This window comes from Macaca fascicularis, chromosome 10 (assembly GCF_037993035.2).
Source record: "Macaca fascicularis isolate 582-1 chromosome 10, T2T-MFA8v1.1".
Taxonomy (NCBI): domain Eukaryota; kingdom Metazoa; phylum Chordata; class Mammalia; order Primates; family Cercopithecidae; genus Macaca; species Macaca fascicularis.
Window position 1 is genome coordinate 83573124 of NC_088384.1, and position 60948 is coordinate 83634071.

At 55.4% G+C, this 60948-nt stretch overlaps 3 protein-coding genes and 1 long non-coding RNA gene across 59 annotated transcripts; 3 read left to right on the forward strand and 1 right to left on the reverse strand.

The window, feature by feature from the left end:
- Positions 1 to 5847: 5847 nt before the first annotated feature.
- SIGLEC1 (sialic acid binding Ig like lectin 1) lies at positions 5848 to 30781 on the forward strand. Of its 6 annotated transcripts, XM_005568446.5 has the most exons (22): positions 5848 to 5949; positions 10323 to 10480; positions 10856 to 11215; positions 11527 to 11823; positions 13679 to 13945; positions 14318 to 14572; positions 16121 to 16420; positions 18266 to 18523; positions 19596 to 19931; positions 20394 to 20651; positions 20848 to 21150; positions 22813 to 23073; positions 23203 to 23514; positions 24043 to 24294; positions 24609 to 24878; positions 24968 to 25219; positions 25537 to 25836; positions 26137 to 26397; positions 27488 to 27790; positions 28042 to 28144; positions 28507 to 28579; positions 29113 to 30781. In XM_005568446.5, the coding sequence occupies exons 2-22, from the start codon at positions 10432 to 10434 to the stop codon at positions 29170 to 29172; spliced, it is 5130 nt and encodes a 1709-aa protein (XP_005568503.3). In that variant the 5' UTR covers positions 5848 to 5949; positions 10323 to 10431; the 3' UTR covers positions 29173 to 30781. The 6 variants fall into 6 exon arrangements, with proteins under 6 accessions (XP_005568503.3, XP_073860938.1, XP_073860937.1 ...); XM_074004837.1 differs by lacking the exon at positions 28507 to 28579; XM_074004836.1 differs by lacking the exon at positions 5848 to 5949 and having other exon boundaries at positions 10187 to 10480.
- On the reverse strand, positions 29289 to 37402 carry LOC135965611 (uncharacterized). Of its 2 annotated transcripts, none has more exons than XR_012419193.1 (3): positions 37261 to 37402; positions 30326 to 30436; positions 29289 to 29599 (listed from the first exon to the last, which is right to left on the reverse strand). It is a non-coding gene; the product is annotated as an uncharacterized lncRNA (long non-coding RNA). The 2 variants fall into 2 exon arrangements; XR_010578583.2 differs by lacking the exon at positions 37261 to 37402 and adding an exon at positions 31935 to 32075.
- ADAM33 (ADAM metallopeptidase domain 33) lies at positions 35763 to 49863 on the forward strand. Of its 50 annotated transcripts, none has more exons than XR_012419189.1 (22): positions 35763 to 35911; positions 38232 to 38311; positions 40675 to 40751; positions 42701 to 42779; positions 42956 to 43032; positions 43112 to 43301; positions 43522 to 43587; positions 43669 to 43740; positions 43891 to 44057; positions 44144 to 44228; positions 44307 to 44449; positions 44580 to 45123; positions 45218 to 45307; positions 45520 to 45715; positions 45864 to 45972; positions 46070 to 46268; positions 46353 to 46430; positions 46506 to 46614; positions 46698 to 46845; positions 48219 to 48310; positions 48478 to 48550; positions 48860 to 49863. XR_012419189.1 is itself a non-coding variant. In XM_074004863.1 (22 exons), exons 4-21 carry the CDS (start codon positions 42675 to 42677, stop codon positions 48540 to 48542), a joined length of 2169 nt encoding a protein of 722 aa, XP_073860964.1. In that variant the 5' UTR covers positions 35763 to 35911; positions 38232 to 38311; positions 40675 to 40751; positions 42618 to 42674; the 3' UTR covers positions 48543 to 48550; positions 49407 to 49863. The 50 variants fall into 50 exon arrangements, 33 of the variants coding, with proteins under 33 accessions (XP_073860964.1, XP_073860952.1, XP_073860951.1 ...); XR_012419188.1 differs by having other exon boundaries at positions 49407 to 49863; XR_012419191.1 differs by having other exon boundaries at positions 42704 to 42779.
- Positions 49864 to 55456: 5593 nt separating this feature from the next.
- GFRA4 (GDNF family receptor alpha 4) lies at positions 55457 to 58069 on the forward strand. Its single transcript, XM_065521814.1, has 6 exons — positions 55457 to 55593; positions 56004 to 56402; positions 56481 to 56590; positions 56685 to 56819; positions 57052 to 57143; positions 57327 to 58069. The coding sequence occupies exons 1-6, from the start codon at positions 55457 to 55459 to the stop codon at positions 57405 to 57407; spliced, it is 954 nt and encodes a 317-aa protein (XP_065377886.1). The 3' UTR covers positions 57408 to 58069.
- Positions 58070 to 60948: the final 2879 nt, after the last annotated feature.

Here is a 60948-nt window from a genome sequence, read left to right on the forward strand (position 1 = left end):
AACAGTAGCACCTAGCTCAGAGGGTTGCTAAGTGAGTTAATAAGTATAAAATTGTCAGAACACTGGATGGGTGTGGTGGCTCATGCCTGTAATCCGGGCACTTTGGGAGGCTGAGGCGGGTGGATCACCTGAGGTCAGGAGTTCGACACCAGCCTGGCCAACATGGTGAAACCATGTTGTAATCCCATCTCTACTAAAAATATAAAAATTAGCCGGGCATGGTGGGATGTGCCTGTAATCCCAGGTACTTGGGAGTTTGAAGCAGGAGAATTACTTGAACCCAGGAGGCGGAGATTGTAGTGAGCTGAGATTGAGCCACTGCACTCCAGCCTGGGTGACAGAAAAAAAGACTCCAGCTCAAAAAAAAAAAAAAAAAAAGTTGTCATAACACTGCCAGGCCCACAGTAAGGATGCAATAGCTCTTTGCTGTTGGTTTTTATTTATTTATTTATTTTTTAATTTTTCGATACAGAGTCTCACTCTGTCACCCAGGCTGGAGTGTAGCGGCACTATCTCAGCTCTCCACAACCTCCACCTCCAGGGTTCAAGCGAGTCTCCTGCCTCAGCCTCCCAAGTAGCTGGGATTACAGGTTGATTATACTGGAACTCACATGGGGCATTTCCTCTGCCCTGCAGTGTTACATGTAGGGGTGGAGAGGTACATGTGCCAGCTGTCGACCCTTTGGGGTGTGTTGAGTCCCCGTAGAGAGTCCACTCCTGCTTTGGCCTCTGGGGCAGCTTTCTCTCAGCGTGCTTTGGCTCTGGTTTCCTTTACCCTCATCTGTTCCTGAACGTGATCCTTCCTCTTTCTATCTTCTAGAAGTAAATCAAAATCAAAATCCCTGTGCAGTGGATACTCCCCATCCCCCAGACATCCTGTTCCCAGCCCTTCTATTTCCTTTTCCCTTTGCTTACTGTGCTCTCAGTGGTATTGGATGGGCCAGGGATGGCAGAGACAAGTTCTCGTCCACCACCTTGAACCAGATGTTGATGTGGTAGTTTAAATGTGTGTGTGTGTATGTGTGTATGTTTAGATGGAGTCTTGCTCTGTCACCCAGGCTGGAGTGCACCGGCGCAATCTTGGCTCACTGCGACCTCCGCCTCCTGGGTTCAAGTGATTCTCCTGCCTCAGCCTCCTAAATAGCTGGGATTACAGGCACCTGCCACCACGCCTAGCTAATTTTTGTATTTTTAGTAGAGATGGGGTTTCACCATGTTGGCCAGGCTGATCTCAAACTTCTGACCTCAGGTTATCTGCCCATCTCAGCCTCCCAAAGTGCTGGGATTACAGGTATGAGCTACCGTGCCCAGACTAAATGTTCTTAACTCCATCTGACTCTGCACAGATGGTGTCCCTTGGGGCCTGCATGTGTTCACACTGGATGCCTAGATCCTGTGCAGGGAATAAAAAGGGAGGACATGTACTTGGGTCTTTCAGTTTTCTTGTAACAGGCATCCTTGGGCTTGTTGACTTTCCCTGGGAGTCTGGTTTCAGAGCCGGTCCCTTAGTGGGTCATTCCACCTAGACCTTGTGGTTGTGTTGGGGAGGGAGGTCTCTTCAGTGTCTCTGAAAACCCCAGAGCCTTGAAACACTCAGGGACGGAAGTGGGTGAGTACAAGATGCATGAACAGGAGAGGAGAGTCGGAGGAACAGATGACAGGCTGGGTGAGGTGACTGAATGAGCGAGGGTCCAGGGTGTGGCTATGAGAGCAGAGGTCACCTTGGGTGGAGGAGAGAGGAGAGCCAACATTCTCAGAGCTCTTTTGATGTTCCAGGCCCTGGGAACTCTTCATACAAGCTTTCCAGAGGACTCCAGCTTTTGAGTCATTGAGCGACTCCCGGGATCACACAGCAGGTAAAGGATATGTCTGGATTTGAACCCAGCTTTATGCAGGGCTTAGGCTTTTAGCCACTGAGCTACATGACTCCCATCTGCCCCAAGCTGACTACAGCATGGGTCTCAAAGAGCTCCCTTGGGCCTCTATAGACTGAGCTGTCCCCACCTGAGACGCAACAAGTGGGTCCGAAGGCTGAGGAAGCAGAGGGCTCTGGCACCCTCTGGGGGAGGCAGGAGGCTCTGCAGAGATACTGGCAAGGAGGTGGGCAGCGGCCTGAGGCTGGAATCTGGGTAGGTCCAAGGAATGAATGAATGAATGAAGGTCCTGGTTGCTGCACAGGAGGGCAGGGCTTCATCTTCCCCTACTTCTTAGCACTGGGCCCCCAGGATTTACCTGGGCACATCACCTGTTAGAATAAAGACATGAGACCATGTGACTAACTTCTAGCTCGTGGAATATAAGCAGCAATGAAGTGTGCAATTTAAAGAATTACCTTTTTTATTGTTGTTAAGAGACAAGATCTCACTCTGTCACTCAGGCTGGAATGCAGTGACAACACAATTATAGTTCACTGCAGCCTCGAGCTCCCGGGTTCAAGTGATCCTCCTGCTTCAGCCTTCTGAGTGGCTGGGATTGCAGGAGTGACCCACCACATCAGCCATTTAAGGAGTTATCTTAAAGTAGGTGGCATGGCCTACTTTGTCCCTTCCTCCATCCTGCTTTCCTGAATGCAGATAAAGTGGCTGGAGCACAAGCAGCCTCTTTGGACCGTGACTGGAAGAAGCCCATTGACAATGACCGAGCCAAAAAATAAAAAGGGATCTAGTTTCATGATTGTGGAGTTGCCATATCATCTCGGATGCCAACACTTACTTGATGGAGAGGGTGAAACACTTCTGTTTTATTTAAAACACCATTATTTGGTGTTTTCTGTACTCGTAGCAAAACTTATTTTTTTGAACCAAAAAGTTTTGCCTCCGGCAAATTCTCTGACCTCCCTATTCCTTGGTTCTCCTATCTGGAATAAGAATAATTGGCCAGGTATGGTGGCTCATACCTGTAATCCCAGCACTTTGGGAGACCAAGCCGGGTGAATCACTTGACTGGAACTCTCAGGAGGGTGAGAACAGCCTGGGCAACATGGTGAAGCCCCATCTCTACAAAAAAATACAAAAATTAGCTGTGTCTGGTGGTACTCACCTGTAGTCCCAGCTACTTGGGAGGCTGAGGCAGGAGGATTGCTTGAGCCTAGGAGGTCAAAGTTGCAGTGAGCCGAGATTGTGCCATTGTACTCCAGCCTGGGTGACAGTGAGACTCTGTCTCCAAAGAAAAAAAAAAAGAGTAATTATTATGAGATGAATGTATAACAGTGTGACCTATTGAGAAATTGCATTTTTAAAAAATTTTTTGAGGCAGACTCTCATTCTGTCATCCAGGCTGGAATGCAGTAGTGTGATCTTGGCTCACTGCAATATCCACCTCCCAGGTTCAATCGATTCTCGTGCCTCAGCATATTGAGTAGCTGAGATTACAGGTGCCCGCCTGTAACTAGGCCTGGCTAATTTTTGTATTTTTAGTAGAGACGGGGTTTCGCCACGTTGGCCAGGCTGGTCTTGAACTCCTGGCCTCCAGCGATCTGCCCACCTCGGCCTCCCAAAGTGCTGAGATCATAGGCATGAGCCACCGTGCCCAGCTTACCTAGTTATTTTTATTTGTTTACTTAGGCTGCTGTATACTCAAGGAAATGACAGGAAGCAATGCTCCCTGACTAATCAAGGTAGATAAGTCTTTGTTCTCCTCACCCTAAGGAAAGGTAAGCACGTTCTGGGTGTGTTGTTCTGGGACTTAGGCCTTGTATCATTTTGCTAATGTAGCCACAGAATTCTCAGCAGCATCCAGCAATAAACTGATGCATCCACAGGTTGGCTGGGGTCTGGGGGACGTAGGCTGGGCTCAGCTGAGTTTTGTTTCAAACCATGGGTCTGATTCAGGTCATCTGCATGTGTTCATCATCCTCTTTGGACCGGCAGGTCAGTTGGAGCCTGCCTCTTGCCTGGCAATGACAGAAATTCAGGGGAGGCCAACCGCTTAAGTATGTTTCAAGACTTAGCTTGAGTCATGTCCATGCACATCCATTGGCCAGAGCAAGTCATATGGCTAAAGTCAAAGTAAAGGGATGCTTTCCCACCATGCAGCCAAGCCATGTATACAGTCCCAGTGGACTGAAGGATCAGTACACATGTGTCACAACCCCACAGGCCTAGAGCTAGGGGTCTCTGTACCAGCTGTTGAAGGAGGAAGTAATGGGATGAATCCTTTGTGTTTTGGTCAAAAGAGGAAATGGCCCAAGCATGGCAGTGGACACAGGGGCTATAAAGAGGAACAGAGTGAAAGAGACCTAATATCTCTGGAGCCTGAGCATTTCAGGGTAGAATGTCACCAGACATCTGCTTGGGGCACCATGGCCTGAGATTCTGGATCCACCCTAATTCAGGGTTTCACATCCTTTTATACCCGCACATTTGGCCTTGCCCTCAGGATACGGGGCCTAATTTGCTGTGGCCAGCTCCTCGCCAGTACAGGTAGGCAGGGACTGAGTTGAATTAAGTTTGAGTTGTGAAATCTTTTTAAAAAATGGCCAGGAGTGGTGGTTTACGCCTGTAGTTCCAGCACTTTGGGAGGTCGAGGTGGGAGGATCACCTGAGCTCAGGTGTTTGAGACCAGCCTGGGAACATAGGGAGACTCTGTCTCTACAAAATAATTTTAAAAATTAGCCGGGCATAGTGGCAAGCGCCTGTAGTCCCAGCTTCTCAGGAGGCTGGGGTAGGAGGATTGCTCAAGCCTAGAATTTTGAAGCTGCAGTGAGCCAAAGTGAGCCAACATTGCACCAGGACAGCCCAGCCTGGGTAACAGAGCAAGACACGGTCTCAAAAAAAAAAAAAAAAAAAAAAAAAGTCTTGTTGCTTATATCTGGGATTGCTTGGAACAATTAACATCTGCTTCACATGTCAAGTGCCTGCACAAAGTAGCCCCTCAATAAGATGGGCTGCAGTAATGTAACAGTAACTAGCTGTGGCAGGGGCTTTCCTTTCCTGTCCCAAGGTAGGGGTGAAGATATAGGATAGTGGCCGGGTGCAGTGGCTCACCTCTGTAATCCCAGCACTTTGGGAGGCTGAGGCAGGCAGATTACTTGAGGTCAGGAGTTCAAGACCAACCTGGACAACATACAAAAGTACAAAAATTAGCTGGATGTGGTGGTGCATGCCTGTAATCCCAGTTACTCGGGAGGCTGAGGCAGGAGGATCGCTTGAACTTGGGAGGTGGATGTTGCTGTGAGCCGAGATCGTGCCACTGCACTCCAGCCTGGGCGACAGAGCGAGACTCCATCTCAAAAGCAAAACCAAAACAAAACAAAGAAAGCCAACAACAAGAAACCAAAAACCAAAAAATGTACAGGATAGTAAGTGGGGGAAGAGAAAACCTGAGGAGTGTCCTGGACATTGGGGCCCTATGTCCCCCACAACAAGAGACTGCCTCTTGGGGGCTCTTAAGAGTACCCAGTGGTACAGCGAGGCTCCTGAATGGCTTGGAGAATAACTGCCTTGGTCAGGGCATCGTGTAGTGTGTCCCCACCCCAGGCTGCGCGTGCCTCCCTCTCAGGTGTCAGGGAGGAGCTGTTTGCAGGAAGCCCCCTTCCACCTCCCCCAGCCTCCCTAGGGGGCTCAGAGAGAGTGGGGTGTGGACTTGGCTGGTGAATGGGAGCCCCCCACCCCATTTCTCACTTTGCCTGGGGAGGCTCCAGCGTCGCAGCAGTCCCACTTCTGCTTGCTGGAGTCCCTAAGTCCCTGGCCTTGCCGAGGGCCTTCCCCTATGGAGGTCTTTCCCGTTTTGGCATTGCGCAAGGCCTGCAGATGCCTCCCTGACCAGCCTCCGGGCTAGACAGTAGAGCTAAGGCTTTGGGAAAGAGGAAGCAGCCCCCGAGACGGGATCCTTCTGTCTTGAGCCGGCAGAGCCCTGGGGAGCCAGCTGCACCAGGAGCTTCTGCCCGGCCTTCCTGTTCTCCTCTCCGCAGGTCTAGCACCCCCGCAGCCACTTCCTCCTGTGGAGCAGGTACCGCTGTCCCTGGTCCCTGGGCCCGGAGGGTGAGTGGAGCATTAGGAGTGGGGCTGGGCTGAAACTGTCTGAGTGGGGTAGGGGCAGGGGTGGGGGGAGTCCATCTGGGTGTGAGTGGTGGACCCCAAACCAGCCCAAGCCCAAGGCACTAATCAAAGCTAGACTCAACTGAAACCCTTCCACCACCCCAAATCCTTCCAACCTGCATCCCAATCCCAGACCATAATCCTCCGCTGACCCTGCCTTAGCCCCAGCCCCAGCCCCTATTCCAACCTTACCTCACCCTCCCCTCACTTGCACCCAACCACAACCATTTACTCATCCATCCAATTCCAACCATCCATCATCCCAACCCTAACCGCAACTCCGACTCTATCATCCTCATCTCAATCCAGCCTCCACCGTATCTTAACCATCACCTGTAACCAACTCCAACCTTCACCCTTACCCCCACCCATCACTCAACCTCAATGTCCACCCCAATCCCAGCCTTAATTTGCTTCCAAAATTCCAACCTGACCATCACCCTGACCTCAGCCCCAGCCCAGCCCAATGATAATCTCTCCTTACTCTAACCCCAGCCCCATTCCACTTCATCCATCACCACTTTGTCGGTCTACAGGAGGGCTTCTGGTGCTGTCCAGCACAGTTCGGAGAGTGGGCACTCCAGCCAGAAGTATTTAGAGCCAGATTAAGGAATGAAGTGTGAAATTTCTACTGCCCATGTCAAAGCCAATAGGCATTCATTATGGATTCTATGGCTCTGATAATTAACATTTGGCCTGTGATTGGGGATTTCCACTATTTTGACCGTAATCTGCTCCAGGAATTACCCATCTGTACCCTGACTCCCTATCTGTGGGCCAGCAACCTCCAGCTGGCCTTGTCACCCTGTGTCCTTCTTTCTCTAGCCCAATGGGGAAGTTGGGGAGAAACCTTGGTGTCAGGAAACAGAAACTGAATCCTACGCCAGGGCCAAGCTGTCCAAAGGGAAACTGCCTCTGCCCTTTCTTCCCCAGCTGAACTTGGCCTCTGGAATCAGAGGTCAGGAACCTGGGGCCCCAGCCCACCCTCCAAGACCTCCTGAGGCGCTTGGTCTCAAACAGGCAGCAAACGTGAGTGCCCACTGTGTACCAGGCCAGCCCAAGGCACGCCGATTCAACATATACCAATACTAGGAGTGAGGATTTAGAATCCTGTCTTCAGAGCACCCAAGACTTGGAGACTCAAGGATGAACCTCAGGAACTTCTGTCTGGGGGACAATGATTTCCAAAAGAGTCACCCAAGATGGTTCAGGGCTGCAGAGCCACTTGCTCCCTGTTCCTAGCATGCCGCTCCCTTCCCCGGGACCTGCAATCCCGCCTCAACCACCAGGGGACGCTGGGTACTCACTAGGCCACAGCCACAACCCAACTTGTTGGGCAGGGGCCAGGGGGCAGGGGGCAGGGGGAGGGGGGCAGGGGGAGGCGCGGGGTGCGCACTGTCCCCTCAACTCCAGGCTTTCAAACAGGGACAGAGGTCTCCTTTCTGGGCTGTCCCTGCTCTTTCTCTTTCCAGAACAGTTATCTGGGCTGAAGCTGGTCTTTGTGGTGGAACAGGCTGAACCAATAGGCTGGACTCTGGTGGGGCTGGCCCCTTTGGGGTTGGAACCGGGCTAAGCATAGGTGGCCTCTACATGATGTGATTGTAGTAGTCCTGGAAAGGGTCCTCCCCTGCGCCCTGTTCCAGGGTGGCTGTGTCCAGAACCCCACCATTCTTCCATCAGGTTCACGTTGTACTTTTCGGGACCCCAAATGGGAGGAACAGGGGAGCTTGGACAAGATAGCTGCCCTGACCATAGTAGAGCTGACCCTGACATCCCCTGTGGCCAGGGACACATCTGACCCCCAGTATGCCCAGCAGGCTGCTTTTCTTCACGGGGAGGTGTCCAGGCCCCAGGGCCCCAGCTACACTATTCTCCAGTGGCCAAGAACCAGGTGTGGAGGCTGGGGGGGCATCTTCCCAGAAGGGGAGGAGGCCTAGGGCTTCCCAGAGAACTGGAGATGAGCCCCTGGGCCTCCACAAATGGCCAGACCGGTCCACTCCAGCAGCCCACGAGAGGGCTGGGTCCCCTGGGGAGAGGTGTCCTTCCTGTCCCAATCCCGACCTGTACTGTGCTCCCTGCCGGGGCACCTTCTGCCTTCTGCAGTGCGCTAAGTCCCGCCTGGTCAGCCTGACCAGCCCTGGGCCTCGGCTCAGCCCCTTCCCAGGTGTGCCCCCTGGTAGTCATAGGAATCTGCTGAGCCCAGCCCCTGAGGCAGATAGGCTGGGGGCTGGGAGGTCATGAGTTTCCTGTCCTCACTTCCAGCCTCCCCGTTCACTTGGCCAAGTCAGCATTTAGGACCAGGGAGGATTGCAAAGTTGGCAACATGGGTGTGTATGTGGTGAAATATACATAATATAAAATTTACTGTTTTAACTGTCTTTAAGTGTGCAACCCATGACATTAAGTACGTTTGCAATATTGTGTAACCATCACCACTGTCTATTTCCTGAACTTTTTCATTATCTGAGAGACTCAGCCATCATTAAACATTAACTCCCCCTCCCCGCAGCCCCTGGTTACCTCTATCCTACTTTCAGTCTCTGAATGTACGTAGTCTAGATATTTCATGTAATTGGAACCCTACAATATTTGCCCTTTTGTATATGGCTGATTTCACTGAGCATAATGTTTTTAAGGTTCACATATGTTAGAATTCATTCCTTCTTATGGCCAATTGATATTCCATTGTATGTACATACCACAGTTTGTTTATCCACATCCATTCATTGATGGACATTTGACCTGTTTCCACCTTTTAGTGGAATAGTGCTGCCGTGAACATTGGTGTACTCTGTTAGAGTCCCTGTTTTCAGTACTTTTGGGTATATACCTAGGAGTGGAATTACTGGATCATATGGTAATTCTATGTTGACTTTTTGAGGAATGACCAAATTGTTTTCCCCAGTGATTGAACCATTTTATATTCCTACCAGCAATACACAATAATTATAATTTCTCCACATCCTCACCAATATTTATTATTTTCTGTGTTGCTTTGTTTGTTTGTGAACAGCCTCCTAAAGTGTTGGGTTCACAGGCATGAGCCACTGTGTCTGGCCAAGTTTTAAATTTTGATGAAGTCCAACTTACCTATTTTTTTTTTCTGTGCTTTTAATTTCATACTTAAGAAAGCATTGCCTAATCCAAGGTCATGAAGATTTTCACCTATGTTTTCTTCTGAGAGTTTTATAGTTTTACTTATATATGTTTCTGGCATCTCTTCCTTTTGGACTCAGGTCTGTGGTACCCCTTAGACACTCCCCGACCAGGGGCACTCCATGGTTGAGGGCCTGCCTTTTTGGATATGGTACACTCAGCACACATTGAGCTCATGTTTGTGGGGTATGTGTTCCACAGGGCTCTCACACTACCTGTCAAACCTAGACTTGCCCTGCACCTCCCCACTCCAACTCTGAACCTCAACTCTGAACCCCTAAAGACCTCACCCCTCTCTTAGTCACTAAGGGGTTTGCTGAATGCCTGGTGGCACATATCTTCAGTTCTAGGTCCTGAGAAATGGGCTCTCACAAGCTATAAAAAACAAGGCAAGGACAGAGATAGCTCTGGGGTAGCTACAGGAACCTCAAAGGAGAAGTTCCAGCTGGAAGTCAAATTCATGCTGCACCTTGAAGGTTGATTAAGGTTTCAGTAGGCAAAGATTATTTGTGGTGGAGATAGAGCTGGGCAGCTAGGAAGCCTGTGAGCAGACAGAACTGCCCCCAGAATGGGTCTGTGGAGAGCAGGGAATGGGGACAGAGCTGGGGGCAGGAAATGAGGACCTTTCACATCTCACAGGCAATGGGGAGCCACAGAAGGTTTTTGAGCAGGGGAGTGACTATTAAAGGCAGCACTTTGGCAAGTTCAGTAAAGCCCCATTATGGCCTATAGTTAGTAAGGCAGGTGGTAGGAGACAAGCCTCAGGAAGAAACCATCTTTCTGGCTGGGTGTCTTGGAGTGAGTCACTGGGCATCTCTGAGCTCCAGTTCCTGTTGGTTTGGGTGGTAGGGAGGGGGCAGGGAAGTGGGGAAGAGGGAGAAACAGCTGTTCATCTGCCTTAGGGTGGTATCCTTGAGGGGCTGGGAAAGCAGAACTTGGGGTAGGGCCAAAGGACACACAGGCTTTTCTGAGGCAGGCCACCAAGTGAGGGCATTCCTGGGCACAGCCTGAGCTGGGAACGTGGCCTCCTGGCTCTCTGCTGGTGGCTGACCCAGAGGTCCTTAAGAGCCCTACCCTCTTGTTGGGTTGGCCAGCAGAGGAGGTGGGGACACAGGCTTGGACTCCCAGCAGGTGCTGGGGCTGAAGTGCCCAGAGGTGTCCCTGGAGGCCCCTGTGTGCCCAGCCAGTGCGGTGCGCACCACCCTCTTAGGCAACAGGAACAACATAAGAACCTGCTATGGGCTTCTTGCCCGAGCTTCTCCTACTGGCCTCATTCTTCCCACCAGGTAAGCTTTGCAGGCCTAGTGCCTGTCTTCCAGGGCCCAGCCTTCGTAAGTCCAGCCCTTGGCTGATTAGACTATGCCTGGGTTACAGGTTTGGTTGCTGAGGTCAAGCTGGAGGGTCCAGTAGGGCAGTGGCCGGGAGCTGGGCAGGAAGCTATGATCTGTCTTGGAGCCACCCTACCAAACCTCTGAGCAGCCTCGGGCAGTGGACTGACCCCGGGGGCACTGAGAAGGGCTGCTCTAAGTGTGCATTTCTTGGGGTAGGGCAGAGTTTGGGAGCCCATCTGGAGCACCTTCCCTGGGGCAGTTCTCTGGGCTCTGTGGCACCCTGAGGCCTGTAACACCCTCCTCTCTGTCCCCCTGCCATTCTTCCCCCAGGCCAGGCCTCATGGGGCGTCTCCAGTCCCCAGGATGTGCAGGGTGTGAAGGGGTCTTGCCTGCTTATCCCCTGCATCTTCAGCTTCCCTGCCGACGTGGAGGTGCCTGATGGCATCACGACCATCTGGTATTACGACTACTCGGGCCGGCGGCAGGTGGCAAGCCACTCAGCGGACCCCAAGCTGGTGGAGGCCCACTTCCGCGGCCGTGCCGAGTTCGTGGGGAACCCTGAGCACAAAGTGTGCAACCTGCTGCTGAAGGACCTACAGCCCGAGGACTCTGGCTCCTACAACTTCCGCTTCGAGATCAGTGAGGGCAACCGCTGGTCAGATGTGAAAGGCACCTTGGTCACAGTGACAGGTGATAAGTGGGGTGGCCTGGCTGCTCCCCGGGAGGAATTCCCAAGCTGCTTCTGGACCCCTTGGCTCTCAGCCCCAGCCCTTGTGCTGACTCTAACCCCAGCCAGTCTCAGCCTCCGTTCCAGTCCCGGCGTAGGCCCAGGCCTGGTTCTCCCTTGTTTTCACCCAAGTGGGGCTGGAGTAGAAAGCGCCTTTCCTTTCCTTCCCCTAAAAGCCCCCTCCCCAGGGCTCTCTCCTCAACTGGGGTTTCCAGGGCAAGGGATCTCAGGGGTGGTGAAAGGGGGTCCTGAGCACTGCTGTCTGTGTCCTCAGAGGAGCCCAGGGTTCCCACCATCGCCTCCCCGGTGGAGCTTCTCGAGGGCACAGAGGTGGACTTCAACTGCTCCACCCCCTACGCATGCCTGCAGGAGCAGGTCAGACTGCAATGGCAAGGCCAGGACCCTGCTCGCTCTGTCACCTTCAGCAGCCAGAAGTTTGAGCCCACCGGCGTCAGCCAGCTGGAGACCCTCCACATGGCCATGTCCTGGCAGGACCACGGCCGGATCCTGCGCTGCCAGCTCTCCGTGGCCAGTCACAGGGCCCACAGCGAGATTCACCTCCAAGTGAAGTGTGAGTTGTCCGGGGACACACCCTTGTGGCTGACCACATCTGTGGCTCGCTGACAAAACCCAGCCCCTCTCCAGCCCACAGAAACGGAACCTTTGCTCCTGACACAAAAGCAGGCTGCACCTGGGCCTCCAGGGTAGGGCAAGTGGAGAAACACTGCTGAGCCCCGAGGGCTTCGTTAAATGGTTCCCTTCCACCTCCTGCTGCTTCGAAGGGGCTTGTCCTTGAGGCCAGGTTGGGCAGAGAAAGGGAGACACAAAGGGTTGGGGAACAGGAGCTCCCACGCAGCTTCAGGGTTGGCAGCAAGCATCCTGGGATTTCCCCCGTGCTGGAAGATGCTGCGCAGGTGGGGTTTATCCCTTTCCTGCCTTAAGCCTGCTCATGACCATGGGGACCAGGGTGTCACGCAGGCACCGCTATGAGTCAGTGGGGAGAAAGCCCGGGTTTCCATTGGTTATGCATCTTCCATCTCAAATGGGGCAGCCTATTCTAGGACAATTGCTGCTCACAGGCATCTGGCTGCTGGCTCCACCCACCCCCTAGCTGTGAAAACTTCAGGCAAGTTCCTTGCCTCCCAGAGCCTCTGTTTTCTCATGTCTATGGTGAAGATAACAATAGATGGTTCCTGTCTCATAGGTTTATGATAAAAATTAAAGGAGATGGGCTGGGCGCGGTGGCTCACGCCTGTAATCCCATCACTTTGGGAGGCCGAGGCAGGTGGATCACTTGAGGCCAGGGGTTCAAGACCAGCTTGGCCAACATAGTGAAACCCCGTCTCTACTAAAAATATAAAAATTAGCCAGGTGTGGTGGCGCGTGCCTGTCATCCCAGTTACTAGGGAGGCTGAGGCAGGAGGATTGCTTGAACCCAGGAGGCGGAGTTGCATTGAGTCGTGATTATGCCACTGCCCTCCAGCCTGGGTGACAGAGCAAGACTATGTCTCAAAACAACAACAACAACAAAAAGCAAATAAAGGAGATGACCCAGGTAAGGTATTTGGAAGAGTGTCTGGCACATATTAAACACTTGAGACCGGATACAGTGGCTCACACCTATAACCCCAGTGCTTTGGGAGGCCAAGGTGGGAGAATGGCTTGAGGCAAGGAGTTCAAGACCAGCCTGGGCAACATAGTGAGACCCTGTCTCTACAAAAAATTAAAAAACAAAAATTAGCCAGATGTGGTGGTTTGCACCTGTAGTCCCAGCTCCTTGGGAGCCTGAGGCAGGAAGACCACTTGAGCCCAGGAGTTTCAGGCTGCAGTGAGTTATGATTGTGCCTCTGCACTCCAGCTTGGGTGACTGAGCCAGACCCTGTTTCTAAAAAAATAAGAATAAAACACTTGAATACACAGAGAGAGGCTTTGGAACAAGATTTCAGGAAATGCAGTTTCTTTGCATTGTTGGTCTCCTGACAAACTGGGTAACTATTTTCAGAGCTCGTTTGATGCTGCCTTTGGCCCCCTCCCACTAGGTGGTTGGTCCCTTACCAATAGCTTCCACAGGCCACTAAAGCTAGCAGCGAGGTACCCATGGCCCTGTGTGTGGAGCTCGCCTCAAATAGAGGAGGGGCAATGGACAGCATTGGGAAGCAGAAGACTACAGCTGGTGGGGTAGGCTGGACGCTGGGCCAAGCATCACATGATCAGCTCTCAATGGCATAGGAATGCGTCAGGCGCAGGGGGCAGGAAAGGGATGGACATGGGCGGGCAGAGCATGCCCTGGGTGGGGACTGAAGGGGACTGCTGTTTTATCTGGGCATACTTCCTTAGGACAGAGCTTTGAAAGGGGGACAAGAAGAAGTGTGCCATCCCCTGCCTCCCCAAGCACCTTACCTGATACCCCCCACTGTGCCTTTCAGATGCCCCCAAGGGTGTGAAGATCCTCCTCAGCCCCTCGGGGAGAAACATCCTTCCAGGTGAGCCGGTCACACTCACCTGCCAGGTGAACAGCAGCTACCCTGCAGTCAGTTCCATTAAGTGGCTCAAGGATGGGGTGCACCTCCAAACCAAGACTGGTGTGCTGCACCTGCCCCAGGCAGCATGGAGTGATGCTGGCGTCTACACCTGCCAAGCTGAGAATGGTGTGGGCTCTTTGGTCTCACCCCCCATCAGCCTCCACATCTTCAGTGAGTTCTTGGGAAGATTGTGTATTGGCCAGAGAATAGGAAGGGGCTTAGGCCTCAGGGACAGAGAGGCGACAGGGCAGGGCAGAGCCAGCAACTGGCATAACCCGGTGCTTCCTTGATGCATGTGTGGAGTCCCAGCCTTGCCTTACCATGAGACAGGTGACAATACCCCCACGAAGGGTGGGATGTCAGGGGGTCCTGGTGAGCCAGACGAACAGATGCAGAGCACTCTGGGAGGCTCCACTGTAGTGGCAGGCGGGTGGTGTAGGATGTGCAGAGATTGAGGCTGATTGGCTGAGACCTGGGGACTATGTGGGGCTGGGGCTGGAAGTCGGCTAGGATCCCCCATCACTCCCTGTGCTGCCCTTGCAGTGGCTGAGGTCCAGGTGAGCCCAGCAGGTCCCATCCTGGAGAACCAGACAGTGACGCTAGTCTGCAACACACCCAACGAGGCGCCCAGTGATCTCCACTACAGCTGGTACAAGAACCATGTCCCGCTGGAGGACGCCCACTCCCATATCCTCCGGCTGCATTCCGTCACTAGGGCTGATACTGGCTTCTACTTCTGTGAGGTGCAGAACACCCATGGCAGCGAGCGCTCGGGCCCTGTCGGCATGCTAGTCAACCGTAAGTGGCCAGGGTGGGGTGGCACTGGACACAGTCAGAGCAGGGCCAGACAGTGGAGCCCCAAGGAAGGGTTGAGGTCCTGGGCATGGGAACTTCAAGGCCACTTACCTGGAGGTGGCCTTGAGCTCACGTCCCAGCTCTGCACACCTGGGCAAGGTTTTGACCTCCCTCCTATTTTATAAAAACTTTTTATTTGGAAGTTTAAACTTATGAAAAGTTGCAGAGAAAGACCAAGAATGATTATATACCTTTAACCTAGATTTCCCATTTATTAACATTTTGGCACATTTGCTTTATCTTTCTCGCTGTCTACACAGACACACACACGTACATACATATATATAAATGTATGGCTATAGACTTGCATATATACATGTGTACATATATGGGTACTTGTGTGTATGCACATCCAGTCTACGTGGACATGGGCACATATACATATATGCACACTCGCTATATATACATATGAATATGTTATCTATCTATGTATCTACCTACATATTTATATTCCTGTGGCTGCAGACATGATGCTCTTTACTGCTAAATTCCTAAGATCATTCTCTTACATAACCACAATGTAATGATCATGATCAGGAAATTTAGCATTGATGGAAGACTTTTTTTTTTTTGAGATGGAGTCTCGCTCTGTTGCCCAGGCTGGAGTGCAATGGTGCGATCTTTCTCACTGCAACCTCCACCTCTGTGGCTCAAGCGATTCTCCTCCTGCCTCAGCCTCCCAAGTAGCTGGGATTACAGTCACCCACCATCCTGCCTGGCTAATTTTTGTGTTTTTGTAGAGACAGAGTTTCACCATGTTGGCCAGGATGGTCTTGAACTCCTGACCTCAGGTGATCCACCTGCCTCGGCCTCCCAAAGTACTGGGATTACAGGTGTGAGCCACTACACCCAGCTGATAGAAGACTATTATCTAAGCTATAGTCATTTTACCAATGGACCTAATACTGTCTTTTGTAGCCATCCTTTTTCTGGTCCAGAATATAATCACAGTTCACTCACTGCATTGGGTCGTTGTGTCTCTTCATTCTCTATTAGTCTGGGACTGTTCCTCAGTCTTTCCTTGTCGTTCTTGACACTGAAACTTGCAGAGTTCAGGCCTGCTGTTCTGAGGGGGTCCCTCACTCCACATTTGCCTGACTTGAATGGCCTGAGACCATGCCCTCTGGCGGGAGGCTGCGGACGGACATGCTGCTCTGCCCTGTCAGGAAGCACTCCCTGGCAGCTTGTCCCATTGCTGATGATGCTCACCTGGCTAAGGTGCTGTCCCTCACCAGATCTCTCTATTAGTTTTCTCATCTTTGAAGTGGGGCTCCTATCCCCACTTGCAGGGTGGCCTTGAGCACTGCCTGGGACAGCAGAGTGATGTGCCCAGCCCAGCCAAGGACAAAAGTGTGTTCAGCAGGTGCTCAGGCGCTTTGGGATCACCCCCTTCTCCCATGGCATTGTAGGACAAAGGGGTGCAGAGGTCACCGGTTGTATCGGGGTATCCAGGGAATGAGGGTGACAGACCCGCCTCTCTTCTCCACACAGACCCGCCTCTCACCCCAGTCCTGACAGCCTTCCTGGAGACCCAGGCGGGACTTGTGGGCATCCTTCACTGCTCTGTGGTCAGTGAGCCCCTGGCCACACTGGTGCTGTCACACAGGGGTCATATCCTGGCCTCCACCTCCGGGGACAGTGATCACAGCCCACGCTTCAGTGGTACCTCTGGTCCCAACTCCCTGCGCCTGGAGATCCGAGACCTGGAGGAAGCTGACAGTGGGGAGTACAAGTGCTCAGCCACCAACTCCCTTGGAAATGCAACCTCCACCCTGGACTTCCATGCCAATGGTAAGACGGGCACTGGCAGCCAGGGAGAGTGGAGGGAGCCTGAGGAGGAGCCTGCTCCAGCCCGTTCCTTCTAGAAGCCTAGTGGACTCAACTGCAGGACTGAGCTAGCTGGCTAGGTTACATGAAAGGGGCTGTGCAGTGACCCAACCTCAGAGCTTCCTGAAAATCAAGGCAAAAAGGGAAACACAACAGGTCGCATCATTCCTTTGCGTATACACTGACTCTAAACGTGGAGAGTCCCTCAGAAGCATTCATTATTTTTTAATTATGAAACTTTGGGAGCAGGCTCTATGCTAGCAGTCAGATGTGGGAAGTCAGATAGAAAAATAGGGTTTTCTGGCTGGGCGCGGTGGCTCACACCTATCCCAGCGCTTTGGGAGGCCAAGGTGGGTGGATCACGAGGTCAAGAGATCGAGACCATCCTGGCCAACATGGTGAAACCCCATCTCTACTAAAAATACAAAAATTAGCTGGGCATGGTGGCGAGTGCCTGTAGTCCCAGCTACCTGGGAGGCTGAGGCAGGAGAATCGCTTGAACCTGGGAGGCGGAGGTTGCAGTGAGCCAAGATTGCGCCACTGCACTCCAGCTTGGGCGACACGAGTGAGACTATCTCAAAAAAAAAAAAAAAGAAAAGAAAAGTAGGGTCTTCCAACTTTCGGTATGTGCGCTGTCCTTCCCTCCTCCTGAGGCCATGGTAGCTAATTGATCAAGCCAGATTTTTGTTTTTGTTTTTTGAGATAGGGTGTTTCTCTGTTGCCTAGGCAATGGTATGTTCATGGCTCACTGCAGCCTCAAACTCCTGGGCTCAAGCCATCCTCCCATCTCAGCCTCCCAAGTAGCTGAGACCACAGGCCCATGTCACCACACCCAGCTAATTAAAAAAAAAAAAAATTGTGACCAGGCACGGTGGCTCATGCCTGTAATCCCAGCACTTTGGGAGGCTGAGGCAGGCGGATCACCCGAGGTCAGGAGCTCGAGATCAGCCTGGCCAACATGGTAAAACCCCGTCTCTACTAAAAGCACAAAAATTAGCCAGGTGTGGTGGCATGCACCTGTGGTCCCAGCTACTAGGGAGGCTGAGGCAGGAGAATTGCTTGAACCTGGGAGGCAGTGGTTGTAGTGAGCTGAGATCACACCGCAGAACTCCAGCCTGGGTGACAGAGCAAGACTCCGTCTCAAAAAAAAAAAAAAAAAGCTGGCCACAGTGGCTCACACCTGTAATCCCAGCACTTTGGGAGGCTGAGGCGGGTGGATCACCAGAGGTCAGGAGTTCCAGATCAGCCTGGCTAACATGGTGAAACCCTGTCTCTACTAAACGTATAACATTAACTGAGTGTGGTGGCACTCCTGTAATCCTAGCTACTTGGGAGGCTGAGGCAGGAGAATCACTTACTTGAACCCAGGAGGCAGAGGTTGCAATGAACCAGGATCATACCACAAAATTCCAGCCTGGGAGACAGTGCGAGACTTCTCAAAAAAAAAAAATTGTTTGAAATGGAGTCTCACTATGTTGCCCAGGCTGGTCTGGAACTCCTGGCCTCAAATGATCCTTCTGCCTCAGTCTCCCAAAGTGCTAAGATTACAGGCATGAGCTACCATGTCCAGTCAAGCCAGGTGTTGGACATAAGCCTGGGCTCTGGCTCTGAATCTTCAACCACGCTGCAGCCAGCTACTACCAATAGATCTGATTTGGCATTCCAGGGCAAACCCTCCTGATCCACCACAAAACCCAGAGCTACCTACACTAGTGTGGGGGAAAGGAGAACCCTGGAGGGCTTTTTGTATAGGGCAGCATGGGGGGGTGGAGACGCGGGACCCTTCCCAGCCTCTTCCTCTCCCTGCAGCCGCCCGTCTCCTCATCAGCCCGGCAGCCGAGGTGGTGGAAGGACAGGCAGTGACACTGAGCTGCAGAAGCGGCCTGAGCCCCACGCCTGATGCGCGCTTCTCCTGGTACCTGAATGGAGCCCTGCTTCACGAGGGGCCCAGCAGCAGCCTCCTGCTCCCCGCGGCCTCCAGCACTGACGCTGGCTCATACCATTGCTGGGCCCGGGACGGCCACAGTGCCAGTGGCCCCTCTTCGCCAGCCATCCTCACTGTGCTCTGTGAGCAGCCACCACCTGCTGCAGCCTCCTGCCGGGACCCACCAACCACCCCACCTCCTCCTCCTCCAACAGGCCCCCCAACCCTGTCCTGCCCTGCCCCGCCCCAGGGTTTACATCAGGAGGCCTGGGTCACAGGCCTGGCCACGATGGGCCTCTCTACCTGGGGCTGAAGTTTAGGAAATGAGGCTGGGGCCTTCTCTACCTCTCCACGTCTTTACCCTCCAATCCCAGCCCTGTGGGCTCCTCTGTCCCAGCCTCAAGCTAAGCATGGATACCACATCCATGCTCTGTCCTCATGGGTGAGCCCTGGGACACCACACTCCTCTATTTGTGCACATGCCCCACAGGTTACACTGGGCTCCCATAGGCACCAAGGCAAAGCCCCTCAGCACAGGGACAGATGGCCCCTCTGCATCCGCCAAGAGGGGAGGCTCCATATGAGACTAAGGGCCTGATTCCAGAGGCTTCCCCTGACACGCCCATGTGCCGGACGTCCCAGAACTGTCAGAGGGCAGTCGCCTCTGCAAGGTTTTCTGGTGTCTGAGTGAGATCACATGGGGGCCGCGGCTGATGGCTCTCTTTTGGCCACCTGTCTCCAGAAGCCTTCAGGAAGAGGCCATTCTATGCATTCGCTAGTATCACAGGATCTGGCTTGGAGATCAGAGATAAGCTGCAGGGCAGACCTTGAGGGGAGGCTCGTGGTAAGGCATTGGGTGCAGGGTGGGAGCAGAGGGCACGACCCCCAGGGACTGCTAGGTGGACACCCTGCTCAGCAGCAGATGGCACTTACGAAAGGTGGCAGTCAGCCCATACGGTCACCTTTGTTTGAGCTAGAAAATGGTGCTCCTTCTGGGAAGACTCAGTCAGCATCAGGGCCCAGCCTAGCTTGAGGAGCATGAGCTGAGTTCCACCCACCCTGGTCTGGCTGCCCTTGTGCAGTGCACAGTCTGCACAGCTGTTTGGGGCAGCCCTAGGGATCTGCCTTTGTCCATTGTATTCTGGGAGCCTAGTCAGGCTTGTGGGGCCCTGGCAGCGACCGTGGGATGAGTGCCCATGTTCTTCCTCCCTGCAGACCCCCCTCGCCAACCAACGTTCACCACCAGGCTGGACCTCGATGCCGCTGGGGCCGGGGCTGGACGGCAAGGCCTCCTTTTGTGCCGTGTGGACAGCGACCCCCCCGCCAGGCTGCAGCTGCTCCACAAGGACCATGTTGTGGCCACTTCCCTGCCGTCAGGGGGTGGCTGCAGCACCTGTGGGGGCTGTTCCCCACGCATGAAGGTCACCAAAGCCCCCAACTTGCTGCGCGTGGAGATTCACAACCCTTTGCTGGAGGAGGAGGGCTTGTACCTCTGTGAGGCCAGCAATGCCCTGGGCAACGCCTCCGCCTCAGCCACCTTCAATGGCCAGGGTGAGTTGGGCAGGGAATGGGCGGCCTGGGGACAGGGGCTGGAGTTCTGGACTGTTCTGCTCCCGGGAGGATCTAATCAGGCAAAACCACTGTGTGCAGCTGTGGGGGCCCCTCGCTGCCCTCCTCCACATTCAGGAAGAGCAGAGCTGCTCCTTCCCATGATCTCTGTTCAGGCCAGGGACAGGTGACACAGTACACAGCTGGTCTCTGAGGAAGGACTCCCCAGCTGGGATAGTTGGGCTGCCTTGTCCTCCTTCCCCATACTGCAACCCTCTCTGCCCAGAGCCCGCACAGTCCCCAGGGCCCAGTTCTCCCAGGCTGCCCTGTGAACTGGCTTGCTTTTCTCCCCAACCCTGTGGGCACCCCAGGGGGCCTCCTTCCTATTCCTTCCAGACGAGTGGCTGGACCCCTGACTCCTGGGGGCAGGGGGTGGTCAGTGAGCCTGTGCTGCCTGCTCTCCAGCCACTGTCCTGGTCATTGCACCATCACACACGCTTCAGGAGGGCACAGAAGCCAACCTGACTTGCAACGTGAGCCGGGAAGCTGCCGGCAGCCCTGCCAACTTCTCCTGGTTCCGAAATGGGGTGCTGTGGGCCCAGGGTCCCCTGGAGACTGTGACACTGCTGCCCGTGGCCAGAACTGATGCTGCCCTTTACGCCTGCCGCATCCTCACCGAGGCTGGCGCCCAACTCTCCACTCCTGTGCTCCTGAGTGTACTCTGTGGGTGACTAGCATGGGCAGCCTGGGGACTTGGAGGGTGGAGGGGTGGTCTGGGGAGAACCAGGGGTTGGGCTGGGGTTTGGGGAGGAAAGAGTGTGGCTTAGGCTGTGTGTGTGGCAGGAGGTGGGGGACATAATGTGGCAGTTGTAATGTGGTGAGCTAGGCTGCATGGCCTCAGCTCACTCTGTTCCTGCAGATCCCCCGGACCCTCCAAAGCTGTCAGCCCTCCTAGACATTGGCCAGGGCCACATGGCTGTGTTTGTCTGCACTGTGGACAGCCGCCCCCTGGCCCGGCTGGCCCTGTTCCATGGGGAGCACCTCCTGGCTACTAGCCTGGGTCCCCAGGTCCCATTCCGTGGTCGGCTCCAGGCTAAGGCTGAGGCCAACTCCCTGAAGTTAGAGGTCCGAGAATTGGGCCTTGGGGACTCTGGCAGCTACCGCTGTGAGGCCACAAATGTTCTTGGATCAGCCAACACCTCACTCTTCTTCCAGGTCCGAGGTGAGTGTCAGTCTTCTGAAGATATGGTAGACTCTGATGCCCTGGGGGCTACTCTGGTCAGACTTTGGGCTGGGTCTTGTGAATTTCATGCAGAAATGTGTCTTTTTCAGTCCTGGTAAGGGCAGTTTCCAGCCAGCCAGCAGAAGGCCTCCCTTCGCCTCCAGCTAGATATTTTCACCTGTAATAACTGCAGCAGCCACTAGGAGGCAGTGGCAATTCACAAGGTGGCTTGCTTGGTGGGAGCTCTTTCTGAAATAACTTACCTTGTGATCATAAAATTTTGTTACATAGTAAACATTCTCATAAATATATATATTTATATTATGCATATATGTTTATGTATGATATATACACACACAAATATACATTATGTGTATTCTTATGCATAATATATTCATATTTATTTATATACACATATACACGTGTGTGTGTGTATATATATGTATATATAGTCTCTATAAAAATCCTCCCTCAGGCTGGGTACCATGTTTCACGCCTGTAATCCCAGCACTTTGGGAGGCTGAGGCAGGTGGATCACTTGAGGTCAGGAGTTCAAGACCAGCCTGGCCAACACAGTACTAAAATTACAAAAATTAGCCAGGTGTGGTGGTGGGCATTTGTCATCCCAGTTACTCGGGAGGCTGAGGCAGGAGAATCATTTGAACCTGGGAGATGGAGGTTGCAGTGAGCTGAAATTGCACTTCACTCTGGCCTGGATGATAGAGTAAGACTCCGTCTTAAAACAAAAACAAAAACAAAACAAAATTCTCCCTAAACAAATAAACCAGGACAAAGGAAAGATAATACCCATAATGCAAAGGTCAAAGGAACACACATGCTTCTTCCACCACGGTGACCGACAGCACCAATTTTGGGACATTTACTTTGAGCCTTGGTTCTGTGTATCTTTTCTTACTTAGCATACCTATTTTGCAGGGAGAAATTGAAAGTTCGAGTTTTAGGAGCTTTTCCCCAGTTGCATGACCCTGCTGGCTGTGGTCTCAGGCGTGGTCTGTGCTCTTGCTTAGCATTCCAGCTGTCCCTCCATCTCACTCCCTGCATCCTGGGGTTCTCCTGCTTCAGACCCAGGGGCCACCGAGGAGCTGCCCTTTGCCTGGTCCCCAGTTCCTGTGCTCTTGTGGCCTGGAGTCTGGATGCAGGTCCAGCCTGTTGAGGGCGCTCAAGATCACATAGCTGCTAACATTCCCTTCCAAGCCCTCGGTCACCCATGCTGAGTCCAGCTCCTAGTTAGGACAATGGCCCTAGGATGATCTAAATCCCTCCCTTTTCAGTGCTTTATGGGTTGAACCAACATTTGTCAGGAGCTAACACATGCAGGCACGGTGCCTGGAACTGGGGTCACAGGTCACACAAGTCCAGTGCCCATGAGGCTTACGCTTTGGTAGGCGAGATATGACTGACACAGTAAAACCATCCCACCAGGTGGTGGGAGGTAAATGCCAGCATGGAACCTGTGCAGGAGAGTGGGGAGCAGGAGGGGCAAGGCATGGGGCTGAGTGGGCCCTGGCGGTGGTCTGGAAGGGGGCTGCGGCTCCAACTCATGGAGTTGGGTTGTGTAGTCCTAGGTGGACATGCACATGGTCCCAGACTGTGGGAGATGTGGGTGGAGAGCCCTCACCTGCTCTTGGTTTTCCCCTGCAGGAGCCTGGGTCCAGGTGTCACCATCACCTGAGCTCCAAGAGGGCCAGGCTGTGGTCCTGAGCTGCCAGGTACCCACAGGAGTCCCGGAGGGTACCTCATATCGTTGGTATCGGGATGGCCAGCCCCTCCAGGAGTCGACCTCGGCCACTCTCCGCTTTGCAGCCATAACTTTGACACAAGCTGGGGCCTATCATTGCCAAGCCCAGGCCCCAGGCTCAGCCACCACGAGCCTAGCTGCACCCGTCAGCCTCCACGTGTCCTGTAAGGACTTTTATCCCGTCCATGTGTTGGGGAAGGAATGCAGTCCCCTGGTCCTGGGCTCTGTCACGTGACAGGGCCCTGGATGAGGGACCCCCTGACTGGGTCCTGACCACTCCCCACCCTGTGTAGATGCCCCACGCCAGGTCACACTCACTACCCTGATGGACACAGGCCCTGGGCGACTGGGCCTCCTCCTGTGCCGTGTCGACAGTGACCCTCCGGCCCAGCTGCGGCTGCTCCATGGGGACCGCCTTGTGGCCTCCACCCTACAAGGTGTGGGGGGACCTGAAAGCAGCTCTCCCAGGTTGCAGGCGGCTGTGGCCCCCAACACACTGCGTCTGGAGATCCATGGGGCGATGCTGGAGGATGAGGGTGTCTACACCTGTGAGGCCTCCAACACCCTGGGCCAGGCCTCGGCCTCAGCTGACTTCGATGCTCAAGGTCTGTGTGTGTGTGTGTGTGTGTGTGTGTGTGTGTGTGTGTGTGTGTGTCTTCTTTAAAAGAGGAGAGGAGGTGGGACAGGGTTCTAGAAGCCTGGAGGCGTAGGAATAATCCTCATTCCCACCCTTCCTAATAGTGGTGGACTCCAGACTTGAGTTTCATGGGAGAACCTTTTTTAAACACCAAATTTTACATACATGCCCAGTGGATAGAACTAAAGAGGGAATTTCAGGAGAAAGTGCAGCAGGGGAGGGGAGGTCTGCGGTCTCCCCATTTGCCCCCAGCCATGGTCAGGGAGGGGCTCAGGGCCTTCCAGGACTCTGCGGAACTCCACTGGGGACCACTCAGGAGCCAGTAGGCTATTCCCAAGCTCGACCTCTGAGCCCCATTTATAGGTGGGCCACCTGGGGCTCCCAGAGGCCAAGGGGCTCCCCAGCAGTAAGGGCAGCTCACCCACATGGAGGCAGGTGGCTTGCTATACACAGCCTCGAGACCGTCGCTGGTGTCCTGTGCTCTCCCTCTCCCCAGCTGTGAATGTGCAGGTGTGGCCCAGGACCACTGTGCGGGAGGGGCAGCTGGTGAACCTGACCTGCCTTGTGTGGACCACTCACCCGGCCCAGCTCACCTACACATGGTACCAGGATGGGCAGCAGCGCCTGGATGGCCGCTCCATCCCCCTGCCCAACGTCACAGTCAGGGATGCCACCTCCTACCGCTGTGGTGTGGGCCCCCCTGGTCAGGCACCCCGCCTCTCCAGACCTATCACCTTGGACGTCCTCTGTGAGTCTGGCTGGATGCAGGGTGGGGCTGGCAGGAGTGACAGCAGCCCACAGGGATCAGGGCATGGCCAGAACCCCACAGGTGTCCAGTGGGGAACTTAGTACCCAGTAGCTAGAGGAGAACTGGGCAAGGAGCATTAGAGTAGGGGGCACTGGGGTGAGTCCTGTCTGGGCAGAGGAGCAGTGCCTCAGATTGGGTGGTTGGGAGCCATTGGGGTGGGGAGCCAGGGCCCTCCTGAGTTTGAATGCCACCTGCAAACTGGCCTCCTGCAGGCTGCCGCCTGTGACTCCTTGTAAGCCTCTCATGCCCTGCAGACGCACCCCGCAACCTGCGCCTGACTTACCTCCTGGAGAGCCGTGGTGGGCAGATGGCCCTGGTACTGTGCACTGTGGATAGCCGCCCGCCTGCCCAACTGGCCCTCAGCCACGCCGGTCGCCTCTTGGCCTCCTCGACAGCAGCCTCTATCCCCAACACTCTGCGCCTGGAGCTGCGGGAGCCACAGCCCAGTGACGAGGGTTTCTATAGCTGCTCTGCCCACAGCCCTCTGGGCCAGGCCAACACGTCCCTGGAGCTGCGGCTGGAGGGTGAGGCAGGGCCCAGGCCAAGCCCACTGAGATGGAAACCCACTGTGGTGTCTGGCTGGGCCCAGCTGATCCTGGCCTCCTTCACACAGGTGTGCGGGTGATCCTGGCTCCAGAGGCTACTGTGCCTGAAGGTGCCCCCATCACAGTGACCTGTGAGGACCCTGCTGCCCGCCCACCCACCCTCTATGCCTGGTACCACAATGGTCGTTGGCTGCAGGAGGGGCCAGCTGCCTTGCTCTCATTCCCGGTGGCCACAAGAGCTCATGCAGGCGCCTACTCTTGCCAGGCCCAGGATGCCCAGGGCACCCGCAGCTCCCGTCCTGCTGCCCTGCAAGTCCTCTGTGAGCAGGGGGTCCTTGGCCAGGGCTGCCCAGGAGGAGGGTGCTGGAGGGTGCTCTGGGCTCTGGTGGGGGTGGGCACAGGACTGCAGTGGGCCCAGGAATGGGCAGTTGGGGAATGAGGACATAGGTGCTGGAGAAAGAGACAGTCCTATAAGCCCTGCCTGGAGTACTCTGCCCATAGGACTCCTGGGAAGGTGTCACTTCTAGGAAGTGGCCGTTGGTCCAGAGGCTTCAACCTGGCCAATCCCAGGCAACTGGGCAATACGCAGTGCAGGGTGCCTAAGCAAGGCCCCCATCTGTGCCCTGCCTACCCACAGATGCCCCTCAGGACGCTGTCCTGTCCTCCTTCCGGGACTCCAGGGCCAGATCCATGGCTGTGATACAGTGCACTGTGGACAGTGAGCCACCTGCTGAGCTGGCCCTATCTCATGATGGCAAGGTGCTGGCCACGAGCAGCGGGGTCCACAGCTTGGCATCAGGGACAGGCCATGTCCAGGTGGCCCGAAATGCCCTATGGCTGCAGGTGCAAGAGGTGCCCGCAGGTGATGACACCTATGTTTGCACAGCCCAAAACTTGCTGGGCTCAATCAGCACCATTGGGCGGTTGCAGGTAGAAGGTGAGTGGGAGAGGGGGAGGAGGAGGGGCTCTGATGCTGTCAGGTCCAAGTCTATGAGAGGGGCTGGAGCTCCCACTAGAGCGGGCTGTCTGGTCTGAGAAAGCCCTGCCTTGAGAAGCCTAATCTGATGGAGGAGGCACAGCTCCCACTGGAGGGGGTACAGTTCCACCTTGGAAAGCCCAATCCCAAGTCAGACTGAGACCTTCCCACAATGGGCAGTGGCCCCTCAGAGGTCCACCCAGAGGCTCCAACCCCTGAGGCCTACAGATCTCCAACCACCTATCTATCCTCCACCCGCAGGTGCACGCGTGGTGGCGGAGCCTGGCCTGTATGTGCCTGAGGGCACTGCCCTGAACCTCAGCTGCCGCCTCCTGGGTGGCCCTGGGCCTATGGGCAACTCCACCTTTGCATGGTTCTGGAATGACCAGCGGCTGCACGTGGACCCTGTGCCCACTCTCGCCTTCACCCACGTGGCTCGTGCTCAAGCTGGGATGTACCACTGCCTGGCTGAGCTCCCTACTGGGGCTGCTGCCTCCACTCCGGTCATGCTCCATGTGCTCTGTGAGTGTGAACCTCCTCCCCTGCCTTAGTCTCCCCACACCTCACACGCCCACCTCAGTTCTTCCTCCTCTTCTGTCTGCCAAGAGTGAAGACTTCGTGGATATTGAGTTCTGGGTTGGAATCCTGGCTCTCCTGCTGTCTGGTTGTGTGATCTTATAAAATGGGGAATACATCATTCACCTCATCTTGCAAGTAGTATAAGAAATAAATGGAAGGGCACGGGGGCTCATGCCTGTAATCCCAGCACTTTGAGAGGCTGAGGTGGGTGGATCACTTGAGGCCAGGAGTTCGAGACTAGCCTGGTCAATATGGCGAAACTCCGTCTCTACTAAAAATACAAAAATTAGCACGGCATGATGGCACACACCTGTAATCCCAGCTATTCAGGAGGCTGAGGCAAGAGACTCGCTTGAACCTGGGAGGTGGAAGTTGCAGTGAGCCAAGATCACCACAGCACACTCCAGCCTGGGTGACAGACTGAGACTCTGTCTCAAAAAAAAAAAAAAAAAAAAGAAAGAAAGAAAGAAAGAAAGAAAAAAGAAAAAACCAAAAGAAATAAAGCATGCTGAGTGTCCGGCACACAATAGACCCTCATCAGTCTTGGTCTCCCCTCCAGCCTTCACTAAAGCCTACACTGTGTCAGTCAGCTATTGCTACATAACAAGCCACCCCAAAACTTACTGTTTCAAACAAAAGCCATGTTATTTGCTCAATTCTGTGGGCTTGGCTCAGCTGGGGAGTTCTTCTGTTGTTCACACTTCATGTGGCTGCAGTTGTCCAGTGGTCTCAGATGACTGCACACTCGTGGCTGCCGGTTGGGCCACATGTGCCCAGCAGGCTGGCCTGGGCTTCCCACATTGTTGTGTTCCAACAAGCAGAAGAGAAGCTACAAGGTCTCTTGAGGTCTGGCTCTGAAGTTGCACAATGTCACTTCTTTCTTCAGTTGATCAAACTGAGTCACAGATGCAAGGACTGAGGAAATAGGTTCTGCCTCTTAATGGGAGGAGCAGCAAAGTCACTGTGCATGGGTGCAGGGAGGGAGGAATTTGTGGCCATTTTCTGCAATCACCACACTCCCTTCCTCTCACAGACCCTCCCAAGACGCCCACCATGATGGTCTTCGTGGAGCCTGAGAATGGCCTCCGGGGCATCCTGGATTGTCGAGTGGACAGCGAGCCCCTTGCCAGCCTGACTCTCCACCTTGGCAGTCGACTGGTGGCCTCCAGTCAGCCTCAGGGTGCCCCTGCAGAGCCACACATCCATGTCCTGGCTTCCCCCAATGCCCTGAGGGTGGACTTCGAGGCACTGAGGCCCAGCGACCAAGGGGAATACGTGTGTTCTGCCTCAAATGCTCTGGGCTCTGCCTCTACCTCCACCTACTTTGGGGTCAGAGGTAAGGGGAGGGGGCTCCATCTCCCAGGCCACTCTGCACAAAAGCCCAGTTCTTAGGCCCAAAGGCTTCCTTCCCTGTATCCCTTCTACTGCAGCACAACTTGCCTGTCTACTCTAAACTGATTGCTAGGGGCTTCCTTGTGTGAAGAGATAAAGCAGAAGTTAGAAGGTTTCATCTTGGGTGGGTCCCCTTGGAAGGAAGCACTGGGGGCCTGCAGCTGTGGCTGCCCTGAGTCCCCCTCTGTGTTCCAGCCCTGCACCGCCTGCACCAGTTCCAGCAGCTGCTCTGGGTCCTGGGAGTGCTCGTGGGCCTCCTGCTCCTGCTGTTGGGCCTGGGGGCCTACTACACCTGGAGGTAGGTCTGGAGCCAGGGGTGGGCCAGAAGATTGGGGTAAGGCAGCCCAGCTCATCTTCCCCCCAAATTCCCCCAGGTCCTTTAGGACCTCCTATCAAGTTCACAGGCTGCCTACTTCTCAGACTGCCCCTCCAAATTGGGAATCCCTTCTAGAATTGCCCCTGAATCCTCCTTGCTGTAGTTTTCTTCTTTCCTCCTCTCTGCCCTGGCTGTGCTAAAGCAAGGGCTAGGGAGGAAGACAGAGGAAGCACCCACTCTCCACCACTCTGGCGGTCTGGAGCCAGCCTGTGGGGAGTGGGAGAGGAATGGGGGCAGCAGGTGGGGAGGGGAAAGGCTCTCTGAGTCTACTCTGGGCCTTGCAGAAGGAGGCGTGTTTATAAGCAGAGCATGGGCGAGAATTCGGTGGAGATGACTTTTCAGAAAGAGACCACGCAGGTATCCATTCAACACATGCGGGCAGATACAATACCCAGCTAACCCACAGTGCCGACTGGCATCTGGAGACTGCTGTCATTTATGGGATGGTGCCTGGGACCAAGGGGAGGTTGGGGAGAGCATGCAGGGAACCAGGAGCCCCTCAGGAGATAGGAGAGCCCTGTTCTGCTTGGGGCAGAGAGAATCTCTCTGTCTGCTGGTGGCTGGCTTAGAGGACTAGGGGAGACTTCCTGGACTTAGCAGCATCCCCTCCATTTCCAAGACACATGTTCTGACTCCCTCACCTTTGATCTGAAGCCTCTTCCCCACTCCCGAGCCTGCCCATCACCTGGGCAGAAGTGAAAGTCAGTTTCTCCTCCCCTGTGGTGTGTCCCTTCTGCAGCTGATTCACCTGGTGGGCCAGGGCTCCAAGTCACACTTCCAGCCATGCACACTCCCACCAATCCTCTTGGGACCCTACCTAAGGCTAGGGGCCTGGGAGCCTTCCCTGGCTCCCAGAGGCCTCCTATAACCAAGGTTTTCTCTTTGGGAAGCTCATTGATCCTGATGCAGCCACATGTGAGACCTCATCCTGTGCCCCACCCCTGGGCTGACCAGTGGTGTTACCTGCCCTCCAGAGGAGAAGGTGGCCAGCATCTATTATGACTCCAGCCTGTGAATGTGAATGAGGCAGCATTGGGTCCTGCCTGCCTCTATGAAAACAGCTCTGTGACATCTGACTTTTAATGACCTGGCCCCAAGCCTCTTGCCCCCCCACCCCACAAAAATGGGTGGTGAGAGGTCTACCCAGGAGGGTGTTGACCCTGGAGGACACTGAAGAGCACCGAGCCGATCATGATGACCACTTCTCTCACTCGCTCTTCTCTGGATCTTCTCCCTTCTCTCCATTTCGCCCGCAAAGGAAGCCCTGCCCTTTCACATCCTTCTCCTCGAAAGCCACCCTGGACTTTGATTGGATTACAGCATCCTCAGAGGCTCGCCAAGGCACTCTGTATTCAGCAGAGTATCAGCCAGTCTGCTCTAACAAGAGACCAAATACAGTGGCTTCAACATGATAGAATTTTATTTTTCTCTCCCATGCTAGTCTGGCTGTTACGATGGTTTAAGATGATGGGGCTCAGGATCCTTCTATCTTCCTTTTATCTATCCCTAAAATGTTGCCTTTGATTGTGAGGCTCACCATTGTCCTGCTCTGTCCACATGCCCTCCAGCCAGAAGAGGGAAGAGTGGAGGTAGAAGCACACCCATGCCCATGGTGAACCCAACCCAGAAGCTACACAGGACTTTTCCACTCACTTCCCATTGGCTGGAGTATTGTCACATGGCTACTCCAAGCTACAAGGGAGACTGGGAAATGTAGTTTTTATTTTGAGTACAGAAGCCATTTGGAATTGGACTTCCGAAGGGCTCCCAACTGTGGGCTCAGCCCTGGGACTTTTGACATTGTTGGGAATGCCATCAGCAGGCCATGTTTTGTCTCAGTGCCCATCTACTGAGGGCCTGGGTGTGCCCCTGGCCATTCTGGTCATGGGCTTCCTGGAAGAGATGATCACTCTCACACTAAGACTGAGGAAATAAAAAAGGTTTGGTGTTTTCCTAGGGAGAGAGTGAGCCAGGCAGTGGAGTTGCCTAAGAAGACATCCTTGTGCCAGATTTGGCCCCTGAAAAAAGAGATGCCTTCATTCCCCCCCACCCCCACCACCACCCGTACCCCCAGTGGCTGGGTACTGCCTTACTGGCACTTACAAGAGTGGAGGGCAGACACAGATGTCGTCAGCATCCTTGTTCCTGCTCCAGATGCATCCCTGTCCATGGCTGAGTGAGCTCCTGTCCTTTTCCTGGAGGCCCTGTGTCGGGCTGTTAAAGAGAACGAGTTACCAAGAAGGACTGACGTGCCACTGTGAATCAGGGACCAAGAGGAGAGAACTCTGGAGTGGGCTAGTGACTCCCCTGCAGCCTGGTGGAAATGGTGGGAGGAGCTAAGAGCCCTGTGCTCTAGGATTTGGGTTGAAAAACAGAGAGAGAAGTGGGAGTTGGCACAGGAGCTAACAGGCTGGGAGGCAGTTGGGGGCCAGGTGAACTTTGTGTAGCAGAGGCCGCACCCTCCCTCATTCCAGGCCCTTTCATTTTCATGCTCCATTGCCAGACTCTTGCTGGGAGCCTGTCCAGAATGTCCTCCCAATAAAACTCCATCCTATGACACAACTGGAGTGAGTCTCTTTCTTGCAACCCAAACAGCTGGGCTAGAACACAGAGGAGTCTCAAGTTAGTGGGGTTTATTCTTAGACACCATCTGTAGGAGGGGGCCAGGGGCTGCAAGTTACTTGACATTTATCACAAATTACCTTATGCTGAAGTGATTTATGTCCCTTTCTGTTCCTTGAGGCTCCATGTGTTGCTCACATTTGCCACCCACGATGACCAGCCCCGTGCGTGGCACGCAGCAGGTGGGCATGTGAACTAAGCATTTGTCTTGTCTACATTGCTGACAATGGGGAGGGTGGAGAACATGGACTAAATCCGGAGGTGGGACAGGGAGAGAGCAAGCCAAATGCAGCCAGATGTTTGGGGGCTATCTGGGGAAGAGAGGGTGAGGGGAGGATCATAAGCAGCCGCTGAAGCTGCGGCTACTGGCGGATTTAGGAATATCCGGCTTGGGAGTCTTCCTCTGCTTCCGTGTACTTCCAAGGGGACATATGTCCATCTTGGATCGCAGGGTTCTCAGAGGGATTTGTTGTGTTTGCTTCCAGTGGTCTGAGGCCTCCTGAGACTTTTTGTACATTTAATTGAAGTGTAACATACAGAAAAGTTTACACATTATAAATGCAACTCAAGGACTTTTCCAAAAGCAAACACACCCAGATCAAGAAACAGACCATCCCACAGTCCCCCCTTACACCCTGTACCAGTTGCAGCCCCCACAAGGGTAACTACTATCTTGACTTCAAACACCATAGATTTGATTTGCCTGTTTTTGAACTCTATATAAGTAGAATCACAGAGTGTGTATAATGACTTTGGAAAACTGTTTGACAATATCTATTAAAGCTAAAATACCCTTGCCCTACGAACCTGAAATTCCACCCACCTTGCCAGGGACAAAAAGTTCCCCTCTAAATGCACCAGGCTGTCAGGGATGAAGCCTTGGCTTTGGGGCCCCCATTCATACACAAGATTTTTTCTGGGGCACCCAAGCATCAGTCTGTCATCTCGAGGTGCCACCCTGGCCATCTCTGAGGGCTGGAATCAGAGTGCCTCCCTCAGACATCCTGTTCTGCATCACCCCTTGGGAGGAGTCATGTTTACAGATGGTGGGTGTCACCCATGCCAAGTACTTCGAAGGGTTAATGCTCACTGGTTTGCCTGTTTCCCAGGACACTTCCCGATGCTCCTCTGGAGGGTGAGGCCAACAAGCTAGTGGAGAAGTCATCTTTCCCAAGTGCTGCTGGGCGCGCCCGGAGCTGCTCAGTGCATCCTAGGGTCCCTCTTCCTCAGCTTTGGTTTGATGGCCTCATCTCCTCCCCTGCAACCTCAAAATGTAAAGAAACCCTTGCTCAGAGACTTCGGCAGAAAATTCCTCTGACCCGCACTTGGACACAGCTCATCCGGGTTTGGGAGGTGTCAACTGTGTAAGGAAGACTCTGATCCGCATGTGGCTCTTCGACTGTGTCCCCTCCACAGTCAGTTATTAGCACTGACTGTGCTAGGAAGTGAGTAACACACATATTCCCAGACCACATGGAGCTCAGGAGCTTGGGGAGACAGACAGGGAAGTAGACGACTACAGTGCCTTGTGAAACGTGTTGCAGGGAGAAGTGTCATTCAGGGGATGCTAACCTGGCTTTGGGTAAGGGACAGCCTCTGAATGACAGAACATTAAAGCCATGGCCTGCAGTTTAAGTAGGAGTTGGCCAGTTCGAGGTAAGAATACCAGTAAGCAAGGTCGCCAGAGTAGCTCCTAGAGCTGCCTTCTCTACCTGACATCCACACTGAAGCCAGCCCCTCTGTGTTCAACCTTGCTTTACTGAAGAGGTGTCGCTGAGGGGCTGCTCTGGGGGGCTGCTCTGCTTTCCTGCCCCAACTTCTTCTGAGCTCGAGTCACCTCCATATTGGTGCTCCTGGTTCTCAGGCCTTTGGACTCAAACTGAATCACACCACTGGCTTTCCTGGTTCTCCAGCTTGCAGATGGCAGATCCTGGAACTTTTTGGCCTCCATAATCACGTGAGCCAATTGCTATAATAAATATTTCTCTTTCCCTCTTTCTTCCTCTCTCTCTCCGTGTAAATATAGCTCCAATTATAAGAGCCCCAAACTGGAAAATAACCCTATGTTGCACTGGTGAGTAGAGAAACTGTGGTTCCCTCCAACCACGGAACACTATTCAGCAATACGAAGGAACAAACTATTGATATGCAAAGTAGTGTAAATGAATCTCATAAACATCGGAAAGAGGGAAGGAAGCCAGACACAGAAGAGTACATGCCACATGATTCCATTTATATGAGATTCTAGAACAGGCAAAACTTATCTATAGACAGAGAACAACAGACCAGTGGTTGTCTGGGGTTGGGAGTGGGGAAGTTTGGTTGCAAGGGCACAGGGCTCTTTCTGCCGGTGAGGGAATGTGTCTGCATTACAGTGATGCTTATGCAGGTATATACACTTATCAAAATTCATCTTACTGGCCACTTAAAATAAGTGCATTTTATTGTGTGTAAATTATACCTTAATGAAGTTGATTTGAAAATCCAAAGTAGTAATAATAAGTAATAATCTCATAGCTGGGCAGGTGAGGTGACTCACTCCTGTAATTCCAATGATTTGAGAAGCTGAGGCAGGAGGATCACTTAAGCTCAGGAGTTCTTTTTTATTTTTATTTTTTGAGACGGAGTTTCACTCATGTTGCCCAGGCTGGGGTGCAATGGCACTATCTCCGCTCACTGCAACCTCCACCTTCTGAGTTCAAGCCTCCCGAGTAGCTGGAACTACAGGCGCTCACCACCATGCCTAACTAATTTTTGTATTTTTAGTAGTGATGGAGTTTCACCATGTTGGCCAGGCTGGTCTTGAACTCCTGAGCTCAAGTGATCCGCCTGCCTCGGCCTCCCAAAGTGCTGGGATTACAGGCAAGAGTCACTGTGCCTGGCCAAGACCCAGAGTTTAAGATCAGCCTGGGAAACAAAGTGAGACCCCCTCTCTACAGAAAAACTAAAAATTTTAGCTGGGCCTGGTGCTGTGTTCCTGTAGTTCCAGCTACTCAGGAGGCTGAGGTGGGAGGATTCCTTGAGCCCAGGATTTAAGGCTGCAGTGAGGCATGATCAGGCCACTGCCCTGTAGCGTGAGTGACAGAGTGAGATCCTGTCTCTAAATAATACTCATAAGAACAACAAGAGCCCTCTAAATGCACTGATATCTAAGATGTATTAAGTGACCAAAAAAAAAAAAAATCAATGTGCAGAAAAATGTTAATAAGAGAAAAAATATGTCTGTATTGTCTTTAGTATACATAAAAATAATCTAAAAGCCTATGAAAGAAACTAATCATATTGGTTTCCTGCTGGGGAGGAGGGCTGAGAACACGAAGACTTTCCCTATGCTTTCTGTATCTTTTGATTTTGAGACATACGAACGTAGGTTTCTCTCACTGCTCGAACTAATCAAATCACTACATTCCAAATTCTCAAAAACAAATAGATTTGCTTAAAAGTAGGCTGCATGCCGTGTCTCATGCCTGTAATCCCAGCACTTTGGGAGGCCGAAGCAGGCAGATCACCTGAGATCAGGGGTTTGAGACCAGCTTGACCAACGTGGAGAAACCCCGTCTCTACTAAAAATACAAAATTAGCGGGGCGTGGTGGCACATGCCTGTAATCCCAGCTACTTGGGAGGCTGAGGCAGAAGAGCCACTTGAACCCGGGAGGTGGAGGTTGCAGTGAGCCGAGATTGTGCCATTGCACTCCAGCCTGGGTAACAAGAGAGAAACTGTCACAGAAAAAAAAAAAAAAAATTGCTTAAAAGTTAACATCTTGGGCGGGCGCAGTGGCTCACGCCTGTAATCCCAGCACTTTGGGAGGCCAGGGCAGGCGGATCACAAGGTCAGGAGATCAAGACCATCCTGGCTAACAGGGTGAATCCCCGTCTCTACTAAAAATACAAAAAAATTAGCTGGGGGTGGTGGTGGCGGGCGTCTGTAGTCCCAGCTACTGGGGAGGCTGAGACAGGAGAATGGTGTGAATTCGGGAGGTGGAGCTTTCAGTGAGCAGGAGAATCGCTTGGACCAGGGAGTCAGAGATTGCAGTGAGCCGAGATCGTGCCACTGCACTCCAGCCTGGCGGCAGAGGGAGACTCTGTCCCAAAAAAAAAAAAGTTAACATTTCATCCAAATTTATGCCCAGTAGGAAAACAAAACTTTAAAACATGAAACAGGTGTTACTGAGGCCAAAAGGGTCTCCAAGGTCTGGGAGTCTGTAGCTTTATACAATTCTGCCATCTGGCCACCGCCAGGGACAAAGGGTTGTCTCTGTCCGCTGCACCGCCTTTGCCCAGCAATGAAGCCCCCAAGACCTCCGTCTCTACTGGCTCCCTCCTCCCCGGGGTCAGCGACTGGTGGCCACTGTGGTTCGGAGACAGCAACACTGACAACCGCAGCCAGTGGCCTGGACGTTCGTATCCCTAGGGGCACCCAGCGCAGGTGGATGACCCGACTCAACCTCCACCAGATTCTCCTCGGGGCAGGACAGGTAGCGAGGAGGGGACCGAGATTGGCCCCAGGAGACCACGGAAGATCGCGCTTCTAGGGCCGACTTCAGCAGCGACAGGCGGCCTTTGCCCATCGCCCCACCCTACCACGCCGTGGTCCTCAAAGAACCTTCCCGGCGGTTCTCTACTCCTCTCAGGAGTAGAGGCCCTTTGAGACCGACGGAGAGGGACGGCTCAGGCCGGTCATCCGAGGCCGCACGGATTCCCTTCTCCGCCCAGCTCCACCCCTCGAGGGGCGGCGGTCCCGGAGTGGCGTCCTGGCTCCCCCAGGGCGCACGCCGTCGGGGCCCCAGGCCAGGCTCCGAGCGGGGTTGGCGGGGAGGGGAGGAGGGAGCGAGGGCGGGCGGTAGCGGGTGGGGGCGGGAAGGTCCGAAGGCGGCGGCCTGGGGCTGCATGGGACGTGGGTCGGCCGCGATCCAGCCCAGGCGGAGCCGGAGCTGCGAGCCACAGCCTAGAGGCCGAGGAGCTCACAGCTATGGGCTGGAGACCCGGGAGAGCTCGGGGGTCCCCGTTCCTGCTGCTGCTACTGCTCCTGCTGCTCTGGCCAGTGCCTGGCGCCGGGGTGCTTCCAGGTGAGGACCCGGGCGGGGTGCGCCCTGAGGGGCAGGCGAGGCGAGGTGGTGGTGGTGGAGGGGATGGGTTCTGCTCAGAGCCCGGGTGAGCGCGCGGAGGGTCTCTCAGCCCCGGGACCACACGGCCAGTAGGTCAGGGCGTGGGGACGGTTTGGGGGCGTCTCCGTGGGACCTGCCCAGGGACGCACAAGTGTACTTGGGCTGGCCTGGGCCAGGACTTGCCCACACTGCCCGGCTGCCACTCTGCTGGCAAAGCGGAGGGCATGGCCCCCTCCCCCTCGGGGGCAGCCCAGCCCCCAGCCCGTAGCTCCCTCTGCCTGGATTCTCGCTCTCACAACCTCCCAACCCCCATCCGCCGGCCACCGTGTGACCAGCTCCTGCACCTCCACCCTTTAGGATTCAGCGGGGCTCCATCCTCCAGGAAGCCCCCATGCCCAAGAGTCCCCCAGAGTCCCTGCTTTGCTCTCAGGGTGCGGAACCAGCTGTGGCCTCCGCCCTGCTCACCCCTCGTCCCTCCTCCCAGGGCGGCAGGGCAGTGTGTATGTTGTTTATATTGTTGCCTTGTTTGGTGAGATAGAGAAGGGCCTTTCCAGACAGAAGGTGCCTGTTTAGTTGTGCTCTGGGAAGACGGCAGCACTGTCTCCTGGGGGTATTCCCTCCAAACAAAGATGTTAAGATGGGACTGGTAACAACCTCTGCAAGCGGGTGGGAGGATTAGCCAGTCCTGCACAGCAAGTGCCTGGCCGAGGACAGGGGGGGCAACCAGGGAGGAGGCATGCAGGGCTGGGCTGGGCTGTGCAGCCTGGGCCATGGCTTCCACAGCACTGTGTGGGGACCAAACAGGTACAGGGGTCTGCTCTGTTCTGGCCCCAGGGGAGGGTTCTAGGTGGTCCACTGCTCCCTCCCCTCTGAGCCCTATCCTGGGGCCAGGGGAAGCGACAGGACCCCTGGGAGAGGGGGGCTCTATGTGCCCAATACCAACCTGGCTCCCTCGGGGTCCACTCCCATCCACCCGGTCACTGGAGCTCCAGCTCTGCCCCTCTCTCCCTCATTGGGGTCAGGGTGCCCGTGGCCAGCATGTGCGTGCAAGGCCATGTGGAGAGCACCCATACCCACACTGCACCCACACACCGTGCCTGAGCCCACCCTACCTCCTCCCCAAACCCTTAGAGGCCTAGGAGCAGCAAAGCTTGGTTCTCTACTCTCAGTTAAGTGCTCTCTGGGCTGAGAGACCTCCTTTCTTTCCCCTCCCCCAGATCCACTCAGAGCCCTCCCTGCACTGGCCCCTCTAGCCTCCTTTCCAAGGTGGCAGACTCCTCTTGGTCCCCATTTGCCTGATGGCAACTCACTCATCCAATCAAGGAAGGCTTCTTGGAGGAAGGGTCTTTGCTGCTTGGAGTCTGGGAGAGAAGGTGGAGGAGAAAAAAGAAGTTAGGGTGGCCTACCAGGAGCTGAGTCACTTCCACAGGCAGCCATCAGCCCAGCAGGACTGAGGCCAGGGCTGCGTGGGGGCGGGGGTTATCCGTTCTGGGAGCTGGGACTGGGTACCTGGGGAAGGAGGGCTGCTGCAGGCTCTGCGTGCCTGGGGCCTGTCTCCTGCAGGGTGGGCCTGTGGGAGTGGTTGGGGCTGGTGGGGGGCTGGGAGCATTCCAGGGGAGCATTCCAGGCGCCCTCTGAGTAATGTTTGGATCTGGGATTCCTCCTAGAGCCCCCTTAGGCACATCCTGCCAGGGAGAACCAAGGCCCCGGTCCGGAAGCCTCCCCTCACCTTGAAGAGATGAGGAGGGGCCTTCTGGGCCAGGGTACAAAATCCCTGCCTGAGGATGGAGTCCCCGAGGAAGCTCCGGGCAAGGTGGGCCTCGCAAGGCCACATCTGGCTGTTGTTTTTCTCAGATGATGGGGCTGCACAGGCGTCCTCTCTTCATAGATCTCTCACCCTGAAAGCATCTGCTGCCCATCTAAAAATACCCGAGGCTGCCTCCCTCTTCCCTTCCCCTTTGCACTGGCGGCCTTGGCCTCTTCCTTGTGATCACCGACCCCAAGCCTGCCCATCCACCAAAGGTCAGGGGACTCCCGCGTCCCCAGCTGAGCTGTCCTTTCCCAGCCTTCTTTTCCTCCTCCTTGGTAGCTCCTCAGATCCAAGGATGCCCATGGGTGTCCCTCCTTCTCTAGGCTGAGCCCACGCATGTTGAAGATGGAGTCTGCCCCGAAAGGCCTCCAGTGCCTCCCTGGGGATGTCCTCTAACCCCCTCCCTCTGCTTTGTCCCATGCCCCTGTGTTCCTCAGGTCCCCCTCACCCTGTGCTCTGTCTTCTCTCCAGGACATATCCCTGGGCAGCCAGTCACCCCCTACTGGGTCCTGGATGGACGACCCTGGCGCGCTGTCAGCCTGGAGGAGCCGGTCAGTGCCATGTCACCTCATCCTCCACAGGGGCCCTGAAACTCCCATCCCTTTTATCTCCCCCACATTACAGCTTCCAGTTTTGCTGGGGTCCCCAGAACCACCAAGTCACTGCTCCTGTAGGCCCCTCCCTGCCGAGTGGGCAGAAGAGGGCACTGGGGATTGGACATCTAGGTCTCGTGAGTCCGTACACGTGGAAGTCATTTCAGCTTTCTCCGCCCCACCTCCCCCTTTCCCTCCCTCCCTGGATGATCTGGGCCACCCCCACCCCCACCAGGCAGAAATGGGTCCAGGGTTTGTGGGGCCTGAAGCTTTTCAGGAGCCTGAAAAACAAAAAAAAAGCACTAAAAAGAAAACCTTTTGCAAAGTTGACCAGAACATGTGACCCTGTGGACACACTGCTGTCCCTCTCAGGGCCCCACCACTGAGGGCCTGAACCTTCAGCCTCACTGGCTCCTGTGGAATCCACTTCTGGTGGGGGGGGGGCAGTGGTCACTCTCCTGGTGTTCCCCCAGATGTGAGACCACCCCATGTGCTTCTGCAGGATGCTGTGCCCCAGCCTCCTCCCAATCCCGCCCTTCACAAGCTTCCAGAATAACCATGCCCCATCTGTTTGTGCCGTAATATCTGTGCTACAAACTAAGAGGCCAGTACCCTTGATATGCCCATTTTACAGATGGGCAAAGGGAATCCCAGAAAGGTTGGGGAAATTGTCCATGGTCACACAGCTCTTTAGGCTGGGAGCCTGAGACCCACTAAGGTCTGAACGATTTTAAACCATTGGCTACACCCCTGCCCCCCTTAGGCCCCCCCTAGAGAGCCCTCTTTGTTTGGAATTTTCAGCCCTACTGTCCAAACCCAGCAAGAGGGAAGGCAGGGGAGCATTACCATGAAGGCTGGGAGGCCCCCAGAGACCCAGCAGCTCCCAACCCAGGGCCCTCACTGGGATCCCCTAGGTCCATAAGGCCCCCCTTGCACTGGTCAAGCACAGCACTGGCCTGAGCTTTGAGATTGCCCTCCCCATCCCCGGGAGGGGAAGGCTGGGCACACGCTGGGGTCACTCTGCCTCTGGGCCTCCCTGTCTGTCTGGCCTGGGCTGTGACCAAGAGGGGAGCTCCAAAGGGGCCCTGCTCCCCATAACTGTGGGTCTTTGCCCCCAGGAAGCCTGCCAAGATGGTACAGAAGACAGAGTAGAGGTTGGGTATCCCCTCCAATAGGCAGGAAACACTCACATTTCAAGAAGGGGGGTATATATCGAGGGGCAGGGTACCAGGAGGGCAAGAGTAAAGACAGCAGGGGCTGCAGAGGAACCGGGACCTCGAGTATGGCCTTCCATCTGGGCCACTGCCTTTCTCCCAATGCAAACCTTTCCCCAATAAAGCAAGTGACATTCCAGCCACATGAGCTCATGCCGGAGGCCTTGTGGGGCCTGTGGCCAGGGAGGCAAGGGCTATCTGCTCCCCACTTGCAAAGGAAGAACTCCCTCCAAAGACTCTGAGACCCTTGGACAGGGCCCCAGCCCAGTGCATTTTTGGAGAAAAGGAGTCGGGGGTTAAACATTCTGAAGGCACAGCAGCCTCCCAGGAAGCTCCTGGGCCGGCTCCAACTCTGGGCCCCCAGCCAGGCTGAGTGGACAAGGGGGAAGTGGGGTGTTCCCACAGGGTGGGAGATGCCAAGAGGGTGGGGGAAGGAGAGAGGGCTGGCTGGCCAAGCCAGCCTCTTGACACCTAGCTGAGAGCCAGTGTGCTCTCTTGGCTGGAATGGCGTCCATGTTTACTTCTTGGGTCCAGTGAAGCAGGTGTCGGAGCAGGAGGGACAGACAGTGCTGGAGGCCCAGGAAAACTTTGGAAGAGGGAGCAGTTTGCCAAAATTGGAAGTGGAGGAGTAAAGTTTGAATTCTATAGGGAATGAGCAGCAGCTCATTTGGAAACAAGCCTCCGGTAGCAGAGGCTGTGAGGAGGCCCTGGCCATGGCTACCCGGTGCCCCCACAATGTCCTCAGCACCCCTCTGTCTTCCCCTGCTTTTGATACCCCTTCTGGGCATGAAAGAAGAGGGCGGGCCAGGCGAGGGGCACTTTTCTGGGACCTCTGGTCTCTAGGGAGGATGTCAGCATGCCTGGCAGGAGGCGCCAATGCCCTTCCAAGTGGCTGTTGTCAGGACAGCAAACATTCTGAGCTTGGGAACATCTTTGTATGTTCTCACCTCCTCCACACCCTCCATAGTATGTGGGGGGTCCTGCTGACCCCCCAGCCCACGTTCTCCTCAAGAACTTCCTCCCCAGCCAGCTGCACAGGCCACCTGCTCTCTGACAGGCAGGAGGTCTGGAGGCCACTGTCTCAGCCCCACACTCTTTCTTGCCCAGGTCTTGAAGCCAGACATGGGGCTGGTGGCCCTGGAGGCTGAAGGCCAGGAGCTCCTGCTTGAGCTGGAGAAGAACCAGTGAGTGCCAGGCTGGGGTAGGGCTGGGAGGAGGGGGTCAGTGTTGTGGGGCAGGGACTGACACGGATCTGTGCGGGTGGCTGGATGGGCAGAGGACCCCAGAGAGGGTGCAGATGACAGGGAGAGTCACGCAGGCCTGTGGCTGGCCCCCTGGAAGCTGAAGAGGACTGCTGAGGCTGTCAGCCCGGCTGTGGGGCACATCCACCCTCCCAACCCCAGGAGCGGCTTGTCAGCTCCTTGTTGGAGATGAGTGAGCACCATCTAGTGGACAGGTGCAAGATATGCTGAGTCTAAAGGAATCCTAGAGGGATCCCAAACATGAGCCGGCACTCCCGGTTAAGTGAAGGGCAGGGACAAAGATGCGGTGGCTTTGGGAGGCCAAGGCGGGCGGCTCACCTGAGGTCAGGAGTTTGAGACCAGCCTGGCCAAAATGGTGAAACCCCGTCTCTACTAAAAATACAAAAAATTAACTGGGCGTGGTGGCAGCACCTGTAATCCCAGCTACTTAGGGGACTGAGACAGGAGAATTGCTTGAACCCAGGAGGCAGAGGTTGTGGTGAGCCAAGATCACACCACTGCACACTCTGGCTTAGGCAGAGTGAGCCTCTGTCTCAAAAAAAGAAAAAAAAGAAAAGAAAAAAGAAGAAGATGCAGTGGCTACACTTGGGGGCTTCCAGTCTGACCTGCCTGGAAGGTCTCTATCTACAGGGACGGGAGCAGGGGAAATGAATCTGGGGAGTCCCAGGAGGGCCAGATCACAGAAAAGGCCATTTTAGTGCTCAGTGTCCTGGACCATCCAGAGCCAAAGATTTTGAGCTGGAGAAGGGACAGGCAGACCTGTACTCAGGAAGGTGCCTTGGGCTGGGTGGGGTGGGTGTCCCAGTTGGAACACAGGCTCTTAAAACCACCCAGACTATATTATCAATATATATTACCTACTGAGTGCTTGTTTGACTGCAGGCACTGTTCTGAGCACTTGACATGTACTTTATTCTCCCTCGTGGAGTTGGATGAACTGGGAACAAACTCTAGTTCCACTATGCCCAACCATATTTTCCCTGGGGCCAACGTCCCTACCATTTCAATGGAGTGGTCACATCACCTACCTCCTAGGGTGGCGGGTGTGTGTGGAGCGAGGGTGGGGGGCAGAGCTGGGGCAGGTAGTGGAATGCCTGGGAGGTGGGAAGCAGCCATCATTAGGGGGTGGTCTGGAGGTAATGAGGCCAAAGTGAGGTTGGGGTAAAGGATTTTCTTTAAAGAAGAGATATTGACTTATGATTGATCCATCCACGTGGGAAAGATCCTGTTGAGATGGAGCCTGAAAATGAAATCATTACCGGAGTGGGGTGTGGAGAATGCAGGGAGGGCGGAAGCAGCGTGGGCAGGTGGGGGTTCTGTTTTCTCTAGAGGCAGTGGGTGAGCTTCAGTCACTGAAGAACAGATGGGAGGTATGTGGGGTCTGGAAGTCTGAGGAAAATATTTCAAGGATCTAGGGTAGGTGGGGGCAAGAGGGTTGACCAGATGCCCAAAAAAGGAGGGCAGCAGGCAGGGGAACCTGGGGAGGTTGCTGCATTTCCCTAACTCCAAGTCCCATTCCTCGGCAGTGTCTCCTGACTCCTCCCCTCCTGACCTGTGGATCCTGCTGCCTGCTGCAGGTCCCCTGGGAACCACAAACTCTTCCTCTATTCCCATTCCTCCTCCCTGGCATCCTCCCTGGCACTTCCCATACTCACACCTCCCACAACAAAACCATCACCAAGGCTCCTTCCTCTAGCCCCAAGAGTTTCTGATCTTAACAAGTCACCATTGCTCCTGTCCCTTCCCTAAGACACACTGAGTGCCTCACTCATAAAGCTGCTCCATTAGCATTTAGGAAGGAAGGCTGGGAGACATCCTGGAGGCAGCAGGAAGAAGCCAAATTCAATGCTCCCTGTAACACCCCCTCTCAGCAGGCTGCTGGCCCCAGGATACATAGAAACCCACTACGCCCCAGATGGGCGGCCAGTGGTGCTGGCCCCCAACCACAAGGTGAGATGTTTCCATGGGCTCTGGGATGCACCCCCAGAGGTACCCCCCACCATTCCTACCCCTCCTCCTCCTTGCATTCTTAAGGGGAGGTTGGAGCCAGCCCCTGCCACACCCTCCCTCTTGCCCCTCTTGCTCCAGCCCTGGCTGAGATGTGGGGCTGGCCCCTTCCTCCCTAGGATCATTGCCACTACCAAGGGCGAGTAAGGGGCTTCCCCAACTCCTGGGTAGTCCTCTGCACCTGCTCTGGGATGAGGTGAGCTCTGGGAGAGGAGGCTGGGCCTGGGATGGGGAAAGAGCTCCCTCACACCCACTCCTACCCCTCTGCACCCTAGTGGCCTGATCACCCTCAGCAGCAATGCCAGCTATTATCTGCGTCCCTGGCCGCCCCGGGGCTCCAAGGACTTCTCAACCCACAAGATCTTCCGGATGGAGCAGCTGTTCACCTGGAAAGGAGCCTGTGGCCATAGAGATCCTGGGGACAAAGCGGGCATGGCCAGCCTTCCTGGGGCTCCCCAGAGCAGGGTCAGGGGCATCCAGGGGATGGGAGTGGGAATGCTGTATCTATAGCTCTCCAAATCAGAAGAGACAGGAATTCACAGGCCTTAAGTCCCAGTATTTTTACTGGAGTCTGAAGAAACAAAGTTCCAGCAAACATGTTAAATTTCTTTCTGGGAGCTGGGGTTGGTGGTCAGGATTCAAGCCCAGCAGCTTCCACTCAGGGACCCCATTTGCCCCTCCGCAGGACAGGCGAGAAGCGCGCAGGACCGGGAGGTACCTGGAACTGTACATTGTGGCAGACCACACCCTGGTGAGGAGACCCCAGGGGTTGGCGGGGTCTGGGATGGGGCCAGCTCAGCACCTCAAGCCACCAGGATTTCTGCCTTCCCAGTTCTTGACCCAGCAGCGAAACTTGAACCACACCAAACAGCGTCTCCTGGAAGTCGCCAACTACGTGGACCAGGTTGGGGGCGGGGGGAGAGTGGTGATGCGGGTGGCGGCGGCAGGACAGGCAGGTGCTAGTGGGGTGTGGGGAAGAGGAAGGGCGCCCCCATGAAGGAGCAGCGGCGCCGTGGGGCGCCCTGTCCTGGCTTCAGCCCCGCTTCGCCCTCAGCTTCTCAGGACTCTGGACATTCAGGTGGTGCTGACCGGTCTGGAAGTGTGGACCGAGCGGGACCGCAGCCGCGTCACGCAGGACGCCAACGCCACGCTCTGGGCCTTCCTGCAGTGGCGACGGAGGCTGTGGGCGCAGCGGCCCCACGACTCCACGCAGCTGCTCACGTGGGTGCCTCTGACCCGGACGCGGGTCCTGGGCCGGGCGGCCTCACCTCCCGGCCCCGCCCGGTCACTCCGCGCTCCGCCCCCAGGGGCCGCGCCTTCCAGGGCGCCACAGTGGGCCTGGCGCCCGTCGAGGGCATGTGCCGCGCCGAGAGCTCGGGAGGCGTGAGCACGGTGAGCCCCGCGGGCGGGGGCGAGGGGAGACACGGTAGGCTCTACGGCCGCAGTGACCGCCCTCCCACGGTCCCCCAGGACCATTCGGAGCTCCCCATTGGCGCCGCAGCCACCATGGCCCATGAGATTGGCCACAGCCTCGGCCTCAGCCACGACCCCGACGGCTGCTGCGTGGAGGCTGCGGCCGAGTCCGGAGGCTGCGTCATGGCTGCGGCCACCGGGTACGCGCATGGTGGGTCGGGGCCGCGGCGGGGCGGCTAGTCCTGGGGACTTCCTCCGCTGCGTTTCTTTGGTCGTCCCTCAGTTTCCTCTTCTGTAGAATGGGGATAATGATCATAGTGTCCGCTTCAGGGTGGTTTATGAGGCTTAAAGGGAAGAAGCTCAGGCAAAGTGGATTCTCAACGGTATGAAGATAATTTTCCGAGTAACCTGGCGAGGTTACTCCTACACCAGGAGGCGCACCGCCGGGTCGCGATTCCACCTTGGGTCCCGGGCTGCCCACTCTTGGGGCCACACCGTCCTCCGTCCCGCTCGCTGTGTGACTTTGCGCGGGTCACTTCCCCTCTCTGGGCTCTGCCTCTAGAGGATTCGAGCCTCCCATCACTCAGGCGTGTCTGCGCATCTGGTGGCTGTAGCCAAGCCCAGGGATGGGGATCGGAGAAGCGCGGGGGTTGGAGGACTGTCTCTCCACTTTCAATGCCCTCCCCGTGCCAGTAGGCACCCGTTCCCGCGCGTGTTCAGCGCCTGCAGCCGCCGCCAGCTGCGTGCCTTCTTCCGCAAGGGGGGCGGCGCGTGCCTCTCCAATGCCCCGGACTCCGGACTCCCAGTGCTGCCGGCGCGCTGCGGGAACGGCTTTGTGGAGGCGGGCGAGGAGTGTGACTGCGGCTCTGGCCAGGTTAAGTCGGCTCGCCCGACCCCCACTCGCCCTCTCGGCCCAGGTCTGGGGCGCTGCGCCCTCACCTGGTCCCTTCTTGCCTTTCTGGTCCCAGGAGTGCCGCGACCTCTGCTGCTTTGCTCACAACTGCTCGCTGCGCCCGGGGGCCCAGTGCGCCCACGGGGACTGCTGCGCGCACTGCCTGGTGAGGGCATGGAAGGGTCAGGGTGAGGGTTTCGGGCCGCTTGGGAGCCGGTTTGTTGGCCTTAGTTAATTGGTGCCCTCAGGTTCCCCCGTTGGGTGCTGGTGCTGGCGTGGGTCGGCCTGGCTCCCCCAGCTCCGAGCCACGCTCTCGACGTGGACTTCTCACTGCCCACGGCCTCTCTCTGCCCTCCCCACTACCCTTCACCTGCGTAGCTGAAGCCGGCTGGAGCGCTGTGCCGCCAGGCCATGGGCGACTGTGACCTCCCTGAGTTCTGCACGGGCATCTCCTCCCACTGTCCCCCAGACGTTTACCTACTGGACGGCTCACCCTGTGCCAGGGGCAGTGGCTACTGCTGGGATGGCGCATGTCCCACGCTGGAGCAGCAGTGCCAGCAGCTCTGGGGGCCTGGTGAGAGGACAGGAGAACCCTTGCACCCTGTTCCCCATCCTCTGGTGGGGCCAGTTTTCTACTGTGGGGAAGATGGGCAGGGGAAACTGAGGCCCGCTGAGCGCGGCCCCTCTCCGAGCTGCCCCCAGCCTGGCCCATTCTTCCTCAGGCTCCCATCCAGCCCCCGAGGCCTGTTTCCAGGTGGTGAACTCTGCGGGAGATGCCCACGGGAACTGCGGCCAGGACAGCAAGGGCCACTTCCTGCCCTGTGCAGGGAGGTAGGGAGTGGAGCTGAGTGGAGGGAGCAGAAGCTATGGAGTGGGTTTGGGGAAGGGGGGTACTGCAGCTGTCGACTCCCCTCTGCTTCCTCCCCAGGGATGTCCTGTGTGGGAAGCTACAGTGCCAGGGCGGAAAGCCCAGCCTGCTCACACCGCACATGGTGCCAGTGGACTCCACCGTTCACCTAGATGGCCATGAAGTGACCTGTCGGGGAGTGTTGGCACTCCCTGGTGCCCAGCTGGACCTGCTTGGCCTGGGCATGGTAGAACCAGGCACCCAGTGTGGACCTAGAATGGTGAGCTCTGCCCACCCGACCCTTCCTTGCCACTTGAATTGTGCAGGCCAGTGTCCCGCTCACTGCCTGGTGCACCGCCCGTAGGTGTGCCAGAGTAGGCGCTGCGAGAACACCGCCTTCCAGGAGCTGCATCGCTGCCTGACTGCCTGCCACAGCCATGGGGTGAGAGCCCGAGGAGTCGGGGTGACCTTGGGGTTCTAATCCCACGTGACCCTCCTTCCCTTCTCTTCTCTGCAGGTTTGCAATAGCAACCATAACTGCCACTGTGCTCCAGGCTGGGCTCCACCCTTCTGTGACAACCCAGGCTTTGGTGGCAGCACGGACAGTGGCCCTGTGCAGCCTGAAAGTACACCAGTGGGGGGCATGTGGGCAGGAGCTGGGGTGGTGCACCTGCTCAGGACTCAGTCCCCCTTCCCCCGATCCCCGCAGACCGTGACACCTTCCTGCTGGCCATGCTCCTCAGCGTCCTGCTGCCTCTGCTCCCAGGGGCTGGCCTGGCCTGGTGTTGCTACCGACTCCCAGGAGCCCATCTGCAGCGATGCAGCTGGGGCTGCAGGAGGGACCCTGCGTGCAGTGGGTAGGCTCCAAGTGCCTGCTTCCTGAGCCTACTCCTGCGGTTCACCTCCTCAAAGCTCTGCTGGGGCTGCAGGAGTTGGAGCAGGCCCTCAGCCTTGCCCCCAGGTGCAGAGAGCAGCCCCAGAGGCTGTGGAAAGAAGTAACTTTGAACAGGAGGTTCCAGTGGCCTCCCAGTCAAGCAAGGGGGTGGATCCCTGCCCCACCACCAGCACCGCAAGGCATGGCCCTCCACCTCCCAGTACAGCTCCTCTTGTTCACGCTCCTGCTTCTCCCACCAGCTGAATGCCTCACCCTTGACTTCGCCCTGTTTTCCCCTGGCTCAGATTGCAGTCCCTGTACCATGCTGCCCCTGGAGGCCTGTCTAGCCTCTGTCTCACGAGTTTTCAGCCCTTTGCCACTTCCTCTGCCTAAATCGCCTCTGTCACCCCCTTGAAGTTCCCAAATGCTGGGCCCAGCACATCTTTTCACTCCATACCACTGGTCAGCTGCAGCACTGGCTGCCCCTGTGCCAAGGCCCTGCCCTAAAACAGTTCTCTGGGACCTGGGACCTGGGTGGTGGTGGAGGGGGGAGTCACATAATACTAAGCATGGCTGTCCTAGGACTCACCCTGCACCAGGGCCCTAGGCAGGGCAGGCACTCTGTGGCCATGTCTGACATAGCCTGATCTTTGGAGTGCTCCAGGCAAACCAAGGGAGATGGCAGGATTTGGGCCAGAGATGGGGGCAGAGGGCATAACAGGGGCAGGGCACCACCTGGGCCCCAGGTAGCAGCTAAGAGGACCCTGACACAGTGAGTCATGATTGAGGGTGTGTGGGCAGAGGAGCAAGGTGGCCAGAGCCTGGTGTGTCAGCATGGAGGGGGCGCTGCAGAGGGCGGCGGCTGCTTCTCATCCCCAGGCGGGGGGAGTCTTAGGGCAGGGGAGAGTGTTTTGAAGGAACATCACAGGAAATGACAAGGCCCTGGGAGATGGGATGGGGACAGGCAAAGATGGCTTGGAATCATCAAGGGCAGCAGGGTACCCAGGGGCAAGGAGAGCAGACATAGCTGCCAAAGGGGCGGACGCCCAGGGTTCTTTGGAAGCTGAACGATGCCAACATTCAGAGAGTGCCAGGCTGCTGGGTGGTGCCAGAGCCTGGAGGAAATGTTAGGACTAGAGAGAGGAGGTGCCAGCCGAGGGCATGAGGCTCAAGTGGAGCCTGGATCCCAAGGCTTCCCTGAAGAGGGAGCAGGAAGGGAGCTGAGCGGGTGACTTGGAGCAGACAGGTGCCCCCAAGAAACTCAGTAAGCGCAGAACTGGACACCATGCTGTGGGGAGGCAATAACCCACTCAGGGTCACTGTGCCAACCTCCTGGACTCTTGTCACATTGCTCAGGCCCAAGGATGGCCCACACAGGGACCACCCCCTGGGCGGCGTTCACCCCATGGAGTTGGGACCCACAGCCACTGGACAGCCCTGGGCCCTGGGTGAGTGAGGCACCAGGGGGAGGAGGAGAGGGAAGGGAGGGGCTCATGCCTCCTGCCTCTTTCCAGGTGGGCAGCACCCAGTCACCTTGAGTCCACTGTGGCCCCCCCAGCCCCAGGGTCTCCTGCTGACCATATTCACAGCATTCACCCTCCACCATTGCTCCCAGGCCCCGAGAACTCTCATGAGCCCAGCAGCCACCCTGAGAAGCCTGTGGCCCGCAGTCCCGCCTGACCCCCAAGGTAGGCAGGGACCCGGATTCAAAGCCTCCCCCTCTCATCACCCACCCTCCCACCTCTCCCACCCCTCAGCTCGCTGCTCCCTAATCAGGTTTCTGGGCTCAGGTTATTATGGAAATGAGTTTATGACCTCTTGGAGAAGCTGTTATCATGGAGACCAGGATGGTGGAAGCCCCTGAGCTGGGGAGGGAGAAGCTGTGGCTTTTCCTGGATCATTGGTCCTCACTGAGTGAGGATGGGCTCCCTGTCACACAGCTTGCAGCCTGGGGCCCCGGTCCTTAGGGGACAACATATTCTCCTCGTTCTCAGCAGATCAAGTCCAGATGCCAAGATCCTGCCTCTGGTGAGAGGTAGCTCCTGAAATGAACAGATTTAAAGACAGGTGGCCACTGACAGCCACTCCAGGAACTTGAACTCCAGGGGCAGAGCTAGTGAATCACTGGACCTCCAGCACCTTCAGGCAGCTTGGAAGTTTCTTCCCCGAGTGGAGCTTCAACCCACCCACTCCAGGAACCCAGAGCCACATTAGAAGCTCCTGAGGGCAAGGGGACACTGCTGGGCACACTCTCCAGCTCAATAATCCATCAGTCCCAGAAGCAAAGGTCACACAGCCCCTGACCTCCCTCACCAGTGGAGGCTGGGTAGTGCTGGCCACCTGAAAAGGGCTCTGTCCTGGGAGCCTGGTGCGTCTCCTACATGCAATTTCCACAGACCCAGCTCTGTGGAGGGCATGACTGCTGGCCAGAAGCTAGAGGTCCTGGGGCCCTGTCATTTGACTGAGTTCCCACTGCCCCTGCAAACAAGCATAATTTTGGAGAACCTTCCTTCCTGTTTCTTCCCACCTTGTCTTGTCCCCTAGGTGGTTCCTCAGCCTCCACCAACAATCCCAGTGCTGCACCTGAAGTTCTGGAGCTCAGAGTCTGACAGCCTCTCCCCCATTCTGTGTATGGGAGAGGACAGAGGGAACCATTTAAGAAAAGATACCAAAGTAGAAGTCAGAAGAAAGACACGTTGGCTAAGCATGGTGGCTCATGCCTATAATCCCAGAACTTTGGGAGGCCGGGGTAGGAGGATCACTAGAGACCAGGAGGTCCACACCAGCTGGGACAACATAGCAAGACTCTGTATCTACAAAAAAAATTTAACATTAACTGGGCATGGTGGTGTGTACCTGTAGGCCTCGCTGCTCAGGAGGCTGAAGCAGGAGGATCACTTGAGCCTGAGTTCAACACTGCAGTGAGCTATGATGACACCACTGCACTCCAGCCTGGGTGACAGAGCAAGACCCTGTCTCTAAAATAAATTTTAAAAAGATATATTGCACTTGGACCTTGGTTAGTCTTTTCTATATGTAAATTCAACCCTATGGGGTGCCCTGAGGACCCCACAGGGTGGTGGCTAGCAGGGTGGTGGCTGGCAGGCCAAGCCTAGACGGCAGCCAGGGTCTCAGGCATGTGTCTGGGCACAGGACGGTGTTGCCTAGTTTGAACACTCTCTTTGCTCTGTCGCTCCTGCCTCCCTTGGGTGTTCACATTCTCCCATTGCTTCATGCAAGAGCTGCTGAGTGGCCTATATCAGCCAGCTTTTGCCGCATTAACAAAACCATCCCAAAACTGAGTGTGGGGAGGCAACCTCAGCTCAGGCTCCACTCCACAAGTCCAAGGGGCCAGGTGAGAGTGCTCTCTAAAGCCCCCTCCTGCCTCAGTTGTAGTTGCGAAATTTTAATTTATGAAGGTGACAAAATGATGACACAGAGGCCAATGCTGTTGAAAGAAGTTATTACTCAGTTTCCCACCCTGCAGGGCCACAGTGGGGACGCACTAGGTTTGGTCCAGGGACAGAATCAGGAGCCAGTGGAAGGCACAGGCCACAGCCCTCAGTGCTGTTTCCACTGGGAAGCCAAGGGGCCGGGGGAAGAGGGTAGGATTGGCATTTTGAATCATTCTGGTAGGCTTTGGGGCGTGGGGTTGGGCCTAGTTGTCTGGGTCGGTACCTGGCGCTGAGCTGGTTTAAGACAGGGGAAATACTGGCCTAGTACATGAGAGTTCCTTGAAGGGGGTGGTTCGTGTATGGACTCAAGACTGGTCGGTTTGCATATGAAAGGCATGAGTTGTTTCTGATCCCCAAGAATCAAGCAGTTTCTGTCCAGCCAACAAGTCCCCACCCCAAGATGTTAAACCATCATGAAATAGAGAATCTAAGGCCAGGCATGGTGGCTCACGCCTGTAATCCCAGCACTTTGGGAGGCCAAGGCGGGTGGATCATTTGAGGTCAGGGGTTCAAGACCAGCCTGGCCAATGTGGTGAAACCCCATCTCTACTAAAAATACAAAACTTAGCCTGTTGTGGTGGCACGTGCCTATAATCCCAGCTACTTGGGAGGCTGAGGCAGGAGAATCGCTTGAACATGGGAGGTGGAGGTTGCAGTGAGCTGAGATCGCGCCACTGCACTCCAGCCTGGGAGACAAAAACAAGACTCCGTCTCAAAAAAAAAAAAAAAAAGAATCTAAAAAAACATGTTAATATACCTCCCCCGCTCTTACCCTTCAGGAGGGGATGTCTGGACCCCACGGCACTGCAGTTACAAGGGACCCTAGGGGAGGCCAACTCTGCCCTCTTGGCTATTCCCTAAGCACCCCCTCCACCCCTTCCCCATTCAGAGGCGAACCCTGGGGAGGCCAAGTGGGAAGGAAAGAGGGCTGTGGGAAGGGAGGTCCCAGTCTGGGGCAGAGGCCTGTCTGGAGCCCGAGATCACCTGGCTGTGCTGGAGAACTGGAAAACAGAAGCTCAGCGGAAAGGAGCTGGCATGGGGCCAACAGCAGAAAAGCAGGAGGGACGCAGAAGTGACTGGGAAGCAGGAGGGCAGGTATGGACCCTGAGGCTGAGCAGGGGGTGCTGAGGGGCAGAGTGGACATCGAGCTGGGGGCAGTGAGTGAGCCCAGCTCAGCTGTGACGCCCTCTCTTGGTCACCCAACTACCAGCTGCTTGGGCTGCCCCGGGAGGGACTGGGCTTCCTCTGACACTCTGTGCGGCCATCTGTCACGCCTTCTTCTCTCCCGCCCCCTCCCTTGACTTGTGGCACCCACAGACAGGTGGGAGAGTGCACCTGCCCTGTGTGGTCAGAGCTTGGTCTTGAGTTTCCTTCCCTCATCCCTCTTTCCTGCCACACGCCAGAACACAAGAGGATGTGTCAGAGGCCTGTGAACTAGAGCAACTCCATCTTGAATAGAGGCTGAGTAAAATAAGGCTGAGACCTACTGGGCTGCGTTTCCAGACAGTTACAGCATTCTACATCACAGGATGAGACAGGAGGTCAGCACAAGATACAGGTCATAAAGACCTTGCTGATAAAACAGTTTGCAATAGGCCAGGTGCAGTGGCTCATGCCTGTAATCCCAACATTTAGGGAGGCTGCGGTGGGTGGATCACTTGAGATCAGGTGTTTGAGACCAGCCTGGCCAACAAGGTGAAACCTTATCTCTACTAAAAGTACAAAAACTAGCCAGGCATGGTGATGTGCGCTTGTAGTCCCAGCTACTTGGGAGGCTGAGGCAGGAGAATCGCTTGAACCCAGGAGGCGGAGGTTGCAGTGAGCTGAGATCGTGTCACTGCATTCCAGCCTGGAACGAGACTCTGTCTCAAAAAACAAAACAAAGAAACAAAAAAACCAGGTTGCAGTAAAGAAGCTGGCTAAAACCCACCCAAACCAAGATGGCGAGGAGAGTGACCTCTGGTCGCCCCCACTGCTACAACTCCCACCAGCGCCATGACAGGTTACAGATGCCATGGCAGTATCAGGAAGTTACCCTGTATGGTCTAAAAAGGGGAGACAAGAACAATCCACCCCTGTTTAGCATATAATCAAGAAATAATCATAAAAATGGGCAACCAGCAGCCCTCAGGGCTGCTCTGTCTATGGAGCCATTCTTCTATTCTTTTACTTTCCTAATAAACTTGCTTTCACTTTACGGACTGATTTCGAACTCTTTCTTGCAGGAGATCCAAGCACTCTCTCCGGGAGTCTGAATCTGGACCCCTTTCTGGTAACATGTTGTAGAGTGAAGCACAACCACTGCAGGGGCATCTTGGTTTACATTTTGCTTCAGTGGCCGTGGTTAGCACAGTAGAAAGCACATCAGAGTCCTCCGATTCATAAAAAAAATTAGGAAGTGAACCACCAAAAACCACAGACAGATGTACTGAGACAGGATACGTAGTCAAGAAAGTGACCACATTCTAGGTGCGCAGCAGCAACTGTGGTGACCGTACAATCAAGCCTCAGCATTGGCACTGCAATTGAGCTCATTCAAGCAAAGCTATCTTCAGCAGGGACTCCCCCCTGCAGAGAGCAAGCGCATTTTTATTTTACTTGTCCTCAAACAGATCCTTTGCTCATTATAATAGTAAGAAACACACCCTTGTGTGGAGATTTAAGATGCTAATGAGGCCGAGCACAGTTGCTCATGTCTGTAATTCCAGCACTTTGGGAGGCTGAGGTGGGCGGATCACTTGAGGTTAGAAATTCTAGACCAGCCTGGCCAACATGGTGAAACCTCATCTCTACAGGTGGCAGGCACCTGTATCCCCAGCTACTCGGGAGGCTGAGGCAGAATAATTGCTTGAACCCAGGAGGTGGAGGTTGCAGTGAGCCAAGATTGTGCCACTGCACTCCAGCCTGAGTGACAGAGCAAGACATCTCAAAAAAAAAAAAAAAAGGCAAGACAAATAATGGGGGGCTTTTTTGGTCACTTTAAAAATCTCAGTATTGAGACTTTATTTGAGACAGGGCCTTACTCTGTTGCTCAGGTTGGATGAGATTTTTAACCTCAATATTTACTTATAGAATAACTTTTTGGTTAGTCAAAACAACACTGTGTCTCATTTTGATCAGAATAAAACATCAGACAACTCAAGAGAAACATTCTACAAAATAACTGGCCAGGATTCTTCAAAAGCGTCAAGGGTAAAGATAAGGAAAGATGAAGGAACTCCCAGACTGAAGAGACTAAGGAGGCAACTGTGACATGGGATCCTAGAATGGATCTTGGAACAGAAAAAGGACATTAGTGGAAAAATGAGAAATGCAAAATGGTCTACAGTTTTGTTAATAGGATTGTACAAAGGTTAGTTTCCTAGCTGTAATGATCGGACTATGATTAAGTAAGATGTACCATTAGAGGAAGCTGGGTAAAGGGTGTAAGGAAAATGCTTACATTTTCCAACTTCTCTGCAAGTCTAAAATCAGTCAACAATAAGAAGTTTAAAATAGGCCAGGCATGGTGGCTCACACCTGTCACCCTAGCACTTTGAGAGGCCAAGGTGGGAGGATCGTTTGAGCCCAGGAGTTCGAGACCAGCCTGGGCAATAGGGTGAGACCCCAACTCTATTCAAAAAAAAATTTTAAGTTTAAAATAAAATTATATTAAAAAGGAAAAGAAAAATGCTGTTTCATAGTGTTCCTAATTTAGCATGGGAGGGACCAGGTCTCCCTGGGTGGTTGTCTGTGTGTTGCTGGGTGTGCGTGGTGGGGCTAGTGTGTTGGGGTCCATCTAGGCACATTCAGGTGCGGAATCCCGTGGCTCCCAGGTTTACTTGAAGGTGCAGCCTGGGGTGGAGACTTAATGAGGGCGGGGAGTTGTCGCAGCAAAGGCTCCTCCCAGGGGTATCAGCGCAGACAGCTGGGTTCTCACTGTGCTCCTGCTCCAGAGGCGGTAGGAAGGTGGCGCCTATCAGACTAGGGCTCTGCCAGCCATCCTTCTCTGTTCAAGGTCCAGCATGGTCTGCTGCCTGGGGCTTGTGCTGCTGCTGCTGTTACTGGGTGAGCACCCCTGTCTTCCTCTGGACTCCGAACCCTGGCTTCTCTGTCCCTGCTCCTCAGTGACAAGGTGGGAGGGCAAGAGATTCCAGAAAAAGCTGAGCCACAAGAAGGGTTGCCAGCGAGAGGCCTGTGCTCAGGGCTTGGGGACACCTGGCAATAGACCCCACTATGTGCCGAGCACCTCGCCTCCCAGCCCAGTCAAGCCACCACCGCCACCCCCGTCCCGAGTCCAGCCTTGGCACCCCTGCCCCAGGAACTTTTGCCTATTGTCTGCCGTCTCCCAACTCTCTCACCCTCCCCTCAGCCTCAGCCCTCCTACTCATTGCACAGATTCCTTGCTGTGAATCTTCGGTGTTGTTCATCTGTTGTTCCACCTTCTTGGACTGCTCCTTCTCTGCGTGGATGTCGCGGAGGGAGGGGTCACTTTACTGAGTGTAGTGTGAAAAGTGGAATCTGGTAAAGGTTTAAGGCGGAGATTTTGCAGCTGAGATGAGCTGCTGTAAGGGTGGAGACGGGGTAAGGGTGTTCTGGGCAAGGGTGACAGGTAAGCAACAGGCAGAGGTGGGTCCAAACCCTTAGGCCACACGAGGTGCTGGTGTGTGCAGCCAAGACCCGGGGATGTGCCTGGCAAGGCTGTGAGAGAAGAGCAAAGTGTGCCCTTTGAGGAGGAGAGGAAGGGAGACCCCGCTGCCGTCTATCCCCTCTACTCAGGGACCATTCTAAGCCCTCGACCTATGTTCATCCTTCCTGCAGAGGCCAGTGCTGAAGTCACAGCAGGAATCACTCTCACCACGCGGTCCAATCCACGGCCTGAAAGACACGGCCATTGCCAGAGAGGCACCCTGCTCCCAGCCTTGGGGTGTGAGACCACCCCCTAACCCCTGTGCACAAACACACAGGGAGATGGAGGAGGGGCCAGGCTGTGCACATCCACTCAGGCTGGGCACCAGAAAGGCTTCTAGTCTGAATGAGGTGCTCCAGACTGGAGAACTTGTGAAGGCTGGGGGGGATTCGATTAGCCTGGTTTTGGTGACTGAAGTTCTGGGAAGGGGCTGCCAAGTCCCAACTTACAGTTACCCTGGATGGCGCAGGATGACCTCGACTCAAGGGAGCATCAGGAAGGAGGAGCACGAGGTCAGGAAAGAGGGAGAAACAGAAACCAATAGACCCACCCAAAGCGTCTCCATGGTGGGGGATAAGGGACGAGGTGGAGGGGTAGAAGAGGAAAGGTATGGCGTCCCAGCCTGTCATTAAGAGACTAGGAGCAGCCACTGTCTTCTATGCCATCTCTGGTTTTAAAGTCTCCATTGGCCAGATCCCCAGAAAGCCTCATTGTTCCCCCGTCAGGTAGTGCCCGTGAGTGTGGGAGGAGCCCCTGGACCCGTCTTTGGACCTGTGAGGCCGTTCTGGGAATGGTGGTGATGCCTGGGAAGGAGGGGCCTAAGCTTCTGGGGAAGGCCTCAGCCTTGATGCTCCCTCTTCATTCCTGACGTGTTGCAGGGCCCTCCAGAGCCCGCCGCTGCCCATCCCCACGATGGAGAGCCTATCAATGCCAGTCGGCCCCGCTTCTGGGCCACACTCTGTGCCTTCTCAGGTTTTCAGTGTCCCCCACCTTCCAGGGGCGTGGACGGGCTGGGTGAAGTGTGCACGCGGGGCGCACGGAGACCTGCAGCCTGCCGGCTCCTTTCCCAGGGTCGGTGAGCTCGGCCGGAGGGAACCGATGTGTGGACGCGGCCGAAGCCTGCACGGCGGACGCGCAGTGCCAGCGGCTGCGCTCGGAGTACGTGGCGCAGTGCCTGAGCCGGGCCGCGCAGGGGGGCTGTCCCCGCGCCCGCTGCCGCCGCGCCCTGCGCCGCTTCTTCGCCCGCGGGCCGCCCGCGCTCACCCACGCACTGCTCTTCTGCCCGTGCGCGGGCTCTGCGTGCGCCGAGCGCCGGCGACAGACCTTCGTGCCCTCCTGCGCCTTTTCGGGACCCGGCCCAGCGCCGCCCTCCTGCCTTGAGCCCTTGAACTTCTGCGAGCGCAGCCGGGTCTGCAGGTGCGCGCGGGCGGAGGCGGGGCAGTGACAAGGGTGGGGCGGAGCCTCTCTCCCGCTCACCGCCCTCCCGCCGCGCAGGCCGCGCCTCCTGGCCTTTCAGGCCTCATGCACTCCCGCGCCCAGCGCCCCCGACGGCTGCCTGCGGGACCAGCGCGCCCGCTGCCTGCGCGCCTACGCGGGCCTCGTGGGTACGCGCGGCTGCGATCTGGGCGTGGGCGGGGGCTCTCCAGGGGATATCTCCGCCTGGGTGGGCCGATGACCTCGCCCTCGGGGTCCCCGCAGGCACCGCCGTCACCCCCAACTACGTGGACAACGTGAGCGCGCGCGTGGCGCCCTGGTGCGACTGCGGAGCCAGCGGGAACCGGCGTGAGGACTGCGAAGCCTTCCGCGGGCTCTTTACAAGGAACCGCTGCTTGGGTGAGGGGCCCGGGCGGGGTTGGAGGGGGCCGGGAGCCATTTTAGAGGGGAGAATGGAAGACTGTACAGTTAAGTCACTCTGTCACAACTGTCCTTATTGTTATTCCTCACCACGCACCTTCCGTCCCAAGGAGCCAGTCTTTGCAGCAGTAGTTCTCTCATTTTGTCCCCTGTGCTGGGCCCTGTGCTAGGGTTTCCCAGCCAAGCCCACCCTGGACCCCTCCCTTCATAGATGGTGCCATTCAGGCCTTTGCCAGAGGGTGGCCCCCGGTCCTGCTGGACCAGCTGAACCCCCAGGGGGACCCGGAGCACAGCCTCCTGCAGGTAGGTGCAGGGAGCGGAGGGTGAGCTGGCACCTACCCCACTGTCACCTTCCCCACTGTTACCTTCATACCTTTCCGTGTCGAGTGGACCTGGGTGGAGGCATGAAGGGCTTGGGGTCGGGGTGCAGGCAGAGGGCAGAGCCAGGCTTTTGCCTCAAGTCTGCACTTGGCTCCCACCCCCAAGGTGTCCTCCGCAGTCAGGGCCCTGGAGGGACGCTCTCTGCTCTCCATACTTCCTGTCCTGGCTCTCCCGGCCCTGCTCTGACTAGGACAGCGACCTTGGACAGCACAGCTAGCTACCGCATCCTGCCTGCCTGGGCTGCCTCTCTGGCCTGCTGGCCCCTTGAAAAGGGACTGCCTTACCCCCCAAGCCGGCCCTGGTGCTCTCACCCCGCTGCCCTTTGTAGGTCTGGATACCCTGTGTGCCATCCCCTGGGGTGAGGGATGTAGGCTGGGGCCTGACTGCAAAGCCCCCGGTCTCCCTGTCAGGAGGTATCTTGGTTGTAGCTCCCTTTATCCACAGACCTTGAGACCACTGGCGTCTCTCACAAGGTTGGGTCAGGAGAGGGTCACTTTTGTAGCTGAGACCTCCCTGGAGCCCCAGATCTCCTAGAGAAGGTCAGAGACCATTCAAAAATCCCAGAATTCTAGGAAGTTATATCAGCCTCCCAAGCAGATAACCCCTTAAGGAATCCATCGGACAAGACCCCTTCTAACACTGCATCCTCCCAGCTGGGCATTACCCACCATTGTAGCCACCTGTGCACCATGGCCATGCTGGCAGTCTTCCCTGTTCCCCATATGCTGCTTGATGGGCCCCACCGTGTGCCCTGCCTGGCATTGGCCCTGTGGCCATCTTCCCCCTGGTTTCCTGCAGCTGTAGGAATAACACGCAGTGCTTATTAAACCTATGTGTGCTGAGACTGACCTTGCTTTTATGTGATCTGTGTCCTGGAGCCTGGGGACCAGGGTCTGCCGCTGGATGTATCCCTGCTGGCCTGTGTGACCTCCAGTGGCCTCAGAACCTTTCTGGGCCCCATCACCTCACCTAAGGAAGCTGAAAGGAATCAGCTCTCAGCTCCTCATGGCAGGGATTTTCATTGCTTTTGTCTCTTCTTTCCTTCTCCCCTCAGATAATGAAACTGCATTTCCCAGCCTCCCTTGCAGCTGGGGGTGGCTGTGTCACACACACTGCCCAATGTGGACCCAGCAGATACTAAGAGCATTGGTTTTTTTGGTCTGTTTGTTTTTGAGACAGGGTCTCACTCTGTCACCAGGTGGGAGTGCAGTGGCGTGATCACAGTCCACTGCAGCCTTGAACCTCTAGGGTGAAGCGATCCTCCCGCCTCCTGCCTGCCTCCTTCTTCCTCCAAAGCATGGAGACTCCTGATGAGGAAAGGGTTCCTGTGTCTCTAGCGGCTCCTTCTCAGTCTGCTTGAGGTTTGGCAGGAGGTTGAAGTGGAGATTGTGGGGGCCTTGCTCAGAGACCTCTCTGGGCGAGTGCAGCGCATCCCTCAGCCGCTGGGAATGGTGGCTGGTAACACAGCTCAGAGCTGCCCCCTTCTGTAGGGAATTGCACTCCCAGAAATGCCTGTCGCTTTTACTCTGCTCCCAGAGGCAACTGCAGCCAGTGACTGCCTCAAGGGACAATGCCGTGTGCTGTTCCTGCTCCAGAGCCCCTGTGGGGTCAAGCTGAGGCTAGACTCCAGCTGGGACCCCCACCTGGCTCAGCTCCTGCCCCTGCCCTACTCCTACTACTCTCCTCACTGGCAGGTTCCCCCAAAAGGTATTCCCTCCATAAACCATGGCATTTGAGAACTCCTGTCTTGAGCTTGGCTTCTAGAGATCCTGACCTAAGACACAGGGATTAGGTACAGACCACACCAAAACTCAGGTCTGGAACTGTCCTGATTGGAAAAAGAGCCACCAGCTCTGAGATCGGGTGTGGACTTAGCAGCTCACATCAGACCCACAAACACTACTTCCTGGTGGCTGGCCACCAGCCTCTCAGCTTCAGTCAGGACTCTCTTTTTTTGAGACAGCCTCGCTTTGTCACCCACACTGCAGTGCAGTGGCGCGATCTTGGCTCACTGCAACCTCCACCTCCCAGGTTCAAATGATTCTCCCACCTCAGCCTCCCAAATAACTGGGATTATAGGCACAGGCCACCATGCCTGGCTAATTTTTGTATCTTTAGTAGAAACGGGGTTTCACCATGTTGGCCAGGCTGGTCTTGAACTCTTGACCTCAAGTGATCTGCCTGCCTCGGCCTCCCAAAGTGCTGGGATTACAGGCATGAGCTGCTGTGCCCGGCGAAGGACTCTCTTGACTGTAACAAACAAATCAGAGTGGCTTGAGCATGTGCCTGAGCCATGTGGGCTTCAGGCACAGCTGTCTCTAGGAGTTCAAATGATGTTGCCCCTGCTGGTCTGTGCATTGGTTTTCCCTGCAGCCAGGCAGGCTGTCACCGACAGGGTAAGACTGCCACCAGCAGCCCCAGTTTGCAGTGTCTCCTTTTAGCAGCCTCAGTAGGGAAAGTACCTCTCTCTTCCAGCATTCATGGACTGTCCCAGGCAGAACCCTGATGGGCCCAGCATGGGTAATGGGCCTTTTCCTGTAGCTCAGTGAGTGATCTCAGCCCACCATGGTTACATGGAAGGGGAAGGACAGTTTCCCAAAGGAAAAAAAGGAGTCGTTGGGCATTGAAGCTGAGTCCAGCCCATTCTCACTTTACGAAGAAGAGGGAATACTCTAAGGCACCCAGCGCCTGCGTGGGAATGGACACCTGTAAGTGGGTTGGGGAGAGGCAGGGTGTATGTGTTGAGGGAGAACTCATCACCTTGCCCCGCTAACCACAATGGCATGGTAGCCCAAATGCAGAATTAAATATCAGCTAAAGGATTTGCCTTACATGAAAGTGTGTTCAACTCTTCTCCATTTTTGACTCAGTTAATTAGAGTAAAATATAAGCATTAAAAAAAAAAAAAAACTGAAGAAGCTGGCACAGTGGCTCACGCCTGTAATCCCAGCACTTTGGGAGGCTGAGGTGGGCAGATCACAATTGCTTTCTTGTTTCCGGGACACCGGGTGGAAGGGAAATCTTGCTAGGCATGTTATACAGCCAGTACCTGCAGGGCTGCAGGGCGTGTGTCTGTTCAGATGTGACCCATACAGATGCCAGGAATGACATTGCTGTTGTTGACAGAATTTGTCAAAATGATGACCAGCTGGTGATAAGTTTTAAGGAAAACGAAGTTCAGTTTTCCCTTGATGTACACAGTAGTTGCATTGCTGGGAAACTGACTGTATGTTAAACCAGCTTTCAAATACTTTGTGTTCACCAACATGGCAAAACCCCATCTCTACTAAAAATACAAAAATTTAACCAGGCGTGGTGGAGCATGCCTGTAATCCCAGCTTCTCAGGAGGCTGAGGCAGGAGAATTGCTTCAACCTGGAAGGCAGAGGTTGCAGTGAGCCGAGATTGTGCCACTGCACTCCAGCCTGGTGACAGAGCGCGACTCTGTCTCAAACAAAATGAAACAAAACAAAACTGGAGGCTGGGCAAGGCAGCTTACTCCTATAATCCCAGCACATTGGGAGGCCGAGGCTGGAGGTTTGCTTGGGACCAGGAGTTTGAGACCAGCCTGGGCAACATAGAGCCTGTCTCTAGAAAAAATTTAAAAATAGCCAAGCATGATGATGTGCGTCTGTAGTTCCAGCTACTCAGGAGGCTGAGGCTGGAGGATCACTTCAGCCCAGGAGTTGGCTGCAGTGAGCCGTGATTGTGCTAGTGTATTCAAGCCT

Coding starts and splice junctions, on each gene's coding strand:
- SIGLEC1 (XM_005568446.5), top strand. CDS start 10,432: ATGGGCTTCTTGCCCGAGCTTCTCCTACTGGCCTCATTCTTCCCACCA. Junction 11,824..13,678: donor GATTCACCTCCAAGTGAAGT/GTGAGTTGTCCG, acceptor TGTGCCTTTCAG/ATGCCCCCAAGGGTGTGAAG. Junction 20,652..20,847: donor TGTGCTCCTGAGTGTACTCT/GTGGGTGACTAG, acceptor CTGTTCCTGCAG/ATCCCCCGGACCCTCCAAAG.
- GFRA4 (XM_065521814.1), top strand. CDS start 55,457: ATGACCTCGACTCAAGGGAGCATCAGGAAGGAGGAGCACGAGGTCAGG. Junction 55,594..56,003: donor GGAGGGGTAGAAGAGGAAAG/GTATGGCGTCCC, acceptor ACGGGCTGGGTG/AAGTGTGCACGCGGGGCGCA. Junction 56,820..57,051: donor TACAAGGAACCGCTGCTTGG/GTGAGGGGCCCG, acceptor CTCCCTTCATAG/ATGGTGCCATTCAGGCCTTT.
- ADAM33 (XM_065522815.2), top strand. CDS start 35,815: ATGGGCTGGAGACCCGGGAGAGCTCGGGGGTCCCCGTTCCTGCTGCTG. Junction 45,308..45,519: donor ACTGCTGCGCGCACTGCCTG/GTGAGGGCATGG, acceptor TCACCTGCGTAG/CTGAAGCCGGCTGGAGCGCT. Junction 46,269..46,352: donor CCCAGTGTGGACCTAGAATG/GTGAGCTCTGCC, acceptor CACCGCCCGTAG/GTGTGCCAGAGTAGGCGCTG.